At 43.6% G+C, this 72089-nt stretch overlaps 1 protein-coding gene across 2 annotated transcripts; it reads left to right on the top strand.

The window, feature by feature from the left end:
* The first annotated feature begins 36601 nt into the window (after positions 1-36601).
* NFE2L3 (NFE2 like bZIP transcription factor 3) lies at positions 36602-70128 on the top strand. Of its 2 annotated transcripts, XM_055420993.2 has the most exons (4): positions 36602-37466; positions 59192-59359; positions 67303-67386; positions 67977-70128. In XM_055420993.2, the coding sequence occupies exons 1-4, from the start codon at positions 36891-36893 to the stop codon at positions 69201-69203; spliced, it is 2055 nt and encodes a 684-aa protein (XP_055276968.2). In that variant the 5' UTR covers positions 36602-36890; the 3' UTR covers positions 69204-70128. The 2 variants fall into 2 exon arrangements, with proteins under 2 accessions (XP_055276968.2, XP_088690733.1); XM_088834607.1 differs by lacking the exon at positions 59192-59359.
* The last annotated feature ends 1961 nt before the right edge of the window (positions 70129-72089 follow it).

Raw genomic sequence — 72089 nt, 5'->3', positions numbered from 1 at the left:
ACTGTGAGTTTTCTATCACAATCAGCTTCCCCACCCTCTTTCTCTCCTCCTGCCTGCCAGACTCATGATGCTGCAGTCTAGGTGCTTCTTCTCTGACTCGGTCAAAGCTCCAACCACATATGTTACTGCACTGCTGAAGTCTCCAGTGCACCAGGCTGCTCTATAAAAAATGAATTACGCTATTAAAACTGCATTTCAAGGGAGTCAGAAAGATGCAAGCAATAAATGCTTCCATTCTGCTGGAGGGTCTGTGAATTACCGTCCTCCTTCTTTGCAATACAGAAGATATGACACATAATTATAAGTTAAAGAAACTGATTTTTACATGTGACCAGAGAATTATGAAATTATAGAGCTGAAGGGGTCCTCAAAGTTAGATCATTCAGTTATAAGTTACTGCTTGTTTACAAATGCAAACTCTTTTACTAGCAGCCATTGCTTCAAACTTAAAAACGGAAAACTCAGTCATCTTGATGCCCTTGGATAGAGTCCTGTCCACTGTCTGATCCTCAGCTTCCTGAATGATGAGAAGTGGGCACAGTAACAGCCAAGTGGCTCCCTGGTCCCTGGGTCACAGCTGTGGCGCTGTGTTCCTGATGTCAGGCGTTCCTGTCATGGTCCAGTGGTCACCTTCCTGATGGTGGCACACAAGGCAGCTCTCCAGCGGGCCGGTTTGGAACTGTATTCCCTAAACCATTCCTGCAGCCAGGAGCCTGCTGCTCTAGCCTTTCATTGATTTCTATGTTCCTAATTTCATGCATCAAATTCCTTTTCTGCTTCAGATACTCAGAGTGGTTCTTATTTCCTGACAAGAGCTCTGCCTGATACACGTGCACTGATTCACGTAACAACCCTATTGTTACAGGGGGCAGTATTATTATTCTCTGCTTACAATCTGAGGAAACTGAGGCATAGGAAGCTCATTAGGTTTGAAAGCGAAAGAACTGGGTTTCCAACTCAATCTGGCTCCAAAAACCCTCCTCTGAAGGGGACACTGCCTCCTCCATCTGCTACTTTAAGTAGCAGGAATTAATGGTGCCTCACTGGACTTGGGAGAAGGCAATGGCACCCCACTCCAGTACTCTTGCCTAGAAAATCCCATGGATGGAGGAGCCTGGTAGGCTGCAGTCCGTGGGGTCGCTAAGGGTCGGACACGACTGAGCGACTTCACTTTCACTTTTCACTTTCACACATTGGAGAAGGAAATGGCAACCCACTCCAGTGTTCTTGCCTGGAGAATCCCAGGGACGGGGGAGCCTGGTGGGCTTCCGTCTATGGGGTCACACAGAGTCAGACACTACTGAAGTGACTTGGCAGCAGCAGCAGGCAGCAGCACTGGACTTGAATCAATTTCCTAATCTGATACTATTTCACTTGTGATTCGTATTTGCAGAAGAGTCTAATTGGCCCACTTGGGTCTCAGATCCTGCCTCCCCTACCATCCTTGATTGACAGTTCCACCAAGACTGTGCATTTCCAGTGAGAGGGAGTCTGGTGGTGAGACAGATCACTTGCAAGTGATGAATGAGCAGCAGGACCAGTCACTCTCGGGTAAACTATAACCATGGGGGCAACCACTCATTCAGTTCAGTTCAGTTGCTCAATCGTGTCCGACTCCTTGCGACCCCATGAATCACAGCACACCAGGCCTCCCTGTCCATCACCAACTCCCGGAGTTCACTCAAACTCATATCCATCGAGTCGGTGATGCCATCCAGCCATCTCACTCTCTGCCCCCAATCACTCCCTGCATCAGAGTCTTTTCCAGTGAGTCAACTCGTCGCATGAGGTGGCCAAAGTATTGGAGTTTCAGCTTTAGCATCAGTCCTTCCAATGAACACCCAGGACTGATCTCCTTTAGAATGGACTGGTTGGATCTCCTTGCAGTCCAAGGGACTCTCAAGAGTCTTCTCCAGCACCACAGTTCAAAAGCATCAATTCTTCGGCGATCAGCTTTCTTCACAGTCCAACTCTCACATCCATACATGATCACAGGAAAAACCATAGCCTTGACTAGACGGACCTTGGTTGGCAAAGTAATGTCTCTGCTTTTTAATATGCTATCTAGGTTGGTCATAACTTTCCTTCCAAGGAGTAAGTGTCTTCTAATTTCATGGCTGCAATCAGCATCTGCAGTGATTTTGGAGCCCCAAAAAATAAAGTCTGACACTGTTTCCACTTTTTCCTCATCTATTTCCCATGAAGTGATTGGACCAGATGCCATGATCTTTGTTTTCTGAATGTTGAGCTTCAAGCCAACCTTTTCACTCTCCTCTTTCACTTTCATCAAGAGGCTTTTTAGTTCCTCTTCACTTTCTGCCATTTCAGTTCAGTTCAGTCGCTCAGTTGTGTCCGACTCTTTGCGACCCCATGCATCACAGCACGCCAGGCCTCCCTGTCCATCACCAACTCCCGGAGTTCACTCAAACTCATGTCCATCGAGTTGGTGATGCCATCCAGCCATCTCATTCTCTGTCATCCCCATCTCCTCCCACCCACAATCCCTCCCAGTTTCACTCTTGTCATCTCCTGTTTGACCACTTCCAATTTTCCTTGATTCATGGAACTAACATTCCAGATTCCTATGCAATATTGCTCTTGAATGGCAAACCACTTCAGTATACTTGCCTTGAGAACACCATGAACAGTATCAAAAGGCAAAATGATAGGATACTGAATGAGGAATTCCCCAGGTTGGTAGGTGCCCAGTATGCTACTGGAGATCAGTGGAGAAATAACTCCAGAAAGAATGAAGGGATGGAGCCAAAGCAAAACAAATACCCAGTTGTGGATGTGACTGGTGATAGAAGCAATTTAGGAAGCACCAAAGAGGAATCCAGCCTTGCCATGGCAGAAGCTCAATTCATTTGTTTGAAAGTACCAAAGAAGGCCTGCCTGACTTGCTGTCTTAAATTTCTTAGCTATGTGTGACCTTGAGCCTGGACACTTCCCTTCTCCGTATTGGGCTGTAAAGGGAAACAAGAAAATATATTTCCTCTTTTCATATCAAGATTTCAAGAACAATTTATTTTGTTACCTCTTTTTAATTTTTAAATAAAATATCCTAATGTAGTATGAATACTAAAACGATATTTGGGGAAAAGTCATCACTTTATCAGATTGCTCTACCAAAGCTACCTTTAGTTTTGCAAAGTTAAAATCATTGTGGCTACGTGCACTGTTTGTCTGCTCTTTTTACTTCCCATTTGTTGTTGTTTAGTCACTCAGTCATGTCCCACTCTTTTGCAACCCCATGGACTGTAGCCCACCAGGCTCCTCAGTTTCCCAGGCAAAAATACTGGAGTGGGTTGCCATTTCTTTCTCCAGGGGATCTTCCCAACCCAAGGGATTGAACCCATGTCTTCTGCTTGGCAGGCAGATTCTTTACCACTGAGCTACCTGGGAAGCCCTTACATATCATTATGGCAGGCATTTTCCCCTGTTTCAAGTGTCATAATCATAATTTTTACAAAAGCATACATCACAATATTGTTGACCCTAACTTAGTAATTCATTTTCCTTTACTAATTCAGGTTGAAAGAGTCCCTATTAGCACAAAGCCAAAGAAGCTTCCCTTTGCTGTTAAGAATGGAATTGGGAATTCTATTTGGAGAACATTAACTATATAAGCTCTACGTGACTCCTTGAGAGTGAGGCCAACTCAGCCGGAATAAGTACCCACTGCAGAGGGCTTAGGGGCTGTGGAAAATTCCAGAAGCTGAGGCTCCATAATAGAACTGGAACTAGGGTAAAAGGAGAGAGGTGCCCACCTCATGTGCAAAAAGAAAAACAAAAAACACAAAACCAAAAACCTCTACATGACAAATTCGACCCATAATGAGTTGTATTTAATATTGCCTATCTTTCGCCTCTTAGTTACTAGCATTTAAACTTTTAACATGAGTTAAAGGAAAACTTTTTTGCGTGTGGCCACACTACATTATTAGCTCCCCAACCAGGGATTGAACCCAAGCCACTGCAGTGAAAGCACCGATTCCTAACCCCTAGACTACCAAGGAACTCCCTTTTTTTTTCTTTTGAAATAATTTTAATCATTACTTTTTTGTTAGTATTTTTATTTCATTGAAAAAGGAATAACGCATGTGGCTTTCTTTTCATTGAAGCACAGGGTAGATTATCTCTTATCCCCAGACAAGTATCCTTTATCAAGAAGCAGACATTTCTAATAGCTCCTCTGCATCCTTCCAGAAATTTCCTTTTTATATACACGCATATGGATATATGCATTTCCCTTTTTCTTGTTGACACAAATGAGGACACACACTGTATTGTGCTTGCTGTTTTTACTTGACTTCAGATGGCAGATTGATCTATCTTGGCATATCTAATCTACTTCATTATTTTTTAAAGAGCTGAATCGTTTTCCACTATATGAAAGAGTTATAATTTATTTAACCATTTCCCCATTGAGAGGCATTTTCACAGTTTCTAGATTTTTGTTTTTGTTTTGTATGACAAGTAATGTTGTCACCATAATGTTTTTTGATAGATTCAGGGCAACCAGAAGTCTTAGATCTCCTGGGCAATTTTAATTTAATATAAACAATTATTACTTATTTATTTGTCTGCATCAGGTCTTAATTTTGCATGTGGAATCTCGTTTCCTGACCAGGGATTGAACTCAAGCCCCCTGCATTGGGAGTGCAGAGTGCCAGTCACTGGACTACCAGGGAAGTCCCTAAAAAATTATTTTCAATAAAATTATATAGATTCCAGAAAGGCATTTGATAAAACCTAACATTTTATCTCCAATTTAAAAATTCTCAGTAAAGCAAATAAAGTTTTTAAAATTTCACATTTAATAAGGAAATAATAAAAATTTTCCTATTAGAGTTACAAAACAAAGATACCCACTCTCCCCACTATGGTTTAGTATTGCTCTAGAATTACTAGTCACTGCAAAAGTAAGAAATAGAGGTTTTAAAGCTGGAAATAAGGAGGTAAAATTATCCTTATCTTTGATGATGAATTATTTAACTAGAAAAACACAGAAACAGAAAATTAACAGAAAAACTCTTAGAGATAGAGCATTCCATATGTTCTCAGTGACTGGTAAACTGGTACAACCCCTGATGGGGACTGAGGGTGAAGTTTGGATCATTTCAAATGGATACATTTCTTTTTACGAAATCCTTGATCAAATAAATGGACAGCCTTTGTTCAATAAAGAAAAGTCTCTTGATTGACAGGAGAGGGAAAGAAACAACACTTTAGGTTTTTTAGTGTTTTAGGTCATTGTTGTGCTTGCTCTTGTTGTGTTTTATTTTTTTAATTGAGACATAATTGAGTGTTTTAAGTCTTGAGAGTTTTGAAATATTCTGACTATGTCTCTACTCACCAAGTGAGTGACTTTACAGGTCAATATTCTTCAAGTGCTATGGCCAGGTACCAATTCACATCACTGAACATGGTGAATTCCCCTGGCAGATAGGCCAAAACTGACATAGCTTTCCCAGGGATCTTAAGGGGTTCAATCAAGTGACGTGATACTGACCCGAAGAGTCTAGTCCAGCAGGAGAGAGGAAAGCCATCATGTGGCTGTTCCACTTGCTCAGGCTGCCTCCTCCACCCACAGTGACTACTCCCAGTGACAACAGGGTTCTACTCTGAACCCATTCACTTCCTCTGAAGTTCACTGCCAATACATGAGGGGTGCTTCGGTAATTCGAGTGAATGTTATGATGCAAAGAAATAGGACATATGGTGTTACCAGCAGAAAATTCTACATTTAACGTCAATGATATTTTAGCCTTAAAATTACCCAAGACTAAACTATATTGATTAGTTCCCAAACCCTAGACCATCAAGAGGGGCCTGGCTACTGCCCCCAAATCATTGGGGAACATCTTTAAATGGAAGAATGTCCCAGCTGCACCTCCAGAGATTTTACCTCATTGGGTCTAGGGTGAGATCTGGGAATTCGTATTTTTAAGATTTTCCCCAAGATAATTCTAATGAGCAGCCAGACTTAGCAAACACAGGTGTAAATTATTCAGTTACACCCAGATTATTATGAACCATGTAGCAGTCTAATAAATTTGGATGTGACCCTTTGGGGGGAAAAAAGTCCCAGGAAAAATTGCTATCATAAAATAATTAAATTAATCCTCAAGAGTGAGTAAATTAATCCCAGTAAACACATTATAGTCACTGCATTAAGTAAAAATTTTGTCTGCCTAATCAATAATGAAATAAGCAGAAAGAGGACATTTTAAAGCCTGCAGGAGACATTATAATTCAAATACTAGCCTAGATGAGCTAAATATTTTATAGACAATCAATTTTATTTCACTCTACTTGAGAAATGAATAAGGGCCTACGTTGCTATTTGGCAGCATCAGGTTTTTGAATTGAATTGGAAGCATACAAGGTTGGTTAAACTAATGTGAATTTCTCCCTCAAGGTGAGTATTAGCAACATCTTAACTAAGAACACCTGGGCACCTTTTCTCCCCAGGGTAGGCCACTTCACGTGGTCTTCAGATGCTGGCTCCCAAGCGCAGTGCGGATGTGCAAGCCTCTTAGAGTAATGGTCCTGTGAAATGTCTGGCTCCTCCAAGAAGGCCACTCCTGTGGACCTCAGATGCAGATAGGGCAGTATTCTGGTCCTTCTCAATGTCCTCCTGGAGAGGACCTTGTAAAACCTCCGGTTCTTTTTCATTCATCAACTTATCCAGACCACAATAACTAACTGCAGGCAGTAGGTGAGTTTATGGGAACGTATCCACAGGGTGGATGTTTTTCCATGGGTTTTTTTTCCTCTCCCATCCTAAAAGGGTAAAATTAAGTCAACCTTGAAAACCTGGGTTGGACAAACTTACGAAGAGACTCTTTCATACAAACAAGGAATCTAGACTGAAAATTAGGCATTTGGGGGTCTCAGTTCAGTCCCTCAATCATATCCGACTCCTTGCGACCCCATGAATCACAGCATGCCAGGTCTCCCTGTCCATCACCATCTCCCGGAGTTCACTCAAACTCATGTCCATCGAGTCGGTGATGCCATCCAGCCATCTCATTCTTTGTCGTCCCCTTCTCCTCCTGCCCCCAATCCCTCCCAGCATCAGAGTCTTTTCCAGTGAGTCAACTCGTCGCATGAGGTGGCCAAAGGATTGGAGTTTCAGCTTTAGCATCAGTCCTTCCAACAAACACCCAGGATTGATCTCCTTTAGAATGGACTGGTTGGATCTCCTTTCAGTCCAAGGGACTCTCAAGAGTCTTCTCCAACACCGCAGTTCAAAAACATCAGTTCTTCGGCGATCAGCTTTCTTCACAGTCCAACTCTCACATCCATACATGACCACGGGAAAAACCATAACCTTGACTAGACGGACCTTTGTTGGCAAAGTAATGTCTCTGCTTTTTAATATGCTATCTCAGATACAGCCAAAAATTTGGGACAGGGCAGACCAGCTTCACGTGAAAATGTCCTAAAAAAACTGGAGCTGTACAGAGAAAGTGACCGTCAAACTTAAGGCCAAGATTATTTTTCTAAGAGAAACAGCGACTTTAAAACGTTTCCCTGACCCACTTCACTGCCGGCTGCTTAGGTTATTTCATTTGATGTCAAGGAGGAAGTGAACCTCCGCGGGATTTAACTGGCATGGCTCAGCCGGCCTCTAGAGGGCGCATTGTATTAATGACCTTGGGCTTCCGGCGCGGGGGGAAGAGAAGGGAGTTGTAAATCAAAGATCGAGCCCCAAGGCCCTAAGTTCCGCCTCTAAGCTGCTCCTTTGGAGACAGTGACTCCAGAAGACAGAAAACTAAGGTACAGGTAATCGGAAAGCTGTATGTCGTATTTCAAGACAAAAGAGAAAGACACATGCGTGGGATCACATTTAGTGCAAACTCTCTGCAGCTGTCTGAGAGAACTTGCTTGAAGAGAATGTCGTTCCGTTTTGGGGTGGAAAGAGAGGGGTCTCTGAGCAGGCTCTGTCTAGCAGAGGAGCCACAGGGCGGCAGTGACACGGAGATGCCACCTGACCTACCCAGGAAACTGTGCTTGAGACCCTCAGCTGCTGGGGGTGGGGGGACCGAATTGGTGGGGGGGGGGGGGGCGGGGAGCGGGAATGGAAAAGAAAGAGCAATTCTTGAGATTTTCTTAAGAATTTGCAGTCAGAGACGAAAAAAGATCAGGGGACAGTTGAAAATGCTTAATCTACAAGGTTCTCTCAAAGAGTGTCCTGGAACATCAGAGTCTTCTCTGGAGGTTGTTAAAAACGCAGAGGCCAGGACCCTGAGAACACCTACCTAGTCTTGGGAACAGCCAGGGTGTCTAAATTATTTTTTACAGCCCCCAAAAGTTTATTAGAATTGTTTTTATTCAGTTACTGTTTATAGATTGTGTCACAAATGTAGCTAACACCTGCTGATCCTCTCTCCTCACAATATTATTGTTGATTTATAATATTGTGTTAGCTTCAGGTGTACAGCAAAATAATTCAGTAATAACCTATAATGATGATATTCCATTATAGGTTATTACACGATATTGAATATTTCCCTGTGCTATACAGTAAATGCTTGTTGCTTATCTATTTTATATGTGGTAGTGTGTATCTGTTAATCCCATACTTCTAATTTATCTTTCTGCCCCTTCCCTCTCCAAAGGGGTGATCATGTTTGTTTTCTGTACCTGTGAGTCTGTTCTGTTTTGTATATAGATTCATTTGTATTTATTTTAAGATTCCATATATAAGTGATATATCATTTTTCCTTCTCTCTCTGACCTACTTCATTAAGTATGATATTCTCTAGGTCCATCTGTGTTGCTCAGTTCAGTTCAGTCACATCCAACTCTTTGTAACTCCATGGACTGCAGCACACCAGGCCTCCCTGTCCATCACCAACTCCCGGAGCTTGCTCAAATTCATCTCCATCGAGTCGGTGATGACATCCAACCATCTCATTCTTTGTCGTTCCCTTCTCCTCCTGCCTTCCATCTTTCCCAGCCAGGGTCTTCTCAAATGAATCAGTTTTTCCCATCAGGTGGCCCAAGTATTGGAGCTTGAGCATCAGTCCTTCCAATGAATATTCAGGACTGATTTCCTTTAGGATGGACTGGTTGGATCTCCTTGCAGTCCAAGGGATTCAAGAGTCTTCTCCAACCCCACAGTTCAAAAGCATCAGTTCTTCAGTGCTCAGCTTTCTGTATAGTCCAACTCTCACATCCATACATGACTACTGGAGAAACCATAGCTTTGACTAGGCGGACCTTTGTTGGCAAAGTAATGTCCCTGCTTTTTAATATGCTGTCTAGGTTTGTTGTAGCTTTTCTTCCAAGGAGCAAGAATCTTTTAATTTCATGGTGGCAGTCACCATCTGCAGTAATTTTGGAGCCCAAGAAAATAAAGTCTCACTATTTCCCCATCTATTTGCCATGAAGTGATGGGACCAGATGCCTTGATCTTCATTTTTGGAATGTTGAGTTTTAAACCAGCTGTTTCACTCTCCTCTTTCACTTCATCAAGAGGCTCTTTAGTTCCTCTTTGCTTTCTGCCATAAGGGTGGTGTCATCTTCATATCTGAGGTTATTGATATTTCTCCCAGCCATCTTGATTCCCTTCTCCAGGGGATCTTCCAGGGGATTGAACCCAGGTCTCCTGCATTGCAGGCAGATTCTTTACTGTCTGAGCCACCAGAAAAGCCCATATATATGTATATATGTGGGCTTTTATTTATATAACACATTGTCTTAAGGCAGTCATCTGTTGATAGATCCAGGGTTGTTTCCATGTCTTATCTATTATAAACAGTGCTACTATGAACAATGGGGTGCGTTATCTTTTCAAATTAAGAGTTTTTACTTTTTCCAGATATATACTTAGGAGTAGGATTACTGGATCATATGGTAGGTCTATTTTTAGGTTTCTTAAGGAACCTCAATACTGTTTTTCATAGTGGCTGCATCAATTTATATTCCCGTCAATGGTGTATGAGAATTCTCTTTTCTCCACATCCTCTCCAGCATTTCTCTTTTGTAGATTTTTTGATGATAGCCTTTCCAACTGGTGTGAAGTAACACCTCATTATAGTTTTGATTTATATTTCTCTGATGATTATCAATGTTGACCTCTTTTCATGTGCCTATTGACCATCTGTATGTCTTCTTTGGAAAAATGTCTGTTTAAGTTTTCTACACATTTTTCAATTTTTTTAAAAATTGAGTTATATGAGCTGTTTGTATATTTTAGACATTAACCCCTTGTTGGTCATATTATTTGCAAATATTTTCTCCCATTCTGTAGGATGTTGTTTTATTTGGAGTTGCTTTCCTTTGCTGTGCAAAAGTTTTTAACTTTGAAAAGGGGTCATTTGTTTATTTTTGCTTTTATTTCTTTTGTTTTGGGAGACTGATCTAAGAAAATTTTGCTATGGTTTATATCATAGAATGTCTTGCCTATGTTCTCTTCGAGGAATTTTATAGTGTCATGTCTTATTTTTAGGTATTTAAGCCATTCTGAATTTAGTCGTGAATTTAGTGTGAGGAAATATTCTAATTTCGTTGATTTACATGCAGCTTTCCCTACGCCACTTGCTGAAGAGATCATCTTTCACACTGTATGTTCTTGCCTCCTTCGTCATAGGTTAATTGATCCTAGGTATATGGGTTTATTTTGGGGTTTCTGTTCTGTTCCATTGATGCATGTCTGTTTTTGTGCCAATACCATGCTGTTTTCAATACTGTATTTTGTAGTATTGTCTGAAGTCTGGAAGAGTTGTACTTTCAGCTTTGTCCTTTTTCCTTAGGATTGCTTTGGCAATTCTGGGTCTTTTGTGGTCTTCTGTGATTTTTCTTGTTTCCTGAGGAAGGTCTGTATCACGATGAACTTCCATCTTAGAATTCTTTTTGCTGCAACTCATAGATTTGGTAAGGTGGTGTTTTCATTTTTATTTGTTTTGGGATATTTTCTCACTTCTTTGATTTCCTTGTTGACCCATTGGTTTCCTTAGTAGCATGTTGTTTAATCTTCATATGGTCATTCATTTCCTATTTTTCTTTCTGTGGTTGACTTCTAGTTTCATTCCATTGTGGTCAGAAAAGATGTTTGAAATAATTTCTATCCTCTTAAAAGTGCTGAGGCTTATTTCATGACCTAGCATGTGGGCTAACCTAGAGAATGTGTATTCTGGGTTTTTCAGATGTAGTGGCTCATAGTATCAATTAACTCCAATTGGACTGTTATTTAGGACCTCTGTTGCCTTGTTGATTTTCTGTATGGATAATCTGTCTATTGATGTCAGTGGGGTGTCATAGTCTCCTACTGTTATTGTACGATTGTCAATTTCTCCCTTTATGTCTGTCAGTATTTGTTTCATATGTTTAGGTGCCCTTATATTGGGTGCATCCTCTTCTAATATTGATCCCTTTATCATTATATAGTGCCTTCTTTGTCTGTCTTTATGGCCTTTATTTTAAATTTTATTTAAAAAACTTCTATTTGTATGATGTGAGTTTTGCTTCCCTCGCTTTCTTGCCATTTCTACTTGCATGAAATATGTTTTTATTCCCTTATTTTCAGTCTGCTTGCCCTGAAGTGAGTCTCTTCTGGGGAACATATTGTAGGTCCTTGTTGTTTTTTTTAATCCAATCTGCCACTCTATGTCTTCTGATCAGATCAATTAGTCCACTGACATTTAAAATAATAATTGATAGGTATATACCTATTGCCATTTTAATCCTTGTTTTCCAGTTGTTTTTATATTTCTTCTTTGTTCATTTCTTTTTCCTTTGTTTTTCTTTTTTTGGTTTAATTTTCCCAACAAATTTCTGAGGTATTATTATCTTTGTTGAATAGATAAGGAAGTTGAGGTTCAACCCTGAGAACTGTCAGAGTCACACAGCTAATAATTGTGGGCGCTTGGATTCAGTATTAAATTTGTCTGCCTCTAGACCTCAGCTCTCAACTATGACACCATACACTTGCTATTCGGAATGCTATTTGCTTCTGTTACCCTCTTGGATACCCAAATACTAGAATTAGTTGTTTCCTTCATTGTGATTCCTCATATCACTTCAGCTATTCCTGTATTACCATACTTACCACATCACATCATCAGGATTTGAATATGTGTGTTCATGTTTAAATATATGGGCTCTATGAGTGCATGCACGTTAATCAACCAGGAGGCCAATTCCAACCACCTCGTCCATACCCAGGTGCAGTTACAAACTGGACAATAAAGTACCCAAGTGTTCAACATCAGTCTCTCTCAATACCTCATTGTTATCTCCTAATAAATAAAAGAGATGCCAATAATGAAGGTGGACAAATTAACCAAGTGAACAAACAGCTCAGAGGCAGATCAACTATGTATGGGAACTTGACATATGAGATAGTGGTAATGGGAAGAGGATGGAGTCAGGACATTTGGTTATCATGTTAAAAGGCACAAAATTAGACCTGTATCATACACCACACAAAAATTAATTCTTAATGGATTAAAGACTTCCATGTGAAAACAAAACTTTCACATATATAAAATGAGTAACTGCAATGGTAATTATGGAAATAAAAATTAAGGCCATGATAAAATGATGATTTTAAAACTACTAAATTGGCCAAAGTTAAGAAATCTGGTAATAGTGTCAGAAAGGTTTGGGTCACCAGAAACTCTAAATACACTTCAGATATGGAAATAGATATAGAGATATCTCTATAGATATACATAGAGATACCTCTATAAAAATGTAGATATAATACATGCAGATATATCTATATAGATAAAATCTTCAAGGTTGGCTTGAAGCTCAACATTCAGAAAACAAAGATCATGGCATCTGGTCCCTTCACTTCATGGGAAATAGATGGGGAAAACAGTGGAAACAGTGTCAGACTTTATTTTGGGGGCTCCAAAATCACTGCAGATGCTGATTGCAGCCATGAAATTAAAAGACGCTTACTCCTTGGAAGGAAAGTTATGACCAATCTTGATAGTATATTAAAAAGCAGAGACATTACTTTGCCAACCAAGGTCCGTCTAGTCAAGGCTATGGTTTTTCCCGTGGTCATGTATGGATGTGAGAGTTGGACTGTGAAGAAAGCTGATCGCCAAAGAATTGATGCTTTTGAACTGTGGTGCTGGAGAAGACTCTTGAGAGTCCCTTGTACTGCAAGGAGATCCAAGCAGTCCATTCTAAAGGAGATCAATCCTGGGTGTTCATTGGAAGGACTGATGCTAAAGCTGAAACTCCAATCCTTTGGCCACCTCATGCGACAAGTTGACTCACTAGAAAAGACTCTGATGCTGGGAAGGATTGGGGGCGGGAGGAGAAGGGGACGACAGAGAATGAGATGGCTGGATGGCATCACTGACTCGATGGACATGAGTTTGAGTGTACTCCGGGAGTTGGTGATGGACAGGGAGGCCTGGCGTGCTGTGATTCATGGGGTCGCAAAGAGTCGGACACGACTGAGCGACTGAACTGAACTGAAATAAGTAGTTATATACTATAATATATACAGTTTAAAAAAAAGTGATCAGGTGTCGTTCCTATGGAAAACAGCATAACAGTTCCTCAAAACATGGACTTGACTTTCAGCAATTTGACTTTCAGGTATATACTGCATGGAAATGAAAACAGGGGCTTGAGCAAATATTTGTAGAGCCATGTTCATAGCAGCATTATTCACAAGAGCCAAAGCTGGGAGCAATCCAAGCATCTATGGATGAATGGATAACAAAATGTGCTATGTATAAATATACAGTGGAATTAGACTTAAAAAGGAGTAAAATTCCAATACATGATAACGACATGGATGAACTTTGAAAACATTATTCTAAGTAAAATAAATCAGTAACAAAAGACAAACACTGTACAATTCCACTTACATGAGGTACTTAGAATAGTCAAATTCATAGAGACAGGAAGCAGAACAGAGTTTGCCAGAGGCTGAGGGAAATGGGACATGGGGAGTTAATGTTTTAATGGGTACTGAGTTTCAGTTTGGGAAGTTGAAAATTTCTGCTGATGTTGGTGGTGATGGTTGCATAACAATGTGAATGTACTTAATTCCACAAAACTGTGCAGTTGAACATAGTTAAAGTGGTACATTATAAGTTTTGTACGTTCTACCACAATAATAAAAAAGAATGTATAATGTATCTACTCATCCAAACATTTGACATATTTCCAGTTTTGTTTGTTTGTTTTTGTTGCTTTTGTAGATAGTGTTACTATGTACATTCTTTTACATGTCCCTGTGTATGTGCAAGAGATTCTATAGAGAATATACCTGAAAATGGAATTGCTGGGTCAACTTTACTATGCCAAATTGTTTTCCAAAGTGGTTGTACTATTTTACATAATTTACATCATGAAAATAATAATTTGCAAAAGATGTTCAGGAAATGTTAAAGTATAGTTAAGAGGAGATAGGTGAGTGTCTCAACATATCCAACCATCCAGAAGTACACTGCCCAGAAAAGGGCACCCTACCAGACCATACCTCCCATATTCCTTTCTTTGCTGCTGCTGCTGCTGCTATGTCGCTTAAGTCATGTCCGACTCTGTGCGACCCCATAGACGGCAGTCCACCAGGCTCCTCCATCCCTGGGATTCTCCGGGCAAGAACACTGGAGTGGGTTGCCACTTCCTTCTTTGCTGGGCATCCCTTTTAAGACCACTGGCTAATGCTGGACCTCAGGACGGTAAAACATCTGGAAACTCTGAGAGGGAGGAAAGACTGAATGAGATGGGATGCTGGTCTAGAAAATGTTCATGGCCTCTTTGGAGAGCCTAGTTTAGAAGCACAGTTACTGTTCTTTGCTTGGCTGCAGCACTGTTGTCTTGTCTCTGGGAAGTTCATTCTCTTTGATTAACTAAGCCATCTCAGAAGGATCTGGATCTATAGAATGATCCTGAAAAAGGAAAAGGCAAGTTAGAAGACACATGAGACCTAACTTCAGCTGTTAGAAAACTAGAAGTGCATTCATTCTGGGACATTCAGAGAGCAGGCTGGGTGGTTAAAGGCCACAGGGAAACTGTGTAAGCTTAGATCTGGGTAAGCACCCATGAAGTAGGCTGCCTGTGAAGTCCTGGGCAAGGTCAACCATCTAGCTTGTCAAAGATTCCAGGACTGGAGGCTGGGGAAGCTGGAGACAATAATGGCCAAGGTCCTCTCCCAAGCTGTGACAATAGTTCAAATCCACTCAAATGGTTGACACCCCACCTGCCAGTAACAATGCTCCAGTCCTAGAACCACTCAGTTGACATTTGAGTTGGGTTTTCTCTCATAACCCATTCTGATCTTACCATGAACCACATAAACCCTTTGAACATAATCTGTGCTCCCCAGAAAGTTAAAACTGCTGCCAGGTCTTAGGTTTTACTACCTATTAAGCAGGCCATGCACTCCACTAATAAAAAGCCGCTTAAAGCAGATGCATACTCTTTTTTTATATGTTTCAGAAAAGTCATAATTTGTCAGCTCTTCTATAAACGAGTCTACCATCTTTTCAAGCTTTTTCTCCCACTTGCATTTAAAAACACTTCCATATTCTGCCAACAAAGGTTCTGGAAGCTCACAAGATACCGAACTTAAAAATTTAGTAAATGGCCCCAGACAGGTCTCTTTTGATACTGTCCAAGGCACAGCCATGAAGAAGGGGCCACAAATAAGCCAACTAATTACATGTCACTTTAAAACCACTGGGTGGAAGCTACAGGCCACTGAAAGGTTTTGATCAATACTGACTTTGACTCGAACAACCAGGAAGAATGTGAAGCATGATGCCGATGTCTTTTCCATCTGGCAATTTCTTTTCTAAGCAGTAATTAAATCAGTGAGAACTGAATATAGTCATGCGAGTTGCTCACATTTATTTTAGCAGCAACCATGAAAACCAAACCCCATTGACACTCTAAAAATCTACAACTGGTAAAATTTTAAATGTCAGGTCCTGCTACTTTATTTTGTAAGCTACTCCAGGGAAGCCAAGCAGCAGCCCAAGTCCTCCCTGTGGGCGGGAGGAAGGCTTCTCCACACAGCTGAAGGCAGACTCCATGGGCTCTGTGTCCCTTCCCTGGCACCAGGTGGGTGGTATCACTGTGAAATTTTCTGCATCCACTGCCAGCACTGGCAACCTGTCAAAATCCTATTTCAATACTTCCAAGTGGGTGCTAAGTCAGAACAGGTGTAGGAATTAAGCAACTACCTTGTACCTTCATTGGCATATTGCAGCTGGAGAGCAAGCTGGCTCAGGTGTGCTTCCTTCTTTCTTTGGTCATTGGTTTCCACAACCCGGGGCAGGTTGGCTGCTGGGCATGACCTGGAGGGTTGCTTCATGGCTGACGTTTGATGCGTTTTTGACAGCATGTTTGAAGTTGTCCTTTCATTCTTGTGAGGCAACTTCTTTCTGTTGTGGAATCAGTTCTCCCCTCAGAACATACCAGCAGTTTGGGGCACTGCCTAGACGTGCCCTGAGCCCAGGGCTGGAGACCCTTGGGAAAGGGGAGCAGTCATGACTTTGGTCTTAGGGGCATCTCACTGCCTTTCTCCTCACCCAGAGTATGAATCTGGGAAAAGAACCACAGTCCACCTTTAGAGACAGGGTAGGGACAGGGCTTCCCTGGTAGCTCAGCTGGTAAAGAATCCACCTGCAGTGCAGGAGACCTGGGCTCCTGGGTTGGGAAGATCCTCTAGAGAAGGGAACAGCTACCCACTCCAGTATTCTGGCCTGGAGAATCCCTTGGACTGTATAGTCCATGGGGTCGCAAAGAGTCAGACATGACTGAGCAACTTTCTCAGGGACAGGGAAAAGACCCTGACGCTGGGAAAGACTGAAGGCAAAAGGAGAAGAGGGTGGCAGAGGATGAGACGTTTGGATAGCATCACCGACTCAGTGGACATGAACCTGAGCAAACTCTGAGAGATAGACACAGGGAGGTCTGGCATGCTGCAGTCCCTGGGCTTGCAAAGAGTCAGATATAACTGAGCAACTGAACAGCAACAGGTGAAGGAAAGTTACACGGCTCAAAATAGCCTGGAATTAAAACTCCCTTCTGGGTCCTCCCCACTATTCTATGCAAAACAAAGAACTCAGGCACCCGAAGGAAAAAAAGTGGACATTAAGGTTGATTACGCCCAGCATCCAGCTGGTCCAGCTTCTGGCTGATCTCCAGAATTCCTTGCCCCGGCCATTTAAGAGATAACTACCACGAACAACCTTGGAGAAGAACAGGCCCCCTTAAGACAATAGATTTCCACATATATGCCTATCTATACTTACTCTTTTCTTGGGTTAGTGCAGCAGCTCACCAATCTGACTGCTGCCCCTTCTCGCCTCATTAAAGGTGTTACAGATGTTCCTGTAAAGTGCCAGTCCTGTTCTTTTTCCGAACCTCGCCTTCTCTGAACCCTTACTCTACAACAGGGACAATAAGGAGCTGACTCAGATTCACAAAGAGCTTAGCCTTGAATAGTTTAGACTTAGCATCTCATGCTTTCTGAATGAGCAGTGCCAATTACAGACCTAACTTTTTTAACACTTATTTGGCTGTTCTGGGTCATAGTTGTGGAGTGCAGGATCTTTAGTGGCAGCATGTGGGATCTAGTTCCCTGATGGGATCTAGTTCCCTGAACTAGGGATCCAACCCCGGCCCCCTGCATTGACAGCAGCGAGTCCTAGTCACTGGACCACCAGGAAAGTCCCTCGACTTACTTTTTAAGGTTAATGGTGATTATGAATTGGGGGTAGGCTCTCAGTCTGACCCAGGGACTGAGGCTGCTGCTGGTGTGGGAACATGAAAGTAGTGGATGGGAAGCCATCAAAGCTTCCTGTATGCCAGTGAAGTTTGTCCTAAATATACCAAGCTGCTGTATGAGCCCACATGAGAAAAGTGTGAACCCAGGGCTGGGATCCGCCAAATTGGTCTGGAGGTGGTGTTGATAGAGGGCAGAGGGACACAGAACAGACAAGAGGCGGGGAGACATAGATGCCCAATATCCAGGATGCTTTCGTACCCAAGCACAGGGCTGCGGGCATGGCAGAGGTGAGAAAAAGAGGCAGGAAGGTGCTGGCACAGTGGAGAGGAAGGCAGTTGCACTGACATCCTTAAACAATTTTTAAACATAAATCAAATGTATATTTTTGGAGCCCAAAGTGGAAAGGACTAGATTTTTCCAAAATAAAAATGGGAATAGGTAGGCTTAGGAGGCAAAAGCCCTGGTAAAAGCAGTGACTTGGTCTAGTTTTAGCTAATTATGTAATGAGATGAAACAGGTCCCGTGTCACCATGGAGGGATGGAGCTGGAGTGCCCCGCCGGGCTGGCTGGTGAGAGGCTGGTTGTGAAAACTGGGCCACTGAGCACACAAGCCGACAGGCCAGGCAGCAGGGGCAGGGGGACACAGAAGCCTCTGGACACTGGGATGGGTGGACACTAGATTCTACTCACCTGGCAGTTTCCAGGCAATCCCCGCTCCCCACCTTCACCAGGCTCTTGCCAAGAGAAAGGAAAGCTGTGGTTAATGATCCCAGGGAAGGTTTTCTCTCTTCTCGTGTGTGCTCAGTCACTCATGTCCAACTCTTCACGACCCCATGAGCTGAAGCCCACCAGACTCCTCTGTCCATGGGTTTTTCCAGGCAAAATTACGGAAGTGGGTTGCCATTTCCTTCTCCATTTCTCATGTAGAAAATAGAGGAAAACAAGCTGAGTCATCATGAAAAAAGTATAACGTGATACTAGAGAGAAGAGACGAGAGATGCATGGGAACCATTGGAGAGAAGGCCAGGAGGAGAGCCCCAGGTAACCTAGGGACACGGATGTGAGCATGGCCATGACCCCCTTTTTCGGGAAAAAGGAGCGAACTGTGGTCTGGGCCTACTGGAGTGGAAGGGGGCACTGAAGCCTTCCCTGTTCCAACACCAGGGAAGTCTGCTGAGTCCAGGATCCAGCTCTCCCTTCACCAACTCATCCGTATGCAGAGTCTCTTCCCTCCCTCCCTTGCTCACCTGCCCTGGAGCGACCCTGCCCTGCCTCCATACCCAGCACCCCAGCAGCTCTCAGAGCCAGCAGCCTGAAATCACTGATCTATCCTCTAGACCCACAATTTAATCATAACAAGTAACTCTCAGCACCTTCCTATGTGCCAGGCATATCTTCCTATGTGCTTTTGCATATCTTAACTCCTTTAATCCTCATAAAAGACCCTATGAGATGGGTGTTTCTTTTATCCCCTCCATGGGGAGATCAAGGCACAGAGAGGTGGAGCAACTTGCCCAAGGTCACACAGCTATTGAGCAGCAGAGATAGGATTTGAGCCATGGAAATCTAGCACTGACATCTGTGCTCTCAACCACTCCATTATCCTGCCTCTCAGTGAACCTGTCTGAGGATACTTGATCCTAGGTCACGTGAGTTAGTTTTTAGGCCCTACTAGTTTAGCGAAACAGGATTTTTGACTGCACAAAAACAGGATTTTTGACTGCACAACTGGGGGCTTTAGCACATGAGCAGACAGTGCAGTCTGCAGCAAGGGCATCTATCATATCAGCTTTTCCCACACTTTTTGGTCACTGGCCCTTTTCTCCCCCTTTTCTTCCCCTTGGAGGAATGCATGAGCTTTGTTGCCCAGAACAGTGCTGCTTTAATGTTAACTGAGGCTTCCATGTAAAGTAAAGTGGTTAGGCCACCTTGACCTCTATGAGAATTGTGCTGTTGGATCGCTACTGGAATAGACAGTGGTTATCAGTGGTGGCTGAAATCAACAGATGAAAGGCCCACAGGGAACGTTATCTTATACGGATCAAGCTGAAGCCAACTGAACCCACTGATGAGTCCTAGCACCACAAAAAGAGAGGCATTTCTAGGGTCTAAAACAGGCATGCCAGCAAAACGGTACACAAATGTTCACAGCATCATTATTCACAGAAGTCAAAAGGTGGAAACAACCTAAGTGTTCATTAGTGGAGAAAGGCATAAATAAAATGCTGCTGCTGCTGCTGCGTCACTTCAGTCGTGTCCGACTCTGTGACCCCATAGACGGAAGCCCACCAGGCTCCCCCGTCCCTGGGATTCTCCAGGCAAGAACACTGGAGTGGGTTGCCATTCAGCCATAAAAAGAATGTAGTACTGATACATGCTGTAATTTGCATGAACCTTGAAAACATTATACTAGGTGAAAGAAGCCAGACGCAGAGGGCCGTGTGTCCTATGATTCCATTCATATGAAAAATCGAGAGACCAAACGCAGATTCTTGGCTGCCAGGGGCTGGCGGGTGGGAGATGGGACATGACTACTTAATGGGTACAGAATTTCTTTTTGAGGTGACCTAAGAATTCCAAAATTAGATAGTGGTGATGGTTGTACAACATTGTGAATGTACTAAATACCACTGAATTTTATTCTTTAATGTGGCTAAAATGAAATGAAGTTGCTCAGTCGTATCCAACTCTCTGCGACCCCATGGACTGTAGCCTACCAGGCTTCTCCATCCGTGGGATTTTCCAGGCAAGAGTACTGGAGTGGGTTGCCATTTCCTTCTCCAGGAGATCTTCCTGACCCAGGGATTGAACCCGGGTCTCCTGCATTGTAGGCAGATGCTTTACCGTCTGAACCACCGGGGAAGTCTAGTGAATAGTATATGCTAAATAAATAATTCTTGAAACAGAACTTGCTCTGCTATTTCTCACCATGGGGCCTTCAGACACACCAATCCTTCTTCTTCCTGCAATTTAACTCCATTGAACTTTAGTTCTGAGCTCAAAGCCCACTTCATCAGGGAGCCTTCTCCAACTTGCCTGCCACACCAGCCATGTCCCCACACCCGGCGTGTCTGCTCTCTCAGAGCCCTGGACTTCTGTGTTTGCACCTCATTCTTGCTCCTTACGAGGTAAACTCTCTCAGCACTGGAGCGTAAACTCCATGAGGTCAGGGCCTGTGCTGTTTGGTTTACTTCGGCCTCTCTGTTGCTTCAACTGAGCCTGGCACACAATAATAGCTGCTCTGCGGTTATACGTTCAATCATTGAGGAGACAGCTGGGGCCAGCAGGTGCCATCAGAGTGAGGGCACAGGTCTCTTCCAGTCACTTCTAACTTGAAAAGTCTAGAAAAGCCTGACAGGAATTTTCATACATGTGATCTCAATCTTTCCAACACATCCATAAGTAGGTATTGTGATCCTCCTTTATAGACAGAGACAGAGGCTTGGAGAGGTTAAGGAAACTCTCCAACATTACCTATCTGAGAGTAGCAGAGACGGGACTCAAACCCAGACCTCCTGAATTGAGAGCTTTTCCCAGGGGTCTCTGGGAGAGAGTAAGCTGCAAGGTAGATTCCAGGCAAGGTTGGAGGTACCCTGTCTCCCCCAGGTTCTTCCCTTCTCTTACAGCCCGTATTAGATTTCTGATAACTGCATAGCTGCTGCTGCTGCTAAGTCACTTCAGTCTTGTCCGACTCTGTGTGACCCCATAGACGGAAGCCCACCAGGCTCCCCTGTCCCTGGGATTCTCCAGGCAAGAACACTGGAGTGGGTTGCCATTTTCTTCTCCAATGTGGCTAAAATAGTAATTTCATATTATGTGTATTACAAATGAAAGAGAAAGAGAGGCAGGGCGTATCTCCTGATGGGGTGTAACAGGAAGTTCAAAAACTTCTCATGAGGTCTAGGCAAAAAAAACCCAATTTGGTTACGCCTCTAGAGATCCAACCAGTCCATCCTAGAGAAGATCAATCCTGGGTGTTCACTGGAAGGACTGATGCTAAAGCTGAAACTCCAATCCTTTGGCCACCTCATGCGACGAGTTGACTCACTGGAAAAGACTCTGATGCTGGGAGGGATTGGGGACAGGAGGAGATGGGGACAACAGAGAATGAGATGGCTGGATGGCATCACCGACTCTGTGGACATGAGTTTGAGTGAACTCCGGGAGTTGGTGATGGACAGGGAGGCCTGGCGTGCTGTGATTCATGGGGTTGCAAAGAGTTGGACACGACTGAGCGACTGAACTAACTGAACTAGAACTAACTACCCGTTTAAAGGAGAAACAAGGGGAAAGAGCAACGTCTTCACAACTCTGTGGGGAGGTAGTCAGCAAAATCCCAAATGAGGGACATCTAAGGAACAGGAGACCAAGTTTCTTCATGAATAAATGACAAGAAAAAACAACAACAACAGGGGGTGAATAGTCAGATCTTACAAGATTTAAAAGACCTAACACCCAAATGCAAAGTGTATGTTTGGATCCCAATTTAAACAAATCAGCTATTTTACATTTTGTCTATCCCATTCTCTTTTATTCTAACCAGGGATGGAACCTTTGCCCCCTGCATTGGTAGTGCTGAGTCTTAACCACTGGACCATCAGCTGCTGCTGCTGCTAAGTCACTTCAGTCATGTCCGACTCTGTGCGACCCCATAGACGGCAGCCCACCAGGCTCCCCCGTCCCTGGGATTCTCTAGGCAAGAACACTGGAGTAGGTTGCCATTTCCTTCTCCAATGCATGAAAGTGAAAAGTGAAAGTGAAGTCACTCAGTCGTGTCTGACTCTTAGCCACCCCATGGACTGTAGCCCACCAGGCTCCTCCGTCCATGGGATTTTCCAGGCAAGGGAGGTCCCCAAATCAACTATTTTTAAAAAGCATTAAGGAGACAACCAGGAAAATTTGATGACTGACTGGATTTTTTTATGCTCTCAAGGAATTATCATTAAATTTGTAGGTGTGATAATGGTAATGTGGTAAAGCAAAAAAGAAAGATTTTATTTTCAGAGATATATACTGAGGCATTCACAGATAAAAAGACGTGTCTGAGATTTGTAAAGTAATTCAGTGTGAGGAGGGGAAGGAAAACAGACAATAATACAGGAGAAACAAGATTAGCCATGAATTGATAATTGCTTGAAGCTGGGTGATTCTAGCTTAATTTTGTTTTAAGCTTGAAAATACCCATAATAAGAAGTTTTTTAGAAAATAAATTGTCTAACGGCAAATGCAAAGAACCCAGTCCTGGATATGGGATAGTTTTCTAATCAGCAATCCTCTTTGTAGATAGAGGATGTTAAAACTGGACCTAAAGTTGTATGATCAGGATTTTTTCAATATTAATGACTTTTTTTTCAGTTTTATTGAGATATAATTGACATACAGCACTTACACAGATAAGTTTCCAATACATAGCATAATGATTTGACTTACATACATCATGAAGTGATTATCACTTCATGTATTTAAATATTTAACAAACATCCATTATCTCATATGCGTACAAAACTGAAGAAATAGGAAAAAAAAATTTCTTCTTGTGGTTTTCTTCTTAGGATTTATTCTCTTAACAACTTTCATACATGACGGCGTGCCTGCTCACTCAGTTGTATCTGACTCTACAACCCCATGGAATGTAGCCCACCAGGTTCCTCTGTCTATGGGATTTTTCGGGCAAGAGTACTGGAGTGGGTTGCCATTTCCTCCTCCAGGAGACCTTCCTGAACCAGGGGTCAAACCCGTATCTCCCGTGTCTTCTGCACTGGCAGGTGGATTCTTTACCACTGAGCCACCTGGGAAGCCCAGCGGTGTTAACTGTGTTTATCATGTGGTACATTACATCCCTAGTGCTTAAGTTGTCTTATAACTGGAAGTTTGTGTCTTTTGATGCCGCCCCTCCTCCAAACCCCCCTCCCCTCACCCCTTGCCACTGGCAACCACAAATCCGATCTATAAGATCAGGATTTCTATCCTTTCTGCCATATTTTAGAATAAAAATGATCATTCTCATAAAGCAGAATGGAGGTTAACTTTAGAGTCAAGGAAAGTAAAAATCTAGAATTTTGGGTACTTACTGTGCACAGTGTTTTAAGTTGTCTTGCGTGCATGCTAAGTCACTTCAGTTGTGTCCGACTCTGCAACCCCATGGACTGTAGTCCACCAGGCTCCCCTGTCCATGGGATTCTCCAGGCCATTCATTTGGGAATACTGGAGTGGGTTGCCATGCCCTCCTCCAGGGGATCTTCCTGACCCAGGGATTGAACCCACATCTCTAATGTCTCCTGCATTGGCAGGAGTTCTTTACCACTAATGCCACCTGGCAAGTGTCTTACATGTATTAATCTCTTGTTTCAAGTTTCTATTGGCTTTCCATCCCACTCAGAGCAAAATACAAAACCTTCCCGATGGTGTGATGTCCTGCATGAGGTGGTACCTGACACTGCTCTCCCTTCATACCGCACAGCCTCCCCCTTATTCCTTGAACATAGCTGGTGCTCTCCTGCCTCAGAGCCTGTGAACTTGCTATTCTGCCTTCCTGAAGTTCTCCTTCCCCCACCTGAACTCCCTCACCTCCTGCAGGTCAGACTTTCCATATCTCCCTCCTTATGTAATGTGCACCTGAACACGCAACTTGCTCCCTGCAGCCTTTCCCCCCGGTTTTATTTATTTATCTTTAGCATATATCAACCCCTGACAAACTATTTGTTTATTGTCTGTCTGCTTCCAATGGATGAAAAGTGAAAGTGCTGGTCATTCAGTTGTGTCTGACTCTTTGCAATCCCATTGACTGTACTCCGCCAGGCTCCTCTTGCCCATGGAATTCTCCAGGCAAGAATACTGGAGTGGGTAGCCATTCCCTTCTCCAGGGGATCTTCCCAACCCAGGGATCGAACCCAGGTCTCCTGCATTGCAGGCAGATTCTTTATCATCTGAGCTACCAGGTACAAACCCCAATAAACCTGAGGTTTTATTCATAGAAACATGTTCTCAGAACAAAGCCTGATGCAGAGTAATATTCATTAAGTGTTTATTGAATAAGTGCATGCACTTAATCCATGTGAAATCCATTAGATAAACATACCCATGTATCTTTAGGGGCTGAAATATATGTTTCTATAGTGTCCAGGACCCTCCTGGATTAGCTGGATCTAGTGAAGCTGGGCCAAGATGCCCAAGATGCAGAGCACTGTGGGAAGATCTGCCCTCCATTCCAGCATGCAGTAGGGACAGCTGGTGGCGGTGGCCTACAGCCCTCTGGAGGCCAGGATAGCTATTCTTTTCCTGAGAAGAACAAGAATAGGTGAAGGTCCTGCTGAGGGCTGGCAGCATCTGCTGGAAATAAACTTGGAAGAAATGCCAGAGCTGAATGGAGTGTTTGGGGATCACAAGAATGCTGTGGACTCAGGCTCTACAGATGGTTCAAGATTCCCAAATGAATATATTCTCTGGGGAGAGCTGGACACCACACAGATGGATTGACATTCTGAGTGGCAAACATCCCACTGAGCACTACTCTGGAGGAGGAGGACCGGGCCCTGAAAGCCATCTAATGTATTTTGAAGGATTTCACTCAGACCCAAGATGATGTCTTGAATTACTCTTCAGGTTCCTACTCATGGGAATCTGGGTTTTCTCCAAGAGAAGTCAGGTAGCCAGGTTCCTTATGAAACCTAAGTCAGGCAACTAACAGTACTTCAGAAGCAGGGCTCTTTGTCTTATGCCTACCCTCTAAAACTGCAGCAGAACTGAGCTTCCATATGTCATAGAAGAAAGTAGGAGGCTTATCTGCTTAAGAAACAGCATGGTTGAAATAATCAGACTCGAAGAAGGAAACTGTGTCTCATCTTGCCAGCTGCTCATGTCCTAAAAAACTATACAAGAAAATGACATGTTCACGATCTGAATGTTTCAATCAGCTAGGTGATCCTGCTGATTCAAAGATTCCTATGGGAAATATTTTGGTAAACAACCCTTAGTTTAGAGTTTCAAACATGAACCAAATTTCCATACTTTCCAGTTTACCGATAGCAAAGCCTCTCTTTACATCAGCCAGTTTCAGCTCTGAAAGCAAGCCGCCTTGCAGAATTACAGTGTCAGTTATGCCAAGCAACCACCTCTTGGCTGTGAAGTGGTTTTCTGGCAGGCTTTCAAAGACAAGGACAGATGGCATTCCATGGGGTACTCCCAGTTCTTTGTTTTAGCAAATATTGACATTTCTGTAGGAAACAGATCCAGATACTGTTTCTTCCTGACTCATCTTGGCAATCCTGAAGGTTTGGAGAGATATAGGGCAGCAGAATTGGGAAAGCGCACTTGCCACTGAATTAAGAAAGACATACATCAGGGCGACTCATGTTCACAGTTAATTGATGCTAGTAAAAGGCACCAAGTAGTAAACAACACACTGATCACAAGGCACTTTCATAAGTGAAATAATAAGTGAATAAGACTTAAGACTTATTATTATAATTCTTAGGGGAAGGCATAAGATTTATTTCATAAGTGGAATAAGACAGAGGGAAAGAGGAGACACTGAAGGAAAATGCTCTCCAAAAAAATTCCAATTACTGTATGAAACTCTCTCTCTTTTTTTTTTTTAAAGATTCTTTCTAATCTAGATGTCAGTAATAGCAAGGCTATGATAGTTTTACTCAGAAAATCAGGGGATAGTTGCTGTAATTCAAAATTAGGATATACTGGTAAAAAGCACTAAAAGTCCATCATACACTGTCCTTTCTAGAGGGCAATTGGCAGAATATGTCTAACTCCTCCAAAAGTTTATATTCTTTCACTCAAAAATTTGGGAGAATTTATGCTATGCAAATAATCTGATGCATGCCCAAAATTATATATAAAAGAAGTCCATCATGAAGTAGTTTATAACAGTGAGAATAAAACAACTATTTATCAGTAGAAACTATTTAAGTTAAGGTACATCTATATTCTGAGATATTTTGCACCCTGTAAAGATGACCGTATAGAACTATATTTGTTTATATGGAAGATGAATAAGTGGTGTAAGCATTATAAGTGGTTTTTATAAAGCAGGTACCAAAAAAATTGCTACCAAAACAAATTATTTTTATAAAAATTGTATATAACTTACATATGATAAATTATATAAATTATTAAAATTATTTTATAAAAACAATATAAATACAGGTGTGGGTATTACATTTAAAAAGTAATTTTATCTTGGGTGGTGAAATTCTAGGTGATTTTAAGTTCCTATTACCTTTCTGTATTATCCATTGGTGTTGTTTAACAAGGAACATATATCGCTTTTATCAGCAGGAGAAAAGCTAAAAAGTATTTCAAGTTGTAGAAAGGAAGTCACTGATAAGTTTTATCCACTTCTCTTACAAAAGCCCAACAGTGTCTGGCTGGGACCTCCCAGCGAGTGAGAGGTGGGGGACAGGACAAGAGTCGGTGCAGATGGAACCTTGAAGGTAAGACATGAGGTACAGGGTTCAGGCGGCTTCTCAGACAAGCCCCCCACCTCTGCCCTTACCTGAGCAGGCCTCCAGCTTGCTGACATCATTGTTGTAACTCCTGTTCCACAACACTCCTTCCTTTACCTTGGCTCTGAGTTTGCCAGTAACTCGGCAGCACCCAGAGTATCACAGTCTTTACTCAGGAAAAAGTATCGTTCTTACACTCAACAAGAACAAAACAAAACCAGAAGGAAAATGGAAAAATATCTGTATCACTTTCCTAGAAATGCCCTAACAAGTTACCACACAAAAACCTGGTGGCTTAAAACAACAGAAGGTGTTTCTCTCATAGTTCCAGAGACCAGAAAGTCTGACATCAAGGGCAGGCAGGGCCGTGCTCTCTGCAGGCTCAGCGGGAGAACCCTTCTGAGCTTCCTCCGGCTTCCAGTGGCTCGTCACTCCGATCTCTGCCTCCATAGTCACGTTGCCACCTTCTCTATAGGGCTCTGTGTGTCCTTGTCTGTCTTCTGGATTCAGCCCCACCCCTAATCCAGTGTGCTCCACCTCAGTCCTGACCTGCAAAGGCCCTATTTCCAAAAAAAGTCACATTTTGAGGTCTGGTATAGTGACATCAATTAGGAGGGTCTATTGGCAACCCACTCCAGTACTCTTGCCCAGAGAATCCCATGGACAGAAGAGCCTGGCAGACTACAATCCTTAGGGTCACAAAGAGTTGGATGCAACAGAAGCAACTTAGCATGCATGCACATTCAACCCACTACAATATCATAAACAAGATTTGGTCAGCAAGCAGAAACTATGACTAGTATTTATCTTTTAAAAAGGTGAGTGAAGGGACTTAGCTGGTGGTCCAGTGGTTAAGAATCTGCCTTGCAGTGCAGAGAACTTGGGTTCTATCTCTAATCGGGGAACTAAGATCCCACATGCCATGGAGGTACCGAGCCTGTGTGCCACAAGGAAAGATCCCAAGTGACACAGAAAAGATTCTGTATGTCCCAACTAAGACCTGATGTAGTCAAATAAATAAATATTAACATTTTTTTTTTAAAAGGTGGGTGAAGGCAGTCAAAGTTTGGTGGGGGCCCAGAAGCAGATCTAGATGGCCCAGGAAGGTCTGCCTTCTGTTCTTGTAGTTTGGCAATCAGAAAGCTACTGCTGAGTTAAGATCAGATAGAGATTCCAGAATTTGGGAAGATAAAGCTACTAATTAGAAAAAACCAGCAAGGACAAAGAAACAGGCAGGACTTGGTTAATGATGTGAATTAGTAAAGAGAATAGTATAGCTGCAATCAAAAATACAAATATGCTCGAGAGATGATTAAGCAAATGAGAGAATTCAGGTGCTAAACTAAACCTCTGTTAGATAATTTTGAAAACTATCAACCTTATTAAATAACGATCAGGGTTGTTGGCCTCAAAATGAGCTTTTTTATTAACAAATAAGCAATAAATTGGTCCTCAGCAAACTGCACTTACATGAATTCTCAGTGGTGGTTGCTTGGGTTTCCTACTTTGTGGATGACCAGTGACTTTCCCTATAATCCACCTTATCTGCTGCTTCCCTCATCAAATAGTGTAAAGCTGGAGAGTGAGGACCAATGTGAGTGTTAGACTTTCAAAATGTCATCAGGCAGGGGCATGTGCAAAAAATGAGGAGGATGCATCACAAAGATGGAAAGCTGTCAGAGAGGATGCTGTTCAGATTCTTATTCCAGTTGGAGATTATTAAGAATTACTTTCTAAAGCTGTGGTGGTGGTGTCATCGGACTGAAAGCCTCATACTTAAGTAAGAACGTGAATTTGGTTGTAACCTAACATAATTCCTCATTGGTCACCAAGACTTTCAGAGACACTCAAGGTAGGAAGGGAACTTAGAAACTTGTCCAGTTCAAGTTCTGACTGTGCAGGCAAGAGGCACAGGGTCCAGAGATGTAGGTGCCCTTCCCAAGATGATTTGCTTGGGGCAACTTAGGATTAAACTGAAGAATCCCAAGCTCTCCCCACATATGTACCATAGGCTATGATCAATCTGATCAGGCAGCTCTTTTTTTCTTATTATTTTTATTTTATAGTCAATTTACAATGTTTTGTTAATTTCTGCTATACAACAAAGTGATTCAGTTATATATGTACATTCTCTTTTATATTCTTTTCCATTATGGTTTATCCCAGGATATTGAATATAGTTCCCTATGCTGCACAGTAGGATCTTGTTGTTTATCCATTCTATATATAATAGTTTGCATCTGCTAACTCCAAACCCCCAATCCAATGCCAAGTTCCCAATAGTTTACATCTACTAATCCCAGACTCCCAAGGCCAAGTTCCCCTTGGCAACTACAAGCCTGTTCTCCATGTCTGTGAGTCTGTTTCATCGATAAAGTAGTCTGTTTCATAGTCTATTTCTGTGCCACATTTTAGATTCCACATATAAGTGATATCATATATTTGCCTTTCTCAGTCTGACTTACTTCACTCAGTATAATCATGTATAGGTCCATCCATATTGTTTCATGCAGCATTTCCTAAATACTCAGACTGTCAGTGTGAAGGGCTGCTCTACTTTGAACAAACCATTCTGGTTTTACACTTGTATGTTAATTCACTATGAGTGGCTAAAATAATATTTTTAGTCAAAAAGAGTTAGATGCCAAGTAGTATTGAATAAATGGTTTCTGAGTAGAATACAAAAATCAGACCAAGGGGCAGCAGCTCACCAGATGTGCCAAAGACAGATATCCACCCTCTCCACCCTGGTCTTGGGAAGACCATTAGCCCCATCTTCCAGCACTTAGGTGAGGCCACATGGCTGAGTTCTGGACAATGACATGTGAGCGAAGTCATAGGGGCCACTTCCAGGCTTGGCCCAAAAAAATCCTCCCAACTGGGCTTGATCTTCACTCTCTCCATCTGCCAGCTGAATGGAGAGAAGGCTGAGGACCTAAAGGAGGATAGAGCCAATGAGAAGAGGGCCTGTGTCCTCAAGTGACCCCAAAGAGCACAGACTTCCCCTACTGTAAACCCCTTTCTGGACTGTGAAATAAAGTTAGGGTTAGGTCACTGAGTCTGGGGGTTGTTTATGATAATGGTTAGCCACCCTGACTAGGTTTGTGTGACTGGTTAGACAGAACAGGCCCACAATAGTTTAGGGATCCACCATTCATAGATGGGACCAAGGCTGGCGGCGGCCATTTCCCTTTACTCTCACGTGGCTCTGTTGCAAACTGTTGTAGATTTCTCATTCCCTGCTGACTGGCCTCACTCCAGTGTTTCCTGGACCTCTTTTTCTAATTCCCTTTGTGTCCCTGCAATCCCCTTACACACATACACACACACACGCACACACTCACACACACCAACTGCAAACTCTGGAACCTTAACCTGACTTTTAAGAATTCCAGTTCACGAACAGAGGTGTGTGTGTGGGGCAGGGAGGGTGCAGCAAAGCTACTTAGCTTGTTGAGTTTCCCGGCATAAGCCTGGCCTTACACAAGCATACTTCTTACAGGAGGAGACTTAGGTGCCCAGATCAGTGGCAGCATTTTGCCCCGTTCACATCCTGCTTCCCTAGTAGGACTGTAAGCTCTTATCCTCCCCTACTTTGTATCCCAATGACTGTCACCAATGGGTGCCTACTGTGTCGCTGATAGTAATTGAGGCTGACATGGATGAATAGGAGTCAAAACAGTGTAGGGATCACCAAAGAGCCACACCACACAGGCTGCTGTAAAAACAGGGCTGGTTGTTTTTGTGTAAAAGATCAAGAAGTATGGAGCAATGTACTAAGAGACAAAAACAGTACTTCATTTCCCTTGAAACTTTGCAGAGAAGATAAGATGTGAGCAGATACTATACCTTCAGAAGCCGTGGGAAGAACACGGTGATTGAGAAAGGGCATCCTCTCCTGCAGGAAGAGGAGAATGAGTCAGGAGTAAACAAGGAACAGCACGGAGGTAGTGTGGACTGTGGTGGAAAGCGGAGAGATTGAATTCTGACTCTGGCATTGACCGAGGGCATGTCCACAGTCACAACGATAAAACTCAGGTTCCTTGTCTAGACAATACAAAACAGAGGTAGTATCTACTTCATCGAGTTCCTGTGAGGAGTAAATGAGATCCTGCCTGGAAAGGTCCCAGAAGAGTGGGGTTCAGTACATGGCAGCTCCTGTAATGAAAGCTGTGTGTGACCATGGCTCACAGATGGTGATCATCACCACCCCAATGTCCAGAGCAACTTCCAGAAGATTATAGACTAACAGGAGAGCAAGAATAAAGTTCCTCTTCATGAAGTATCGTTGATTCATCAAGACTGGTAGATATTAGACTGCAAATCAGGTCATTAATGAATGTATTTTGCAAAAACCTTTGGCAAAATGTCTCAACAATTGCAGACTCATTTAAATTCCTGTGACTATGCCTGTTACGAAACTAGCTATGCTTAATACTTCCTCCTAGATATATGATTTATATCTTAGATTTTAAATATGCTATTAATCCTGGAAATTGTTTTGCTTAACCCTGGAATTTTTACCATGAATTTATATTTCTTGTGGCTCATATTAGCAGAAAATTTTCAAAAGAAGGATACAAGGTTTTGACCAGTTTTCTTTCCTACTAATTTCGGATAGACAAAGAAATTGCCATGAGAAAAAAATACTTGTGTTCACCTCACACCAGAAATGTTTCAGTGATCTCTTTCATGTCAAGTTACAATCTTATATTTATAGGGATAAGCCAGATTATTGCATGAAGGGCTCAGAATGTACTATTGTAATGTTATTAATTCACAGTCATTAATTATTCATGGAATATTTCACTAACCATACTGCACAGCTGCAGTTGCATTTTTAGATTTTCTTTCCACTTGTCTGATGTTCTCTTCTGACACAGATTTGTGTTAGTTAATGAGGTTGTGTAACAAATTACCCACAACTTAGTGGCTTGAAACAACATTTATTATCTTAGAGTCATTTCTGAGTCGGAATCTATGTGCAGCTTACATACATCTTTAGATTTGGGGATCTTTCACAATGCTGTGATCAAGGAGTTGGCTAGGGCTATCATCATCTCAAACCTCAAGCATGGACGGACCTGCTTTAAGCTTGTTCAAGTGTCTGTGGCAGGCCTCGGGTCCTCACTGGCTGTTGGCTGAAGATGCTAGTGCCTTACCATGTGAGCTTCTTTTTTTTTAATTTCTTAATCGGAGGATAATTGTTTTACAATGTTGTGTTGGTTTCCGCCTTACAATGACACAAATCAGAAATAATGATATATATAACCCTTCTGTCTTAAGCCTCCCTAACCCCTCCCATCCTACCCCTCTAGGTCGTCACAGAGAACCAGGCTAGACTCCCCTGTGTTACACAGCAGCTTCCCACTAGCAATCAATTTTGTACAGCCACATGAGCTTCTATATAGGGCTACTCTCCAAGAGGGAGAGAGCAAGAGATGTACAGAAAAGGTAAATGCTGTGGTCTGAATGCTTGTGTTCCCCTCAAATCCATGTGTTGACACCTAACCCCTAAGGTGATGGTATTCGAAAGTGGGGCCTATGGAAGGTGATTAGGTGATAAGTCCCCTTAAGAAAGCTGTTGAGGGGTTTTCTTGGTGGTTCAGTGGTAATGAGTTTTCCTGCCAATGCAGTTAGATCCCTGGTCTGGGAAAATCCCACATGCCACAGGGCAACTAAGCCCACACACCATAACTACTGAACCTGTGCTCGAGCCCCAGGAAACCGCAACTACTGAGCCCCCAAGCCACAACTACTGAAGCCCGAGAGCCCTAGGGCCCATGCTTTGCAACAAGAGAAGCCACCTCAATGAGAAACGAAAAGGAACCCCCAATCGCCACAACTAGAGAAGAGCCCACGAAGAAAGGAAGACCCAGCACAGCCAAAAATAAATAAATAAATTAATTTTTAAAAAGCCACTGAGAAAGCTCCCTTGTCCCTTCCAGTCTGTGAGGATACAAGAAGCCAGCTGTCTCCAACCCAGACGAGGCCTCTCACCAGACTAACCATGCCAGTACCTTGACCTTGTACTTTCAGCTTCCAGAACTGTAAGCAATAAACTTCTGTTTATAAGTTACCCAGTTCTATAATATTTTGTTATAGCAGCCCGAACAGAGTAGGATAGTAAGCGAGATATAAGACACAGTCTTTTTATAACCTAATCTTGGAAATGACATTGCATCACTTTGGCCATACTCTATTTGTTAGAAGCAAGTAACCAGGATCAGCCCACACCCCAGGAAAGGGGAGGACAGGAAGTCATTTCAGAACATGTCTGCCTCACAAGAATGCACTTAAAGCAGTGCTTCTCAAACTAATCCTGGTGATAGATCAGCTCTCTTTCCCGTTATAGGTAAAAAAATTCATTTCTAGAAAAATTAAACTATAGTATATAAAAGCAAACCCATTGATCATAGCTTGGTTGTTACAACAATGTCAAAAGACTGTAAACATTTCTAAACATTCAATTCTATTACATACCTCGTCTGGACCAGAAACAAATAGTTTATGGACTAATCTCAGTTATGGACCATCCTTTGAGTAGCACTGGTTTAAGGATTTGAATAAACACAGATGGCTTTTCAAGGCTTTTACAAGACAGCGATACGTACTTTTCACTTGGCTATTCCTGGGAAGAAGAATTCTAGAAAAAAAAATTCTAAAAACCCTCAAACAAAAAAACCTATTCTCCACTCTCTCTGACTTCCTAAAAATGGGATCTTTTGTTATGTTGAAGGTCAAAGGCATGTAGGATTGATTATGAGTCCCCTGTTTAATATTTGGCTTCAAGGTCCTTTCTGTGCCCTCATTCTCACCAATCTGTAAGCCACAGATTTGAATTGCACGGTCTGACTCAACCTTAAAAAAACTAAGATCATGGCATCTGGTCCCATCACTTTATGGCAAATAGAAGGGGAAAAAGTAGAAGCAGTGACAGATTTTATTTTCTTGGGCTCCAAAATCACTGCAGACAGTGACTGCAGCCATGAAATTAAAAGACACTTGATCCTTGGAAGGAAAGCTATGACAAACCTAGACAGTGTATTAAAAAGTAGAGATATCACGTTGCCAACAAAGGTCCATATAGTCAAAGCTATGGTTTTTCCAACAATCATGTATGGATGTGAGAATTGGACCATAAAGAAGTCTGAGTGCTGAAGAATTAATGCTTTTGAATTGTAGTGCTAGAGGAGACTCTTGAGTGTACCTTGGACCGTGAGGAGATCAAACCAGTCAATCCTAAAGGAAATTAACCCTGAATATTCATTGGAAGGACTGATGCTGAAGCTGAAACTCCAATATTTTGGCCACCTGATTCGAAGAGTCAACTCATTGGAAAAGACCCAAATGCTGGGAAAGATGAAGGCAAAAGGAGAAGGGGCAGCAGCAGATGAGATGGTTAATAGCGTCACCAACTCAATGGACATGAATCTGAGCAAACTCTGGAAGAGAGTGAAGGACAGAGGAACCTGATGTGCTGCAGTCTGGGGTATCAAAGATTCAGATACAACTTGGTGACTGAGCAACAAGTCTGACAGATACTATGATTATCAGCTCACATTTTAAAGGTGAGGAGTCAGCCCCTTCCCCAATTATATCAGGAAGTTTGAAAGTCCTTCCTGTTGTTCGTCTATTTGGATCCTTCAAAACACATCTCAAGTGTAAAAGATTCAATTCAATTGAAAAAAATATATATGTTTTGAGTCCCGAATGAGTGCAAGTTTCTGGGAGATACTGCCTTGAAGAAGGTACCACCTCTGTTCTCACCTGGTTTACGGCACTTACTTTATGGTCATTTACATCTCCAAAATATTTAGGCATTCGAGAACATTCTTTCGCTCCCCAATGAGACCATTAACTTACAGAGCAAAAGTACTTCATTTCCTATCCTTCACATCAGGCAGTTCAGTGGGTCCTCAGAAAACACTGAGCTAGATGTCTGAATTCAGCAGATGTTAACCAAGCCCAGAACCTGAATCCCTATCCAGGGACTAAGTGTCCCAAATCTCACTAACCTGGCAGAGCATCTCTCTTCCAGCCTCTTCACACCTGATAACCCACTCTCCAGGGCTTAAAGTAAAAGCCGACTTTTTATAAGTCTGCTTCTGCTCCCCTGGTTCTCATAGAGCAAACTGGGATCTTGTGTGGAGTTCTCATTACATTAGCCCCAAGACAGAGGAGAAAACCAGGTGGAGGAAGGGGCCTTTAAAAACAAGTCTTGCTCAATTTCTTATACAACTGCCAACCCTCAGCTGGGCATGCCCACCCTCTCCCTCCCTGCCCCCTCCCCAGGAAGGGAGAGAGTTAGCAAAACTTACAATGGCAAGGCCCAGTGCTGAGCACAAAGGTGAGCCAAACAGGTTTTTTTTTGCCCTCAAGAATGTATAATGGACAAATCAGGTCAATTTCAACTACAATGCAAAGTGAAATGTGCCAAGTGTTGCAATGTTGGCATATGGAGAAATCACTGTGGGAGAACAGATGGGGGAAGAGAATTCCAAATGGTAAAATTTCAAAGGATATATCTTTGGGTTAAGCCTTGGAGGATGGGTAATACAAATGATGGGTAACACTCAGAGGCCACTTCCTATCTACCCAGTGCTGTGGTTGGTGGTATACACACCTCATTTAGGGGTCACAACAGGTGTCCCGAAGGGGTGCTCTCATTAGTCCCACTTCACAGTGAGGGAACAGGCACCGAGAGTGACCGATTTGTCCAAGGCCCACGCTAGTAAGCAGTAGAGGGGGGATTTGGACGCATACAGGGTAACGATAGCGCTCTTAACTCTCACTTAAGGAGCGAAGGAGATGGTGAGGGATGGCCTAGCCTCTGGCAGGGCAAGCCCAGGGGACACGAGAGGGAACAGAGAACAGTTCTGTTTGATTCTTATGGCAGCTTTGGAATCTATATGTCAAACTCTCGGCTTTACAATACATTGCCTCTGATCTCCCCACATCCTATTGAACAGGTACTTTTATTCCCATTTTACAGATAAGAAAACTGAGTCAAAGAGAAGTAACTTTTCAAGGTCACACGACTGGTAGATAGTGGCGCTGGGATCTGAACCTACTGTGCCAGCTCAGTGTTCTCACATGGGTGGAAGCCCTCTGCATGCCGCCCAGTACCTCGACTTCCCGCCCCACCCCACTCCGCCTCAGTCTATACATCCTGTCCCTTCCTACCCACCTTTACCTCGGACCCTCTACTCCCACCCCCCTGTTTCAGCCACAACCGCCCAGCCCACGACCACAGCGTTGGAGGCCGCTTCGCGCCCAAGACTACTTCTGCTCCCAGGAAGCTTTGCGTTCCCCGGGAATAAAGAGCCTTTGAGCGCGGGGCCCAGCCCCGCGCGGGCCCCTCCCACGGGCGGCGGTGGGCGTGTCCCCGGCTGCTGCGCCCGCGGCCCGGGGCGGAGCCTGGCTGCCGCTCAGGGCGGCGGGGCAGCCTGAGAGGGCGAGCTCTGGCCGCAGGTGGTTCCTCCTCCGCAGCAGCAGGTGCCCGGCCGGCTGCGGTGGGGCCGCCTTTGTGCCCTGCTCCGGGGGCCCGCGACGGCCGCTGCGCGCCCAGGTCCATTGTTTCGCCGCTCTGTGTCTTCCGGACAGGTGCCGGCGGCGCGCGGGGCCCGCACGTGCCAGAGCCGCGGCCTGCTCGCAGGGATCCGCGGGCGCCCGCCTGGGCGTCCTCGGGCGCGCGGCGGGGGATGAAGTCCTTGAAGCCGTGGTGGTCGGACGGCGGCAGCCTTCTTCACCTCACCATCCTGCTGAGCTTGGCGGAGCTCCGCCTGGACCTGGACCTAGACCTCTACCTGCTGTTCCCGCCGCGCACTCTGCTTGGAGATGAGCTGCTGCTCCAGAATGGCCAGACGAGCCACAGTTTCGCGCACCGTCCTTTCCCGGCCTCGGGAGGGTCGGGGCGCGCCGAACTGCTGCACCCCAAGTGCTGGGGGCGGGACCCCGCGGCGCCGCCAGAGGGCCTGCTGCTCCGGGAGGTGCGCGCGCTGGGGGTTCCCTTTATCCCCAGCACCCGAGTGGACGCATGGCTGGTGCACAGCGTGGCTGCAGGCGACGCCGACGGGGCGCACGCGCTGCTCGGCGCCGCAGCCGCCTCGTCTGCCGGGGGAGTGGGTGCCGGCGTGGACGGCGTTAGCCAGGCTGCGCCGGGTGGCGGCGGGGGTCCGCGAGCGGTTCAGAGTAGCCCGTTGGCCGCCGGGGAGGAGGAGAAGGCACCTGCGGAACCGACGGCTCAAGTGTCGGACGCCGGCGGACACGCGAGCGAGGTAACAGGAGAGCGGGACGCGAGCGGGTGCTGGGGGACCTGGCCGGGAGCCCTGATTGTGGTGGGGGGGGGGCGGCACGCACCTCCACCCTTCGCCCCCGGGGGTGTGGGGTTTGCAGGTTTGCGGACAACTGTGAGCCTGTTCTTTTTGTGAATTCGACCGAAGAAGACTTAGTGCTGTCGCTGTGGCTCTTAGGCTTTTGGGAACTAAGTGGGTAAAGTCATCAGTTAGGTTATAAAGAATACCTGTACTGCGTTTGACGGCGATCAAGGGTAGTAGTTCGGGGGTGGAGAGGGAGGACGGTATGCTGGAAATTTTCTGGCCCACTATCTTCGTTCAGTACCTCGTGTAAAATGACATGTCTTTTTCCGGAACCGAAAGCGGCCTTGGGCTCCGGGAGGATACACGTTTCTCTTAACCGCGCTCCCAGTTCAACGCGCTCACCCACTTCGGATTTTAACCCATTGCAGTTCGTTTTTCGATGCTTCTCTGGATTGAGGGGCTGTGGTCAGTGTCCACTCCGAGGCCCGCAGACAGACCGATCTGTTCTTACCTAACGATTCTCCACACCTAACAATCCACCCCCCACCCCGCCAGAACTTGTGTAACCCCTTAGAATAAAAAACATGGGTACCCTGACAGTCACCTAGTGATTAACGTTTCCTTTGGTTCGTAGGTTCAAACTTTTCAGTTCAACTTCCTTTTAAAACAAAGTTCACCAGAATCTGTTGACTGAAGTGTCTGGTGCTCCCAGCGGCGAGTTGGTGTCTACAGACAGCATAGCAATTTCCAAAAAATCGTCTTATCCAAAGTTCCTCCGAAGGGACCTCTCTAATTGGCCCAAACCTCAGCGTTAGCAATTGGTATTGATCAGCAAGAGTTCCTTGGACGTTGTTTTTGTGGAGTGCAATCTTATGCAAAATGGGGCCTGACTAGTTTGTTTGCTGCTCTTTAGAATTGCCCTGTTTGTGTAGGCAGTTGCCAGACTAGCTTCTCCGCCCTCTCCTGGAGGGGTCATTGTGCCCAAGTGCCGGGTGATTCAGTGTTAAACGTATCAGGTCCCTGTCTCTTCCTGGGGCCGGAACTAATGGGATGGGGTGGGGGAGTCTCGGTGGGTTACGAACAAACGGAGGGCAGGGGTGGGTAGGTCCTTTCTGCTCGCTCCTCCAGTCTCCACCGAGGGGGGTGGTCTCACCTGAATCCCTCCCCCTGCAGGGGTGGAGCGTTCTTTGCCGCTCCCCTTCCCGATTCCGTGCCACCCAGGGATGAAACCCAGGGTTGGATGCTGTCCCAGATGGCACCCTTCCCCCATCACCACTCGGTGCCAACCGGCCTGCGAAGTGTGCGAGGACCTGGAGGCACAGGTGGCTGCTCTTCAAGGACTTCGCTCCCCCCCCAGGCTTTCCTGGTTGATCTCTTTAGACCAGCAAGGCTGCCATGGGGGAATGCTCCGGGGACGTAGGCAGAGCCAGACCTTGGATGCCCTGAGCCCAGATTTCCTAAGAGAGAGGGTGAGGTTCACCCCAGGCCATTCTCCTGGTATTACTTCCCCCAGCTGGCATGTGCAGACCTGCGGGACTGTGGTAGTTGCTGAGATGACCTGGTTTTGTTCATTCTGGCGATGATTAGCTGTCAAGCCAGTTCACCTGTATTGGTAACACCTTTTACATGCCCCTTGTGAGGTCCACGGGCCAGGCATCCGTATATCCAATTCATACTTGGAAAATAGAGATCCAGTGAGGTTGAGGGGCTTGGCTAAACCAGAACAGTTAATTAGTTCCAGAAGTGGATCTAGACCCTGAGCCCCCCTAACTCCCAGGCTGGCACATTAAGCATCTCCACTGCACTCTGGCTTTCTGTGCAGGCGTGCAGCTGGAATGGACATCACTTCCATTCCTGACCCCAGCACCACTGCTCTCGACTGCTGATTGACTTTAAAAAGCAAATTGTACCATCTGTAATGCCGAAGTTACAGTTGGAAACTGTGACTCTGGAGAAAATGGGCTGAAAAAACAAAACAGCTCTGGTTTTTGCCATCAGCAAACCTGGGTGTGGGGGCATCACATCATAATGTGCCCTCACATGGACTACCTTAACCCCCCCCAGGCCTCAGTGTCTCATCTGTTGAGTGGGAGAGTAATGCTTCCCTCGGGTGCTGTGCCCATTAAGTGGGAAAAGCATGTGTGAAGTGCCAGCCTAGTGCCTGAGATGTGATTGTTTTCTTCTTTTGCCTCCATCCTCCACACACCCTCCTTAACCCGTCCCCACTCAACATTCTGTCGTTTGTCTCTGTGTCTAGCTTGATTGGTTGTCTGTTAAGGAGGTGGGGTGGATTGGAGCCAGACTGCCTGGTTTGGGATCCCAGTTACACCATGCATTGCTCTGTGACCTTGGGCCGTTTCTGAATCTATCTGTGCTTTATTCTGCACAATAGGAATAATATAGGTGCCTACTGCAGGGGGTTGTTATGAGAGTTAAGCAATTCATACCATGGAATGGTCTTAGAACTGCGCCTGTCCCATCTTAAATGCTCAAGGTTAACTTCAAAGAGAGGGAGTGCTGTAACATAAGAACATCTTAAGTTTGTTATAGATAATTCTGGTGGCTTACATTTGAGTTGTAGGAGATTCTGGTTTTATAGTATAACTTTCCATAATTTTTGTACATGTGCAAAAATATTTTGGAGTAGGGGATTTTCCAAGTATCAAAAGAAGTACAGCTTTGGTTTCATTTCTTAGTGAGGCTAATTATTAGTTGCAAACAGTATGGAATTCCCCAGGGCAGACAAGCTTTCCTTCCTAACCACAACCATTCACTCATAACTTATGAGGCACATATTCTTCAAAGTCATGCATTGGTTAAGCAAAGAAATCAACGGTAGTTGCAGGATTGAATATGTGAGCATATTTGAAGATGGGATGACTACTTACAGCCAGCAGCTGTATTTCGGAGAGCTGTTGCCACTTTAAAACTGAGAGGGCTTATGGTCATCTTGATGTGGTTTCATGCCGTGGGACAAACGGGGACCTTCTGCTAGGTGAGGGGTCCAGCAGGACCTCTGACCTTTGGAGTTGGTTTCTTCAGGTCACAGGAAGAATCTGATACAGTCAATATTTGCTTCTAAGAATACATAAAGGGAAGAGGAAGCAGGTCCTTGATTGTTAAAGTAAAAGTTGATTTTTGTTTCAAAATCAAAGATAGTCCCTGATGCCTGGGCAGTTGAAGATAGATGAAATTTCAAACACTTGTCTGTTTCAACTTACAACCATGATACAGAAATAGTCTTTTGTGTAATGATATGCATTACAGTACAACGTTTCACAGTAGACTTTTTACTTACTAAAATATGCAGTGAAGATGCACCTATGATCTTCTCATGGGAAAAAAATAGCATGGGTCACTGTATTAGTGTTGTTGTTGCTGTTTAGTTGCTCAGTCATGTCCGACTCTTTGCTGCCCTATGGACTGTAGCCCGCTAGGCTCCTATGGGATTTCCTAGAATACTAGAGTGGGTTGCCATTTCCTTCTTCAGGGGATCTTCCTGACCCAGGGATCCAGCCTGTGTCTCCTGCATTGGCAGAGGGATTCTTTGCCACTGACCCACCTGGGAAGCCCATTAGTGTCCTAGGGCTGCTGCAATAAAGTAGCATGAACCAGGCAACTTAACAGAAATTTACTGTCTCACAGTTCTGGAGGGAAAAAAGTGGAGATAGGGTCTCAGCAGTTCTGAGGTTCCAGGCTGTGATGGTGAGGCTGAAGGTTGTGAGGAAGAGGTTCCAGGCCTTGCTCCTGGTTTCTGGTCATTTGCTGGCAGTCTTCGGCAGCCCTTGCTTTTCACTGCATCAGCCCAGTCTCTGCCTTCTTCACATGGCATTGTCCCTGTATGCATGCCTGTAGCCAGATTTCCCTCTTTATAGGACACCAGTCATATAGAATTAGGGGTTAGGGGCCCACCTTCTCATCCTAACCAATTACATCAGTAACAGCCCAGTTTCCAAATAAGGTCACATTCTGGGGGTACTGAGGGTTATGACTTCAAACACATCAGTTTTGAGGGACTCAGTTCAGTCCATTATGCTGTCACCATCTCTGCTTTCTGGGAACTCTTGGGGGTGTTCCACTTGCTTACAAACTAGGTACCAGTTGTTGAAAGTCTGCGGTGTCTAGAAGCAGCTGGACTACGTGTGGGACCATTTGCAGCAGGACTAGGTATAAGTTCTTGAGCAAAGCTGGTTTTTGGCCGGCTTGTTGTGCCACAACCCCAAGGAACCCCAGACTTCTTCCAGTCAGCCTTTGACCTAAAGCGGTAGGTTACAGAGACATCATCTCTACAGTGTATGAGTCTCCCCTTCGCTTGCCCTACTTCTCAGCTCCACTCAGAATTGGAGCGCAGGGCCCAGGCCTGCCCCTGTGGGCGGACTCCGGCAGGCTGCTCTCGGGGTCAGTGTGCTGGCCCTGGAGCTTCATTGCTGACTGGTTATATGATCCGGAGCACACTTGTTAACCTCCCTGTGCCTTGGATCCCTTATCTGTGAAATGGGTTGGTAAGAGTCCCTTCAGGAGGATTAGAGAGATCACACATGTTCTTTGGGGTTGGCACTTGCTCAGTCCTCCATGTTAGCAGCTGCTGTTAACTCAGTGGGGGCTGGAGGCTCTCCAGTGCCCCTTCCTAACTTATTCCTCTGTGCTTTGTTGCCACATACAGGTCTCCAGAGCATGACTTGTTCTTTCCTGTTTTCATCTGGGAAGCCCCCAGGGCTCCTCATTGCCTACCTGTTTGCTATTTTGTTGTTCAAGGCTCCCCATCTGATGCAGCTCCCTGTTCTGAGTTCATCTCTCCAGCTGGCCCACACCTGTAGCCTACTTTGCTACTTTGACTTTCTCCCTTCCTCTTCTCCAAATAGCCGGTTCTTTCCTGCCTTTGACTCGGGTACCTTTGCCCAGAATGCATCCTTTCCTTTCTTTCGCGTCTTTCGCTGTTAAGCGCTCACTCCTCTCCACTATTACCTCCAGCATTTCCTCTAATATGCAAGCGGCACCCAGGGACAGGATTAGGAGCAGAAGCCCGTTCAATCAGCGTGTGTTGAGCTCCTCATTCATCCTCCACGTTGACTCTGCAGAGCTTCTTGGGTGCTGAGACCTCACGTGTCTTGAGACCTTCCAGGCCAGAGTCCCAACTAGAAATATACAAAATATATGAAATCCTGATGGGCTATCTGACCACTTAATGCCCATTTGAGTGGATGGGGCAGTGGAAAGCAAACTTTCAGGTTGGCATGTAATTAATCAGGTGGTGAAACTCAGGATTGCCTAAAGTATGATCTTGCCCAGAATAGACAGGTTACTGTTCTTAAGTGCTGAGGTAGACTATGCCACCCCCCACTCACTAAAAAAATTGAAACATAAAAACAAGCTTCTCGCATTTGTGGTAGCCTTTCAATATGAATAGTTTATTCTCGAAATCTAATTAAAGATGTACAGTAATATTCAACGACACTTCTGGGCAGCTGAAGCAGGCTGAGGCTCCAGTACACACCTGGGTGGTTTTTGGTTGAGTTGCAGGTGGTAGTTGGCAGATCATGGCCAGTGTTGTAGAGGCAAGGAAGGCATGGCCTTTTGCTACTGGGTGCAACTGGATTCCCTGGCATTAGCCAGGATTCTCCAGAGTCAGTGTGTATGCATGTGTGTGTGTATGCATGAGTGTGTGCTAGCGCCAGTCGTGACCAACTCTTTGTGACCGCATGGACTGTAGCCCACCAGGCTCCTCAGTCCATGGGATCTTCCAGGCAAGAATACTGGAGTGGGTTACCGTGTCCTCCTCCAGGCAATCTTCCCAACCTAGGGACCAAACCCATGTCTCCTGATGCAGGTTTGAGGCAAAATTTCTTCCCCAGGGAGACCTTAGTTTTGTTCCATTTTGCCCTGAAAGACTTTCAGTTGATTGGATGAGGCCCACTTGGATTATCAAAGACACTGTCTTTTACTCAGTCACCTGGTTGGGTGCACTGTTACCCAAATCTGCACAGTACCTCAGTACCTTCACAGCAACATTAGGTTAGCATCTGATGAAATTCTGGGTCCTGTAGCCTGGCCACACTGACATGTAAAACCAGTCATCACCCCATCCCGGCTCCGTCTCTTCCTGGGCAACCTCCATGAGACTTGGTGTCCAAATTGTAAAAGGCAAATATTAACTTCTTTCTGGGAAATTTCCTTGAGCGTTAAATCATATTGTATGTTAAAGGGCCAGCGCAGGTTTTGGCATAGTAATAGATATTCAGCAAGTGATTTGCTCTCATTGCTGCAGAGCTGGGGAATGTCGAACTCCCAGGAAACCCCTAACATCTGGAGGAATGGCGGATGACTGCAAGGTCTTGCAGGAGGCCTTGGGCTTGTTGAGGAGGCAGAACCCTTAAGCCTCATCTGAAAGAAGAGCTCCTTAGCCTTACTGCAGATGCTGATTGCAGCCATGAAATTAAAAGACGCTTACTCCTTGGAAGGAAAGTTATGACCAACCTAGATAGCATATTAAAAAGTAGAGACATTACTTTGCCAACAAAGGTCTGTCTAGTCAAGGCTATGGTTTTTCCAGTGGTCAGGTATGGATATGAGAGTTGGACTGTGAAGAAAGCTGAGCACCAAAGAATTGATGCTTTTGAACTGTGGTGTTGGAGAAGACTCTTGAGAGTCCCTTGGACTGCAAGGAGATCCAGCCAGTCCATTCTAAAGGAGATCTGTCCTGGGTGTTCGTTGGAAGGACTGATGCTAAAGCTGAAACTCCAATCCTTTGGCCACCTCATGCGAAGAGTTGACTCACTGGAAAAGACTCTGATGCTGGGAGGGATTGGGGGCGGGAGGAGAAGGGGACAACAGAGAATGAGATGGCTGGATGGCATCACCGACTTGATGGAGGTGAGTTTGAGTGAACTCCAGGAGTTGGTGATAGACAGGGAGGCCTGATGTGCTGTGATTCATGGGGTCGCAAAGAGTTGGACACAACTAAGCCACTGAACTGAACTGAGAGCTGGGTTTCTCATCCCAGTGACTGTGTCAATTACCCAGTTGCTCCATACAATGTAAATTTCAGGGCCCACCTGAGACTGGCTGGATCGGAGCCTCTCAGATGGGGCTTGGGATGGGTCTGCAGTTTCTCAGACTTCCACATGATTCTTCTGCCACCCCATCTTGATCTCAGCCATGGTGTTACTGCCTCAGGGCTTTTTGATGCCCAGCAATGTAGGAATGGAGGGCGGAGGGGGATGGCGGGGGGCGGTGCCTGGTTGTAAACTATCCTTATGAATTTAAAGCCCCGAAGAGCTCATAGACTGAGCCAAAATTACCTGCTTGGGCAGCAGGACCTGGGCTAGAGCCCTGGTTTGCCTGGTGGTGTTTTAAAGTTAAAGCCTGATCTGTCTAGTTCCTTGCTGGGGATGAGGAACTAACTTGCAAAAATAGCTAATAATGAATGCAGAACTAACTTGTAAATAAATGCAGTTCAAAATTAACTCATGGTTAAGTTCTAGAATAGGTGAGGCTAGGGTACAAATATGAGAACTTTCTGGGAGTGTCTGAGAACTTTAAATGTTCTCTTTCACAGTTGAGGTGCAAGTTAAATGGGTGCCTGCATTTGTCAGAATTGTGCAGTTAAGGTTTATACAGTTCTGGTCAGGTATACCCTACCTAAAAACTATGAGAGAATGAGTAGTATGGAGGGGAGGGGTGGTGGGATTAATGATATAAGAACAACAGGTAAGGGTCTTGCCTGGTGGCCCAGTGGTTAAGACTGAGCTTCCAACGCAGGGGACTCGGGTTCGATCCTCAATCTCTTCCTGGTCTCAATCCCTGGTTGGGAATTAAGATCCCATACTTCAGGGTGCAGCCAAAAAACAAAACCAGAAAAGAATGGCAGGAAATTGTTGATGATTTTTGAAACTGGGTGATGGGTTCATGGAGGGCTTGCTATATTGTTTTCTGTTTGTATGTTTGAAATTTTCCATTGTGAAGAAAGTACAAAAACATGATGCATGTTGAAGGCCACTTGGCCTGTCCTGCCTGCTGGAGTAATGTAATGCTTTACCTGAATCTCTTCTGCTCTCCCCTCCCCACATCCCCTCTGCTCTGCCCTGCCCTCTCCTGGCCCCTCTGCTCCCCACCTCCAATCCCCTCTGCCCTCCCCTCTCCCAGTCCCTCAGCCTGCACCTGGGGATTACTTGTGGGAGAAGCAACTCCTTTTAAAATCAAAGCCTGCAGGTTGGAATTCATGCCCTTGTGTCCCAGGTGTTGAGTCTCCTGTTTGGAAACACTGGCTGTTTTCATACCCGGCTTCTTCTGGTGGGCAGTCACACTGAATGGCTTAGTTTCAGCCTCGTGGAGGATGCTTGCCAATTTTTTTAGCTGCTTCCTCTAGGAGCCTTCTGAAATGAGTCTAGTCTATAGCACATGTTAGGGTGAGCAGTTTCCAGCACATAATAGCAAGTGGAGAGAATGGAGATTGGATAATGGAGTCCTGTCCCCCATCCCTGTCACGAGCATAACAATCACCAGTGCAGGGCCAGTCTTGGCTCATCTGTCACTCCCCTTGTCACTTCCCCCCATTAGTTTGAAACAAATTCCAGACATCATTTCTTGTGTGATTCTTCTGCCAGCTCTTTGCAGGGACTTAGTCAAAGGAGAAAAATTCTGTATTTGTTCCTTTCCTGTTCTTCCCACTATCTTCATCAACTCAAAAAATCTAAATATTTTAGGGTATATATTCCTAAAGGACCCTTCTAAACAGTGACACAATGCCAAGACCACACCTAAAAAGAATCAGCAAAAATTTGTTATAACTGAATGTCCAGTTCATATTCAACCCCAGTTATCTCATGATAAATTTTTTCACGGTTGGTTTGTTGGACTCGCAATCCAAATAAGATCAGTACCATGCACTGTAGCCAGCTGTTCTGCTTGACATTCAGAGAGGGACTTGCTTTGTTCGTACGGAGCGAACTCTTCCCGTGTCTGCAGTGCTTATCTGTGTAAAGCAAGTGGGAGCCATCGTGGGTGGTGGTGCAGTTGGCTTTCCTGTAGGAAGAAGGCACCCTTCTTCCTACAGAAGAGGAAATGAAGAGTCTTCAGTGAATGACTTCTCACAGCAGCAGACAGGGGTGTTGGGATACCCAGCGACTACCAGTGAAAGACGGAGACCCGGGTAGAGGGAGAAATGTCCAGGTATCTCCTGTTTCCCCCATCACCCGCTCCAGCCTCCTACTGTACCCTCCCACCAGTGAATCCTGCTGGGAGCCCCAGAGTGTGCAGGGCTCAGCTTCTGGGGGACACATGGGGACCTGGGGAGGTGGTAAACAAGAACCAGGACAGTGTCCATGAGCAGGCTGTCAAGTAAAAACGCCTGCAGCCACACCCTGTTAAGTCACTTACCAGGTCTGTGACTTAACAGCAAGTTGCTTAACCTCCCTGTGCCTCAGTTTCCCCCTTTGTAAGAGGAGAGGTGAGCAGTACCTGGGATGCCAGGCAACTTCAGTGAGATTGTGATTGTGGTGCCTGGCCCAGAGTGAGTGCTCGATCAGCGTGAGCTATAATTATTATAAACTGCTGCAGCAAACCACCCAGGCCAGACAGGACAGTCTCTCTCTATCTGGCTCCTCGTGTCTCTCTAGACCTGGTGACTCCAGCTTGCCTCCAGCCTAGAGCCAGGGCCTCAGAATTCTTTGGCCTTCATCCCTCTCCCTCTGATGTCATCCTTCTTGTAGGCCCCACACTGTTCTTTGTCTTTGAAGTTTCTTCCAACCCTAAAGGTCACAGCACATCTTAGTCTCCCCTCCCCCAGATCACTAAATGAAAGGCCCAGCCAGTGAAGCCAGCCAGAACTGTTCACAAAGAGTGTTTTCAGGGTCACACTCTCCATCATCCTCTTCCGGTCCCAGCTCAGGATAGTAAGTACCAAGTCAGAAATCATGCTGCCAGATACCAGAACTTCTAAGACTCAGCAAAGAGAAGAGTCCAGCTTTGCTTCTTTCTCCCCTCTCCACTATCCTTCATTGTCTCTGAAAACCTTCCTTTGAGGCTACTCATCTGTGGTGGCAAAGCTGAGTTAACAGCTGGAGGACAGGTGTCAGAGGGGACAGCCCTCCTTACCAGCAGGGAAGGATGTGAGAGAGGGGTAGTTAGGAATTGGGATTGATACGTTCACACTGCTGTGGTTGAAATAGATAACCAACAAGGACCTACTGTATATAGCACAGTGTTGTTTAGTTGCTCAATATTCTGTAATAACCTAAATGGGAAAAGAAGCTGAGAATGAATAGATACATGTATGGAAAAAGTGAAAGTGTTAGTTGCTCAGCCATGTCTGACTCTTTGCAGCCCTCCAGACTGGAGCCCTCCAGGCTTTCTGCCCATCGGAGTCAGGAGGCAAGAATACTGGAGTGGGTTGTCATGCCCTTCTCCAGGGAATCTTCCCGACCCAGGGAGATACATGTGTATGTCTTGCTGCCACCTGAAACTAAGACAACTTTGTTAATCAACTAAACTTGAGTATAAGATAAAAATTTTTAAAAAAATTATTTACAGCCTAGTAGGAAAGAAAAGACCCCGATAATTGTAATTTTACATAGACTAGAAGGCATGTCATAGGAGAAACCCTACAGGCCATGGGATTTTTGAGACAGAAGAACCCAGTTTTAACTAAGGGGCCCAAACTGAGAAGGTTTGGATCCATGTGGAGGATGGGGTGGCTAGGCTCCCAGCAGTCAGAGCTGTGGTGGGAGGGCCTGCCTTTTCACCAGCTGCCAGTTCAGTGCAAGTCCCTGGGTGTTGTTGAGCACCCCAGCTCACAAGTTTACGGTGGCTTCCTGTGGTGAGCATGGACACTTTCTTCTTTTTTTTTTTTTAAATTGAGTCCCAGCCTGAGAGTAAAAATCACCTACCTACACACAAATAAAAAGTAACTTAATGATGGGTTTTGCTTACCCATTCTTTAAGAGCATGGACCATAAATCTTCAGTATATACAACAGTGCTTGTAAAACACTTGAACTGTCTCTTTCAGCTCCTTGTCATTGAGTTGAGGAAAACAGGAAAAGAAGAAAGCAAAGAGATAGTAATTACTGGCTGCTAGGGGCTGGGGTCGCTTTCTCTTGGGGTTCTGATTGAGTTGTCAGCAGTTAGTCATTAATCTTCAGAATCAAAAAGCAATAGAAAGTACTGATTAATGTTTGCATAGTATCTTAAAATGTATAAAGTGCTTTTCCTCAACCAATTCCTTAAAATATGAATTAGAACTATTACCCTTCATGTTACAGACAAGGAGACTCTCAGAGTGGCCCAAGGTCACAGCTGGTAGGATTAGGAGTGGCCTCTTTTACTCAGCTGTTTTTGGACATGAGCCTTCCTAGCCAGGAGGCTTTTGTGGGGCCTTGTGGACTGTGCAGAATATACAAGTGCAATAGCCCCTTTTCACTTTCTAAATAGAAATAATATTGGACCTTCCTCTCCTCCTTGTCGTGCGTCCCTGGTGTCTCCACCACCACCACTCCCCCAACCCCGCCCTGCCCCAAGATAGAATTGCTTAACTGTCACAAATTGGTCCCTGGGAAGAGGACTCTCTCTGAGCCCAAGTTTAGTGGGCAGGATGTTTCTAGGGGAGTATATTTCTAATTTATAGCTGTGGAAGGGAATACAAGAAAGCAAGTTTGGACAGAAGCAGGAGTCAAGCTGTGGAGCAAGTTGGCAGTGCCGGGAGCTCTGGGGCTTAAGTGGCCCTTCACAGTTGTCCCACCATGGGTGAGGTGGCCAGGCCTTTGTGCTCTCTCTGCTCAGTCCTGGGATGTAGGTGCCCCAGGAGGGGTGTGACCTTAGGTGAGGGGGCCCTACGTAGGTGAGGCATTCCGTAAAGGCCCAGCTGGAGCCTCTTTGCTCCCAGGTCAAGGAGAATTCTTTCAAACTTTCCAGTGAGGAGTTCTGACGTTCCATAAAGCTTCCCAATTCTTTTCTCTTCAAAACCAGCATGACAATGATACCAAAAAAGAAAAAGAATCCAGGAATTACTCTTATGCATATTCCTGCAAAACATTAAATGTTAGCAAGTCATACCGAAATATAGGCGCATAAAGCATTTTTTTAAATGGATGTATTAGTTATCCATTGCTGCAGAGCAGATTGTTCCAAAACTTAATGACTTAATACCACATTTATTATCCCATTTATTATATGAGTCAGAAATTCTGGAGTGGCTTAGCTGGGTGGTTCTCCTTCCTGGTTTCAAGAGGTTGTAGTGAAAATGGTGATTGGAGTGCATTTATCCGAAGGCTAAACTGGGGCTGAAAGATCCAGTTCCAAGGTGGACCACTGACAACTGTGGTCAGGAGGCCGCAACTCTATGCCAAGTAGAGTTGGAAAGGCAAAGGCCTCTCCATAGAAACCTTGAATGTCCTTGCAACATGAGTGCTGGCTTTCACCAGGACAAGTGATCAGAGGGAAAGCAAAGAGGAAGCCACAGGGCCGAACCACTCAGTTCAGTTGAGTTCAGTTCAGTTGCTCAGTCGTGTCCGACTCTCCGCGACCCCATGAATCACAGCACGCCAGGCCTCCCTGTCCATCACCATTACGCCCACCTAATAATACTCCTTTTGTTAAAAACAACTCATTAAGTCTGGCCCCAACTCAGGAGGGGGATTAATCTTTACTTCTTGAAGAAGAAGAAGAAAAGAGAGTTATATATAATTTGTGGATATTTTTGAAGCACCTTTATGTTCAATATCCATCTCTACTATTAAAAATGCCCTTCAAAAATAAGGATAGAGCTTCATAGTATCAAATCCTCAGATACCGTCTTGTATCCACTTTCCACTCCTTATCCTGAAATGAAGGCTTTTTCTTTCTTTCAAACTCAGTCCTGCCGTTTGTCCTTTGGAGTCTTTATCTACAGCTTTCTGAATGTTATCCCTTCTCCTCAGTCATTGCCTTACAAACATACTCCAGCATCTCATCTCTAAAATACTGCTCTGACCCACTTTCCCACTCACTTCATAGCCAAAATTCTTGAAAGAGTGGTCTGTATACTGTTCCCAATTTGTTGTCTCCCATTTACTCTTCAACAAATATCACTGGGCTTCTACCCTAAATTTTTCGATGGGCACCCGCCGCTTTCTTATTGCCAAATCCATTGGATACTTTCCTGTCCTTGCTGTGCGCAACCTCTGAGCAGCATTCAACACAATCAGCCATTCCATTCTTACTGAAACAGTTTTGGATTCTGAGACACTACTATTTTGTCTTCCCCTGCAACTCATTTCTTATCTTCTTCAGTCTTTTCTTACCAGCTTTTCTGCTTGACCTCTGACTGTTTCAGTTCCCTGTCCTGAGCCCCTTCTTGCTTTGTGCTCACTTGTTGGAATCTCATTAGTTCCTGTGTGTGTGTTTATGTTGATGTGTTCCCAGTTTTTACCTCCAGTTCAAACCTTTGCTCTGAATTCCAGATTCTCCTCTCAGTAGTGTAATAGATATTTCTGCTTGACTTTTTACATCTCAAATTTGACATTTCCAAAGTGGAAGACCTCTCAGTTTCCCTTTTTAATGGTTCTGTTTGTAACTATCCACCATCTTTATTCAAGCCGGAAATCTAGGAGTCATTCTAAATTTTCTTCCCTTTCTTTGATCTACCATTTCCAGTCCATCAACAAGCCCTGTCTCATTTTCCACAGTGTATCATGGATTCTTCCGCTTCTCTGTCTCCACCACCTTTTTCCAAACTGTTATTTCTGTGTGTGTGTGTGTGTGCTAAAGTCACTTCAGTCATGTCTGACTCTGTGCAACCCCATGGACTATAGCCCGCCAGGCTCCTCTGACCATGGGATTCTCCAGGCAAGAATACGGGGGTGGGTTGCCATGCCTTCCTCCAGGGAATCTTCCCAACCCAGGGATCGAACCCGGGTCTCTCATGTCTCCTGCATTGGCCAGCAGATTCTTTACCACTAGGCCATCTGGGAAGACTGTTGCTGCTGCTGCTAAGTCACTTCAGTCGTGTCCGACTCTGTGCAACCCCATAGACGGCAGCCCACCAGGCTCCCCCGTCCCTGGGATTCTCCAGGCAAGAACACTGGAGTGGATGGGAAGACTGTTACCTGCTGTCAATTAATTATTGTAGTAACCTCCTAACTGGTCTCCCCACTTCCACTTTTGGATTTTCTCTGTGGTTGCAGAGGAAGAAGAAGTAACTGTAGCTCAGATTCCTACTCTGAACTGTGACTTTTCTTGCCTTGGCCCTTTTGCTCCACGTGCTTCCGTCCTTAGGAGAACTCAGGCTTTCTCTCACGTCTCAAGTCTCTCCCCTGCTCCTGTCTAGGACTCTTCCCTTACTGTCTTCAGAGTCGCCACTTGTCTCATACATACACTGATCGGAGACTGAATGGGAGAAGGTGAGTAAAAATGCTGCTACTGTGCAGTAGTAGATCCCAGTAGAAAACCCAGTAGAAAAGACCCCAGAAGAAAAATGGACAGAGACCACAAAGAGTTCACAGAAAAGGAAATACAAATGCTTTTAAACTTGAGAAAGATGTTCAACGTCACTCATAATAAGAGAAATAGAAATTAAAACTACAGCGAAATGCCAGGTTTCACCTATCACATTGGCACATTTACTGGTAAGAGTATAAGTTAATTATCACAAACATTTTCAGAGGGCCATTGGGTAGAATCCATCAAATAAAAAAATGCATCTATCTATTGACCTTGCATACATTCTAGGAATTTATCTTACTTAACACATGTGTGCAAAGAAGTATGCATAAGGACATTTCCTTTCCTTTTTTAAGAAATGATTGGAGACAAATATCCATCATTAAGAAACTAATCAAATCCACTGTAACAGGAATGCATTGGTTTCTCTCCTCTGTACACAGCTCTTTCTCTGTTTTTAGAGCTCAGCTAAAATATCACTCCCTTGAGAGGTCTTCCCTAACCAGTCTTTCTAAAGGTGGGCCCCCCTTCTTCTCTTTCACTTGCCATAACTTGCAGTAATTTTCCTAGTTCATTTGTATTTTGGGCTTCCTCTCCCTTCAAATGTAAGCTCTGAAGAGGCAATCTAGACTTTTTTTTCACTGTTGTATCCCCAGCATCCAGTATACTATTTGGCATTTAATATGTATTGATTCAGTGAGTGAATGAATAAGGAAAGCTGCATGATATCCTTATTGATGAAACATTATGAGTAAAAAAGAATGGCAGGTGTGATAATGTGATGTAATACGTATTTAGTCCTCATCTGCCCCCACCCCTATGTGGCAGAGCTCCCAAAGACCTTGAAATATCCTAAGCATGAGAGCAATGGGAGCATCTTTTGTTATAATATTTGGTCTCCCAGTCCTCAGTTCCTGAAATAGTTCCAGAGCCCTGAAGGTGAAAGGAAGCTTTTCCTATTTATAACATGCCTCTTCTAGCCACACCTGACTTATGGGGTTGTTTTTTGTTTTTTTAATATTTATTTATTTGGCTATGCCAGGTTTTAATTGCAGCATGTGGGATCTAGTTCCCTGACCATAGACTGAACGTGAGCCCCTTGCATTGGGATTGTGGAGTATTAGCCACTGGACCACCAGGAAAGTCCCTTCATTCTGTTGATGAGGCAGCTTTGGGAGAGCCCCCTAAAGATGGGGGCTGGTTTCCAGGGGAACCAACCACATGATGAGAGGATTAGAACTTTAAACCCGCCCCCGCCCCAGACCTCTGGGGAAGGGAGAGGAGCTATAGATTGAGTTTAGTCACTAACAGCCAATGATCGATCAACCATGCTTGTGTAGTGATGCCTCCATAAAAAGCCAGGAGGACTTTGGAGATCTTCCAGGTTGGTGACCACATGGAGGTGTTGGGCATGGCAGCTTGTGACCTTTCCACAGTCCTTGCTTTTAGGCATCTGTTTGTTTCTGAGTTGTGTCCTTTTGTAATAAAATGGTAATCTAATAAGTAAAATGTTTCCTTGAGATCTGTGAGCCACTCTAGCAAACTAATCACCCCAGAGGAGGAGGAAGGTTATGGGGACCTTTAATTTATAGGCACTTGGTGGGAAGCACAGGTAACCACCTGGACTTGGAACTGACCTCTGGAGGGAGAGATAGCAGTTTTGAGGCTGAGCCTTTAACCTGTGAGATCTAAGTTATAGAACACGCAGGTGGTGCCACAGAACTGCTAGGTGTATGAAAAGCCCACACACCTGGTGTCAGAAGTGAAGTAGTAGACCATTGAAAATGGAGGGACGACACAGTGTTTTCCTTTACATCAGATATCTCATTATTATTGAGCAGTATTCTGAAAGCATAAGCAAAGCAATTAGACAAGAAAATGAAATAAATTTAAATCATGAGAAGGAAGAGGTGAAAAATAATTAGTAAAGCAATTGACATGACTGTATATACTTTGGGGGGAAAAATACAGATTAACAGGAATTATAATGGAAGAATAGTTTTTCTGAGACTACCTTCTGTGGTTGCCTTGAACACCATGTAGGGGTTTTAGGGGATAACTTTAGTTAGATGTAATTTCAAACTTTAAAAAACGTTGTGAGAATAGTATATATCCTTTACTCAGATTTGCCTGTTGTTTACATTTGGCCCCATTTGAGTTACCTGTTTATAAATACATCTATATACACATACAGTTCTTTCATTCTGAAACACCTAAGAATGAATTGCAGCCATTACGTATAAAATTCCTAGTATGATCTATAACCAGTTAACCAGAATCAGGAAAATTTAACATGAATCTAAGACTATAATCTATTGCACATACTTAAATTTTATCTATTGCCCCAGTAATATCCTATGTAACTACTTTTTCTCTGAGGTCTGAATCTAACCCAGGAGCACATGTTGCATTTACTTGTCAAATCTCTTAAATCACCTTTAATATGGAAAAGTTCTTTCAGTTCTTGACCTTTAGATTTTGGAAGAATATCAACCAGTTATTTTGTAAAGTGGCTCCCAATTTTGATTTGTCTGATGTTTCCTCATTACATTGAGATTATGAACACCACAGAAATGGTATTGTATCCTTCATATTGTGTCAGGAGGCATCTTGGTTTATCGCCGTATTGTGATGATAGATTTGACCACTGGTTTATTTTGTTTTGAACTTATTTTGTCTTGGGGTGCAGCCAATTAACAGTGTTGTGATAGTTTCAGATGAACAGCAAAGGGACTCAGCCATACACATACATTCTTCCCCCAAACCCCCCGTGCCCCCATCCAGGCCACTGCATAACATTTGACCACTTGGTTTAGATGGTGTTTGCCAGGTTTCTCCTGAAGGGTTATTTTTTTTCTCTTTGTAATTAAAAAGTAATCTGGGTTGATACTTTGAGGCTACTTAAATATTTTTATTTTTCATCAAGTTTTTATTCCCTAGTTTTAGCATTCAATCATGATTTTCTAACTCCATCATTCTCCTTCTATTTTTATTAGTTGCATTCTACTCTAAGGGAGATATTTCCCTTTTTCCTCATTTACTTGTTTATACTGAAATGAACTCGCTGGTCCTTTTATTTAACACATTGAGTTATGATCCATTATTATATAATAGGATTTTAACCTATTTTCTGCTTTTTGCCATGTGATTGTGGTCATACAGAATTTCTCTATCTTCCATTCTTATCCAGAGTTTTAAGGCAGGCCATCTTATAGACTTTTGTTACCAAACTCTCATACACTCTGAAAGTTTCCTTATGGGCTTGATCTAGTTAGGCATTAGCCACTGGTTTCCTCTGTTATTGTTTATTTATGTATTGTTATAGATGACATCCTCATGTTGTATTAATTCTGATATTAGACTAAGGGGACCTTGCTTCATGGTTCTAAAATAGATCTTGTGATTTAGAGGTTAGAAGCTCCTATGCCCACAAGCAGCAAATTTATTTGTAAACAAAGTTAACTGCTTCAGGAATCTAGAATTTTGAATTAGATTCTCTATCACAATAAACTGTAGAAAATTCTGAAAGAGATGGGAATACCAGACCACCTGACCTGCCTCTTGAGAAACCTGTATGCAAGTCAGGAAGCAACAGTTAGAACTGGACATGGAACAACAGACTGGTTCCAAATAGGAAAAGGAGTACATCAGGGCTGTATATTGTCACCCTGCTTATTTAACTTATATGCAGAGTACATCATGAGGAACGCTGGGCTGGAAGAAGCACGAGCTGGAATCAAGATTGCTGGGAGAAATATCAATAACCTCAAATATGCAGAGGACACCCCCCTTATGGCAGAAAGTGAAGAGGAACTCAAAAGCCGCCTGATGAAAGTGAAAGAGGAGAGTGAAAAGGTTGGCTTGAAGCTCAACATTCAGAAAACAAAGATCATGGCATCTGGTCCCATCACTTCATGGGAAATAGATGGGGAAACAGTGGAAACAATGTCAGACTTTATTTTTTTGGGTTCCAAAATCACTGCAGATGCTGATTGCAGCCAGGAAATTAAAAGACGCTTACTCCTTGGAAGGAAAGTTATGACCAACCTAGATAGCATATTAAAAAGCAGAGACATTACTTTGCCAACCAAGGTCCGTCTAGTCAAAGCTATGGTTTTTCCCGTGGTCATGTATAGATGTGAGAGTTGGACTATGAAGAAAGCTGATCGCCGAAGAACTGATGCTTTTGAACTGTGGTGCTGGAGAAGACTCTTGAGAGTCCCTTGGACTGCAAGGAGATCCAACCAGTCCATTCTAAGGGAGATCAACCCTGGGTGTTTGTTGGAAGGACTTATACTAAAGCTGAAACTCCAATCCTTTGGCCACCTCATGCGAAGAGTTGACTCACTGGAAAAGACTCTAATGCTGGAAGGGATTGGGGGCGGGAGGAGACGGGGACGACAGAGAATGAGATGGCTGGATGGCATCACTGACTCGATGGACATGAGTTTGAGTGAACTCCGGGAGTTGGTGATGGACAGGGAGGCCTGGCATGCTGTGGTTCATGGGGTCGCAAAGAGTCGGACATGACTGAGCAACTGAACTGAACTGAAGGCTTAACAAAAGAAACCTTCTCTTGGCAAAAAATTGAGGTTAAAAGAGTGATGACCAGTCTTATCTTTTCCCTTCTTCCTTGAATTTAGATGGGAATCAGTGTTTATGTTGCAGAAAAGAGCAAGAGTATGTACCCTCACTCATCAGAAATCGCATACAAACTCTTAGGATGTGATATCTAGGAGTTCATCTGTTCAGCAACTATTATTAAGGATCTGCTGTGTGCCAGGCTGTGGTGTAGGAATCAAGCAGAGTCCTGCCCTCAAGAAACTTGCATTCTAGTGGGACAGATTAGACAACAAACAAATACAATAACATGTTCAATTCAGTCACTCAGTCATGTCCAACTCTTTGCAAGCTCATGGACTGTAGCATGCCAGGCCTTCCAGCCCATCGTCAACTCCCAGAATTTACTCAAACTCATGTCCACTGAGTCGGTGATGCCATCTAACCATCTCATCCTCTGTCGTCCCCTTCTCCTTCCACCTTCAGTCTTTCCCAGCATCAGGGTGTTTTCAAATGAGTCAGTTCTTTGCATCAGGTGGCCAAAGTATTGGAGTTTAAGCTTAAGCATCAGTCCCTCCAATGAATATTCAGGACTGGTTTCCCTTAGGGTGGACTGGTTGGATCTCCTTGCAGTACAAGGGACTTTCAAGAGTTCTCCAACACCACAGTTCAAAAGCATCAATTCTTTGGCACTCAGCTTTCTTTATAGTCCAACTCGGACATCCATACATGACTACTGGAAAAACCGTAGCTTTGACTAGACAGACGCTTTGTTGGCAAAGTAATGTCTCTGCTTTTTAATATGCTGTCCAGGTTGGTCATAACTTTTCTTCCAGGGAGCAAGAGTCTTTTAATTTTATGGCTATAGTCACAATCTGCAGTGATTTTGGAGGCCCAGAAAGTAAAGCCTGTCACTCTTTCCACTGTTTCCCCATCTATTTGCCATGAAGTGACGGGACCAGATGCCATGATCTTAGTTTTCTGAATGTTAAGTTTTAAGCCAGCTTTTTCACTCTCCTCTTTCACTTTCATCAAGAGGCTCTTTAGTTCTTTTTCACTTTCTGCCATAAGTGTGGTGTCATCTGCGTATCTGAGGTTATTGATATTTCTCCCAGCAATCTTGATTCCAGCTTGTGTTTCATCCAGCCTGGCATTTCGCATGATGTATTCTGCATATAAGTTAAATAAGCAGGGTAACAATATACAGCCTTGACATACTCCTTTCCCTATTCGGAACCAGTCTGCTGTTCCATGTCCGGTTCTAACTGTTGCTTCCTGATCTGCATACAGATTTCTCAAGAGGCAGGTCAGGTGGTCTGGTGTTCCCATCTCTTCCAGGATTTTCTACAGTTTGTTGTGATCCACACAATCAAAGGCTTTGGCACAGTCAATAAAGCAGATGTTTTTCTGGAACTCTCTTGCTTTTTCGATGATCCAACAGATGTAGGTGTTAGTTACTGTGTTTGGAAGGCTGATGGGAATTATCCAATAGACAAAGAAGTATTGTTGATGCAGAAAAGAGGATAGGGTAGCAGAAGCACTGTCTTCAAGCACCCAAGCTACTTGTGATGGAGGATGTGAACAAGAGATCTTGAGGTAGGAAGACCAGCATCTACAGTGTCAAGAATTTGGTACAGTGAACAGAGAAGCAAGTAAAACCAAGTGGGCCATCAGCACATTAGCCTCCTTTTTCTTCTGCTCTTGCTTTGATTTCTCTCCTTGTTTTAGCACCTGTGTATTTACATTTCTTTGACTTTTATTTTCTTTTTAAAGATTAACATTCCTGTGGTTTAGAGTAGGGGGCAGAAATGCTGTCCTTGAGTTAGTCCAGTATGTTTTGTTGCTGGAAGAGAGAAATTAAAAACAGATCCTTGGAAAGAATTTAAGAGACCTTGATATTATGTTGGGCTTCCCTGTGGCTCAGATGGTAAAGCATCTGCCTGCAATGTGGGAGACCCAAGTTCAATCCCTGGGTCGGGAATATCCCCTGGAGAAGGAAATGGCAACCCACTCCAGTACTCTTGCCTGAAAAACTCCATGGACTGTCTCCTGAGGAGCGTGGTAGGCGACAGTCCCTCAGGCGACAGTCCATGGAGTCGCAAAGAGTCGGACACGACTGAGCTTAGTGGGGAAACAGTATACAGAGAATTTTTAATATAATTGGAAGTATCAGAAAATATATGCTAAATGGCAACTGCTTGAATGTTCAGAAGAATTCTCTAGCTTTTTAATTATCTGTCTCCTAAGTTAAAGGTGAAGGACTCATCTGTATAAATAAGTATAGTTAAAAATACCAGTGGAGATGTTTAAGCTTTATCATTATTTTTCAAATTTTTATTTACCTTTTTCCTGACTAAAAGAAATACATGTTTGTGGTAAAACACTCAAACAGTATAGAAATGTATAAAATGAAGCCAACTCTCTTACCCTCCCTGAAGTCAGGGGGTTTATAAATGCAAATAATTTACATTATTCAGATCAGAACAGCCTGTCTCACAGTGAGTTTTTGAAAAGGACAGGACACAAAACTGACCTTTGTTTCAGAATTAAAATGTTCCTTTGATACCAAAATAATGAAATGTCAGTCTTAGCTTTCGACTTGTGGGTTTCCTGATCACTGAGCAGTAAGTACAAAACAGTTTCAAAGATTTTACTTATTTGATGAAATGTGGATTTGTCCTTAGCACATTTGGGGGTTGGTCCTTTTTATAGGAGAATGAGGTATTAAGAGGTGTGGGTCACAGCCCCCAGCATGAAGAAAATGAGCAAAGATCATCAACCCAGAAGGAAAAATCACTACAGCAGAAGAATGAAGATGAAAATAAAGTAGCAAATAAGCCTGCCTGGGAGGCAGAAAAAACCACTGAATCTAGAAGTGAGGTAAGCATGTTGGAATATTCCAGCCATACTATTTTGGCTTTAAGGTAGATTTTATGACTTGACAATTTGTATTGAGAATGGATTTTATATATGTGTGCCTTACTAGAAGTAAATTTGATATATGAAAATACATATTTTTAAAAATCGTGGATGTGGTTATTTTGTTTACAAAGGAATCAGCTATAGACCATTATATCTGGTTAAATTCACAGACACCCATCCAGAAACCTGCTGGCAGGTTTTGTTGTGTTTGCAAGGGATGTAGAGATGGCTGGCATCCTGAACCCAGGAATCCTCAATCAAAACCAGTCACTTCAGAAGGAGTAGACAGGTTGGCTGTTTGGGAAAGTAGGGAGAGGACCCTACAGGGACATCACCCTCAGTTCGGTTGGAACTTGGGCTCACATCCTTGCTCAGTCTCCTGGTGCATCATGCTCACTGGGCATCCATGAGTCCACTTTGCATCTTTGGCCTAGGTGGAGTCGGATAGCCTCATTGACTCCTTGCAACTAATAACTACACTCGTGAGAAGTAGAGAGAATGGACAAAGATGAACTCCAGGAGCCAGGCTGAACTCCTTCCTTCTTTAACATGGGACCTAATCTGGGTTCTACTCAGCAGTGGTCCAGACAGGTCTGGAATTCCACAGACCTTTAACCACTTGGTACTTCCCCTGGCAGGTGGCACCCTTGCAGGTCTTGCCTTGACGGGGCTCCCAGCCTTGCACTGCCCCAAGTGGAATTTGGGGCTGTGCCTTGAACACCCATGGAGGGTAGAGAGTATTATGCCTTGGCCCTTCTCAGGCAGCCCATCATCACTGTAGCCTTGACTTTGTAACATCACCCTGAACATGACTGACAGAATGAAGCCTGAAAACAGTTCTGCTCCCTCTGCCCACTCACCACTCTGCCACCCCTCCAGCCTGTTCTGTTTTAGGGAACTAGTTCTTCCCTACATGGTGGGTGAAATCTAGGACAGGCCCTATGCTAGATAATCAGACCAGAAACCTCTCTGCTTATCCCAGTGCAGCAGTTGGTAGACAGAACCACTGTAAATTCTCAACAAGTCTGTAGTTTTTCCACTTCTATCCCTGCTGCAACCTCAAAGCCTGGCGGGGTGGGAAAGGGTGTGTGGGCAGCTTCTTGGGTTTCCCCAGTTCTTCCCCCCTTGTTTATTCAGTCACTTTCTCTGAAGCTGAGGGTGTGATGGGTGGTGTGAGCTCAGAAAAGGTGTTCCTTGACTGTTGCCAGTCTGAAACTGGTTTCAGTTTCCCTAGACTGCAGAATGTATTTAAAACCACTTCTCTGTTGGTTAGGCACTTTCATTTTGCAGGTTCTTTGGAGACCCCTACAGCTGGGAGTCTCTCACTGTCCTTCTCAAGGACACATGCACCTCCACCTCCAAGTGGCCTTTCAAGCACCTGCTGGTCCTGGAAACCTGCACCTCACCTCCTTTGTCAATCATTTCTCTAGCCGCAGCCCACGCTTGGCAAGCTATTTTTCAGGCAAGCTCTGGATGCTCATCTGTTGTGTTCCCTTAACACCATGTTTCTAAGTGGTCTCTTTGAGTCCTTTTTTGCTAGTCTTTAGAAGATGTGGAGTTCAACCCAAGGAACCCCTTCCCATTTTCACTTTACCTCAAGCTATTCAACCCTTTTATGAGCTACAGTTAAATGAGATTCCACTGCAGCCGGGCATTTCACTGTGACATGCAGAGGTATCCCAGCTGCCTCTGCTTTTACCCACTGGTACTCTCCCCAGGCCTTGTGTTCCTTTGTAATTTGTGTACGTTGCCATGGCTTTACCACCTCCATATGCACATGCACACACACACACAAGTGCCAGAGAATTGTCACATTGGTGCCAGTAAGTGCTGAAATAACCATGTCTGTTTTGAAGGAGACATTTCAGGTCACTTTACTGAGTACCTCACAAACCATCTTTTTTGAGGCAAAAGATGTTCTTAAACCAGTCTTACTGCCACTTCATTGTGTAAAGATTTAGACTGTTGACTCATATTTTTCCTGGGTATGTCTTTGCAATTATACCCCTTCACAAGGCTTCCCAGAAAAGCAGGACCTTATTTTCTACTTTTTTGAACTGCCTATAGTAACTCACTGCTAGGTAACAGGCACTCATTAAATAACAATGAAGTGATAAGATGAAGGAGGGAGCTTCCTTGGAGAATTTGAAATATTTCACTGAAGACAGACATCAGTTTGGACAAAACTGTCTGGAAACACAATCACTTAGGAGTGTGGCATTTGTGCCTTGGTTCTTAATTATCAGACTCAGCTCGTTTTTTGTAGGTCCATGTTTCTGTTTTGTGCCAGTGTTTAAATTACACTTCTTGTAGGATCTTCTCATGATAAAACAGAAAGGAGTTATCTGTGACCACAGTGAATCACTGGCATTTGAGAATATTTAAGATGACTGACATAATTTACTCATTAACAGTGACATCCTTCTAGCTGCACTGCAAGCCTAGACTGCTATTAATGAAAAGGAAATACACAAATATATACAGGTTAACTGGTCTGAAGACACGGTCTTCTCACTAAAGACAAGTTGAATTTATGTATTGTTGCATATTTTTAAAGGTAGAAAATGTTATTTTTTTAACATTCCTAGTGATCTCTGTTCAAAATGCAGTGAATTCTTGGCCAAACACAGAACTGATTAGGAAGGAGGACTTTTATATGAAGATTTAGGACTGCAGTCATGTAGTCCAGTTTAGGCCCTCAAGTAAAAGGTACAGGCCCATGGGATTCTGAAGAGAAATGAGGGAATTTTCTTTGTAATGGAAGTAGGGCAGGCTTAAGGGCAATACCAAGAAATAGACCCCCGTAGACTAGCAACTACCTGAACCCAAAACCACCCTCAGAGTAGAAAGGAACCTGGGGAAAAATAAACCTCAGTGAGAGTGGACATAAGAGGTGGTAATGTGGGGACGAGTGAGATAAACGGGTGTTTAAGGGACCCTGTCACTTCTTCCATCTCCTGCGGAGTCAACCAAAATGCTGGTTGTAAGGGGTTAGCCCCTCAAGCCTCCATCGACAGGGGCACTGAGGAGGAAGAAACAGGTAAACAAGACCTGATAAGACAGGTAGATCTTTGAATAGCCTGAAGGATCAGTCCGTATTTCCATGTTCTAAATGTTCAGGCTTTCTTTTCTGCAAACAGTGTTATTTACCCATAATTAAGGATTGTTTTTTCAGGAATGAATATAGATTTGTGCTGATGTTACCTGTTCACACACTTGTGACCATCAGGCAAATTTTGGTCAATGGTTGGCCAAGACGAATGAATCAAATTTCTGAAATTTCTTGATATCTTAATTTAAAATCTTCACCAATTGGTAAAGAAGTTTGCTACCCACTAAGGATGCGTAATTTCCAGTTAAAGAACAAATAATATCCACCAACTTATCTTAAATATGTCTTATAACATCCAAAGAAAGTATTTGAAACACATACACAAAATCATGAAATTAAAAGATGCTTGCTTGCTCCTTGGAAGAAAAGCCACAACAAACCTAGATCATGTATTATAAAAGCAGAGACATTACTTTGCCAGCAAAGGTCTGTCTAGTCAAAGCTATGGTTTTTCCAGTAGTCATGTATGGATGTCCGAGTTGGACCATAAAGAAGGCTGAGTGCCGAAAACTTGATGCTTTTGAACTGTGGTGTTGGAGAAGACTCTTGTGAGTCCCTTGGACTGCAAGGAGATCCAACCAGTCATTCTAAAGGAAATCAATCCTGAATATTCATTGGAAGGACTGATGCTGAATCTCCAATACTGTGGCCACCTGATTCAAATAACTGGCTCATTGGAAAAGACCGTGATGCTGGGAAAGAGTGAAGGAAGGAGGAGGAGACAATTGGTTGATGAATTGGTTGGATGACATCATTGATTCAATGGACATGAGTTTGAGTAAACCCTGGGAATTGGCGATGGCCTGGGAGGCCTGGCGTGCTGCAGTCCGTGGGGTCGCAGAGTCGGACATGACCGAGTCACTGACCACCACCACCACAATATCAGTCCAGCTGATCTGAATCTTCAAAAAAGAAAACCAGTTATGGGTGGGAGTTACACACAGCACAAGTCATGAATGTGAATTTACTAACATGTAAAGACACCCCTTTGATACACCAGATACAGAAATATGGTCTTCAAATCAGGCACAAAAGCTGAAGATCCCCAGCCTCTGTCATGGCATCTGGATTTGAGTAGATCACAAGTCCATGCCTGTGGGTACCTGCTTTAAAGCTCAATGTTAAATGCTCTTCTAGTTTAGGAAATGACAGTTAGGACACTTCTAGCCATGAGCTAGGAGACAGAGCAAGGAAGCTGTCCATCCAACTTTTAGAAATCAGAACACCAAGTGGTGTGGATTCAGACTACCATCACCATCAGGAATCCTCAATCAAGAAAAGGTGTAGAAAATTATAGAAAAACTGGTCCTTAAAGAGAAAAATATAAAACTGAGTTGGTAAACACTTGGTATGTGGCATTCCTATAGAAAACAGTTCTCAAAGGTGAGCTTTTGCATTAAAAAGAAGACAATGATAGAATAAGAAAACCTAAATTACTCCTCATAGGAGTCCTAGGAGACTGGAAGTATGAAGAAGCAGCATTCAAAGTTTATGCCAAAATATTTCCAAAATTAAAATGACTTAGATTAAAGGGACACACAGAATCCCAAGCAGAGTAAATAAAAAATTAAGTCCCAGACCTATCACAGTGAAATGACAGGGCAACAAAAACTAAAAAAATAAAACTACCCAAGGAGGGAAATGGGTGAATTTAACTCAGATGACCATTATATCTACTACTGTGGACAAGAATCCCTTAGAAGAAATGGAGTAGCCATCATAGTCAACAAGAGTCTGAAATGCAATACATGGATGCAAGCTCAAAAATGACATAACGATCTCTGTTCATTTCCAAGGCAAACCATTCAGTATCACAGTGATCCAAGTCTATGCTTCAACCAGTAATGCTGAAGAAGCTGAAGTTGAACGGTTCTATGAAGACCTACGAGACCTTCTAGAACACATACCAAAAAAAAAAAAAGATGTCCTCTTCATTATAAGGGACTGTAATTCAAAAGTAGGAAGTCAAGAAATACCTGGAGTAACAAGCAAATTTGGCCTTGGAATACAGAATGAAGCAGGGCAAAGGCTAATAGTGTTTTGCCAAGAGAACACACTGGTCATAGCAAACACCCTCTTCCAACAACACGAAAGACGACTCTACTCATGGACATCACCAGATGGCCAACACCGAAATCTGATTATAGATGGAGAAGCTCTATACAGTCAGCAACTGACTGTGGCTCAGATCATGAACTCCTTATAGTAGGGGAAACCACCAGACCATTCAGGTATGACCTAAATCAAATCCCTTATGATTATACAGTGGAAGTGAGACACAGACTTAAGGGACTAGATCTGATAGAGTCCCTAATGAACTACGGACGGAGGTTCATGACATTGTGCAGGAGGCAGTGATCAAGACCATCCCCGAGAAAAGCAAAAAGGCAAAATGGTTCTCTGAGGAGGCCCTACAAATAGCTGAGAAAAGAAGAGACGTGAAAGCCAAAGGATAAAAGGAAGGATATACCCATTTGAATGCAAAGTTCCAAAGAATAGCCAGGAGAGATAAGAAAGCCTTCCTCAATAATCAATGCAAAGAAATAGAGGGAAACAATGGAATGGGAAAGACTAGAGATCTCTTCAAGAAAACCAGAGATGCCAAGAATCATGCAAAGATGGACTCAATAATGGACAGAAATGGTACGGACCTAACAGAAGCAGAAGATATTAAGAAAAGATGACAAGAATACACAGACGAACCATACAAAAGAGACCATCATGACCTAGATAACCATGATGGTGTTATCACTCATCTAAGGCCAGACATCCTGGAGTATGAAGTCAAGCAGACCTTGAGGAAGCATCACTATGAACAAAGTTAGTGGAGGTGATGTAATTCCAGCTGAGCTATTTCAAATCCTAAAAGATGATGCTGTGAAAGTGCTGCCCTCAATATGTCAGCAAATTTGGAAAACTCAGCAGTGGCCACAGGACTGGAAAAGGTCAGTTTCCATTCCAATCCCAAAGAAGGGCAATGCCAAAGAATGCTCAAACTACCGCATGACTGCACTCATCTCACACGCTAGGAAAGTAATGCTCAAATTTTTCTAAGCCAGGCTTCAACAGTATGTGAACCATGAACTTCCAGATGTTCAAGCTGGGATTAGAAAAGACAGAGGAACCAGAGATCAAATTGCCTACATTCATTAGATCATCAAAAAAGCAAGAGAATTCCAGAAAAACATCTGCTTTATTGATTGCACCAAAGCCTTTAACTGTGTGGATCACAACAAACTGTGGAAAATTCTGAGATGGGAATACCAGACCACCTGACCTGCCTCTTGAGAAATCTATATGCAGGTCAGGAAGCAACAGTTAGAACCCAGACATGGAACAGCAGGCTGGTTCCAAATAGGGAAAGGAATACGTCAAGGCTATATATTGTCACCCTGCTTATTTAACTTATATGCAGAGTACATCATGAGAAACACTGGACTGGATGAAGCACAAATTGGAATCAAGATTGCCGGAAGAAATATCAATAACCTCAGATATGCAGATGACACCACCTTTATGGCAGAAAGTGAAAAATAACTAAAGAGCCTCTTGATGACAGAGAATGAGAACGAAAAAGCTGGCTTAAAACTCAACATTCAGAAAGCTAAGATCATGGTGTCTGGTCCCATGACTTCATGGCAAATTGATGGGGAAACAGTGGAAACAGAGACTTTATTTGGGGGGCTCCAAAATCACTGCAGATGGTGACTGCAGCCATGAAATTAAAAGATGCCTGCTCCTTGGAAAAAAGTTACGACCAACCTAGACAGCATAGAAAGCAGAGACATTACATTGCCAACAAAGCGTCCATCTAGTCAAGGCTATGATTTCTCCAGTAGTCATGTTCATGTATGGATGTGAGAGCTGGACTATGAGGAACACTTAGCAGGACTCTTCTGAGTCCCTTGGACTGCAAGGAGATCCAACCAGTCCATCCTAAAGGAAATCAATCCAGAATATTCACTGGAAGGACTGATATTGAAGCTGAAGCTCCAATACTTTGGGCCACCTATGCGAAGAACTGACTCATTGGAAAAGACCCTGATATTGGAAAAGATTGAAGGCGAGAGAAGAGGACGACAGAGGATGAGATGGCTGGATGGCATCACCGACTCACCGGACATGAGTTTGAGTAAACTGGGAGTTGGCGATGGGCTGGGAGGCCTGGCCTGCAGTCCATGGGCTCATAGAGTCTGACACAACTGAACAACTGAACTGAACTGAAGGGGGAGGGGGAAGATAAGTTTACTATAGGTCTGTCATTTTGTAACTAAATGCCACAGGACAGTGCTGAGGGAAAACATTAAGTCTGACCTAAGCATGAAGGCAAAATAATTCCAAATTACAAAGACTAGAGTTCATGAAGCCACTCTAAAAAACTATCAAATCATTTCAACAAGAAACTTAAACCCTTTAGGAAGGCAGGAGATGAAGCAATAGTGAATAAAGAGGTTGATAAAACTTTGGTAACTCTAAATATGTATTTAACTGAAAATTACAATATCCTCTTAATCACTCTGGAAGGTTCGCTGGGGAGGGACAAAATAATGTGGAAGAATATAAGCCAAAAAAATTGATGGAAAATGATTAGGGCAGGAATGGAGGAAGAGTTGAGTTAAATGTTCTTGTTGAAAGCCGGATATTAAAATACTGAGCACTAAAAAAGGAACAATATAAAAATTCCAAGATAAAAATTCAGCTTGGATATGACTTGGTTATCCTTTCTAGATTAAGTCTAAAAGTTCAAGGCAACCACTTTAACCTTATTTTTAAATGACTTTTTCTACAGAGATATCAAAACGGAACAGATGCATTTTTCTCTCAGGAAGACTTATTTCAATTGCTTTCATCGCAGCCTGAAAATCTATTTGAGGTAATTAAAAACTTGGCTTTTATCTGCACTGACCTCTTTGTGAGTAAATGTAACATTTTTACCTTGGATAAAAGCTTTAATACTTAATGGTTCCTAATACATTACAACCCCATGGACTGTAGCTCACCAGGCTCCTCTGTACACTGTTCCCCCTTCCAAATAATCACAAAGGTATAATCAAATTCATGAAATCCATGTTGACTCAATGACAGTACATACTTGGCTGCCTTAGTCTTTCTGGTAGCACTGTACTTCCATTGACAGTCCATAGGGTGGATTTAGCTTAGCTTATAAACAGCTAGGGTAAGTAAATAACAGGAAGACAGTATTAAAGACCAGCTTTTATATTGACAATGTTTTAAAATTTTCTGTGATGTTCAAAGACCTTATCTTTCCCCCACTATACCATAGTCTCATTTGAGCGTGTAGTCAGTTGCCTACATTTAAGGGAAGTTATTCACAGCCAACGCCATATCCTTATTTGTAAAGGAGTTAACATTACAAAGAGAACTAGAAGTACTGCTTTGTGTATTAGAACTGGTGTTGAAATAGTTTTATGTATTTACAGCCTTTTTCCTTTCCTTTTTCAGGGAATCCCACTGGGAGATATTGCTCCTCTCCCTGCAAGTATCAACGATGGCATGAATTCCCCCACACATTATAATGTAAATGTTAGCCAAGCTGTAAGTCAGGATGTAAGTCTCCATGAGGCCATGTTGCTATGTTCTGACAATACATTTAGAAGGGATCCAGTAGCAAGGACTTCACAGCCACAAGAACAAATCCTACAGTTAAGTTCTATTACCAATACTGAACAGACCCTCCCTGGAACTAATCTGACAGCATTTCTTCCATTTGTTGACAATCAGATGAGGTATCTAAGCCAAGACCATCTGTATGACCTTGATATAAACATATTTGATGACACAAACTTAATGTCTTTGGCCACAGGAGGTTTTGATCCAATGGAAGTTTCTTGGTTGCTTGAAGAACCAGGTTATGATTCTGGGCTTTCCTTAGACTCAAGTAACAATAGCACCTCTGTTATCAAGTCTAATTCTTCTCACTCTATATGTGAAGGTGCTACAGGTTCCAGCAGTGACTTTTCCCATCAGGACCTAGAAGGGGCTGTAGGAGGAGACTATCCAGAGCCCAGTAAGCTTTGTCACATGAATGACAGGAGTGCTTTTCATTTTCATGGGGACCTTGCATTTCAACATGTATCACATAACCACACTTACCACTTACAGTCAAGTGCACTAGAATCCACTTCAGACTCTTTTTCATGGCCTGGGAAGTCACAGAAAATAAGCAGATACCTGAACGACACAGACAGAAACTTAAGCCGTGATGAACGACGTGCTAAAGCTTTGCATATCCCTTTTTCTGTGGATGAAATTATCCGCATGCCTGTAGATTCTTTCAACAGCATGTTAAGCAGGCACTATCTAACAGATTTACAAGTGTCGCTCATCCGTGACATTAGACGGAGAGGGAAAAATAAAGTTGCTGCTCAGAACTGCCGAAAGCGTAAACTGGATGTAATTTTGAATCTGGAAGATGATGTATGTAGCTTGCAAGCAAAGAAGGAAACCCTTAAGAGAGAGCAATCCCAGTGTCACAAAGCTATAAACATAATGAAACAGAAACTGCACCACCTCTATCATGATGTTTTTAGTAGGTTAAGAGATGATCAAGGTAGACCAGTCAGTCCAAACCAGTATGCTCTTCAGTGCACTCATGATGGAAGTGTTGTGATTGTACCCAAGGAATTAATGATCCCAGGCCAGAAAAAGGAAAACCAAAAGGGGAAATGAAAAAATTTAACATGTATTCCACCAATTCACATAAAAGCAGTTAGAAACTGATAAAGGCTCACAAATCTGCTTCCAAGTTTAGCTCATGTTAGCTTTTAATAAGTACAGCTTGACTCAGTTAAACTGTTAAAACTGTTAACAGTTAAAACTGTTTTCAAGCTCATGTGGACAAGTTTAGGTATCAGTCTCAGACCTAGGGCAGAAGCCACAACTTCATGAAATCCTAATAGTATGTACAGTGTGACATGGAAACAGCCTACTTTGGTAGCCATTTCTTAAGATGGTCTTTTAAAAAGCAGCAAACACTGGATGCAATTATTTCGAAACATGTGTTTTGACTTAAAATGCAATTTAACCTTAAGGTTTTCTCCCTTAGCACTGAAGTGACTTTTCAAGAGCCTTTTAATTTTTATGAATACTTAACTTATATAGCATTTTCTGTGGAAATAAAACTTATTTGATTTTATAAAGTGCTCACTTTTGCCTTTTATAGATTCTAAGCAAATTTACCTTCAGTCAGTTCAGTTGCTCAGTCGTGTCCAACTCTCCACGACCCCATGAATCACAGCACGCCAGGCCTCCCTGTTCGTCACCAACTCCCAGAGTTCACTCAAACTCATGTCCACAGTCAGTGATGCCATCTAGCCATCTCATTCTCGGTCGTCCCCTTCTCCTCCCGCCCCCAACCTTTCCCAGCATCAGTCTTTTCCAGTGAGTCAACTCATCGCATGAGGTGGCCAGAGTATTGCAGTTTCAGCTTTAGCATCAGTCCTTCCAATGAACACCCAGTAAATACCCATTCAAAAATACAGGTGAATATCCAGCAAATAGGACAGCAACAGTAAATTACAAATTGATCAGACTCTAGCCAAACTGAAGTCAGCATGCTGGCCTGACAATATTAGTCTCCCCCGCCCCTCCAAATTAATATAGAAGATGACATGAAAGAGACAAGGTTCTACTCTAGGATGCACGCCCCCCCCCCAATAATCCAAGAGCTTTCAAAATACAACATTTAAGCTTTAATACCTGAGGACAAAGAGCCTCCCCCCCCACATAACTACCTGCATATGGGGAACTGGAACTCCCTGGCAGTAAAGCCAGCGTGTAGGGATGGCTCCCTTATCTAGGAAATTTGACAACTTCACACCAAGAAAAAAAACAAACTTGCTTAAATGTGAAAACGTTATGGATCATATAAGAACTCAAGATTTACAATACGGAATAAATCAGTAAATGAGCAGACTGAACAAATATAAGCAAAATGGAACATTTTCAAATAGGCAAAAAGAAACACTTTTATAAAAAGGAGACTTGAAAACTTGGTCACGTCTTAGAAATGATGACTTGAAAACAAGAACTTAAGGACAGCTGTCCGAACTGTCACGGTCTGATAACAGTAACACAAATGCTGTCCAGTCTGTTTGATAGGGCTCCCTGAATGGTGCTAGTGGTAAAGCTCTCTCTCCAACGCAAGAGATACCAACTTTGATCCCCGGAACAAGTGGCTGCCTACTTCAGTCAGGCACAACTGAACACCTACATACCTAGTTGACTAGACTAATACCTAGTTGATTAGACTAATCTAAGGTCAGATATTAGAATCTTCACTACTTAGTATCACAAGTCAGTTATTTTAGGTTACTGAAGTGCAGTGAGTTACAGAAAACTTCCATTTTAAACTGAACCTAGGAAATCTGTTTCAAAGCAAAATGATTCCTGATCAAAGTTCAGCTCTTCTGACCAATTCTGTATGATGCCTACTTCAGTGGCCAGCTTGCTTTTTGCAAGGCAACACACCTCATGTGTTCTAGCTTCTTAGAAGCACAAATTATTTCAAGTTTGTGACAATGTCCACAAAACCAATTTACTTGTGAAAGTTTCTGCAAACTGCAGATATCCTGGTTTGCTCAATTGAGTGTCCTTTTCAGGTTCAGCATCTTCCCCAATCCCTGAAAACATCAAGACCACAAAGTATAGAACATAAAATGGGGAAGGGGTACACTTGAAGAGTTGAAATTCAAAACATTCACAGTAAAACTTAAACATTTCGAGATCTAAGGAATTTGGTGCAGTCCCCAAAGGTGTTCAATCTCATTTGCCATGGGCTTGTCTGGACAGTCACTTGTACAATACACACATTGGACTCTTTGGTACAGTACTGAAGCTTACTATCCAGTGGTTATCAGAGTCAAAGCCTCATCCCAGTATTTTAGTTGAAGTTCCCTACTTACCAATTCATACCCCAAGACTGACCAGACTGTTCTAGTTCTGAGGTCTTCTTCCTGAGTTCAGATTGCCCCAAAGGTTTCATTTTTAATTACTCCCAAGATGAAAGTAGTCCTTTCCTTTCCTATAGAACACTGTTGGTCCTGAAATCATCCCTTTGTGATAAAATTACATCAGTTGAAGATCAGGTGAAATCTGGTTCAACCATTTTTTTTTTCCTTTTAAAAGCTTACATCCCTTTTGGCACTTAACAGGCCACGATGAAATCCCCAGGTGAAATTATTACCATATGTAGTTCAAGCAATGCACATGTTAATTAATTCAGTCATCTCTTTTTGACCCCATGGACTTGCTAGGATCCTATAGAACTCTCTGGGCAATAGAGTGGGTAGCAATCACCTTCTCCACCCAGGGATCAGACCCAAATTTCCTGCACTGCAGGTCAATTCTTTCCTCTCTGAGCCACCAGGCAGTTGAAACAATGGGTAAGATCTGAGTATCTGGAGTCCATTTCAAGGCTGGCTCCAGGTCAGCACTGACCCTTAGGATACAAACAGTTGAAAGCCTAAATGCCAAAATTCCTACCCAAGAAAAAGTCATCCTATGAAATATTTATCAGTTTGACAATTTAAACATTTTTCACTGAAATGTTAAAAT

The sequence above is a fragment of the Moschus berezovskii genome, chromosome 3 (assembly GCF_049115385.1).
Source record: "Moschus berezovskii isolate FMDL1 chromosome 3, NW_MosBer_1.0, whole genome shotgun sequence".
Taxonomy (NCBI): domain Eukaryota; kingdom Metazoa; phylum Chordata; class Mammalia; order Artiodactyla; family Moschidae; genus Moschus; species Moschus berezovskii.
Note: the sequence above shows the minus strand (reverse complement) of the source record. Positions and strands in the feature narration are given on the sequence as shown.

Excerpts from the sequence above, each read along its gene's own strand:
- NFE2L3 (XM_055420993.2), top strand. The coding sequence starts at position 36,891 with ATGAAGTCCTTGAAGCCGTGGTGGTCGGACGGCGGCAGCCTTCTTCAC. Across the intron at positions 59,360-67,302 it reads CCACTGAATCTAGAAGTGAG|AGATATCAAAACGGAACAGA; the intron begins GTAAGCATGTTG and ends CTTTTTCTACAG. Across the intron at positions 67,387-67,976 it reads AGCCTGAAAATCTATTTGAG|GGAATCCCACTGGGAGATAT; the intron begins GTAATTAAAAAC and ends TTCCTTTTTCAG.